The sequence below is a fragment of the Mytilus californianus genome, unplaced genomic scaffold (assembly GCF_021869535.1).
Source record: "Mytilus californianus isolate M0D057914Y unplaced genomic scaffold, xbMytCali1.0.p SCAF_72, whole genome shotgun sequence".
Taxonomy (NCBI): Eukaryota; Metazoa; Mollusca; class Bivalvia; order Mytilida; family Mytilidae; genus Mytilus; species Mytilus californianus.
The window spans coordinates 447,409-519,497 of record NW_026262726.1 but is presented as its reverse complement, the minus strand read 5'-3'; the positions used below and the strand labels follow the sequence as shown (position 1 = coordinate 519,497).

General features: G+C 31.7%; 1 protein-coding gene and 3 long non-coding RNA genes across 4 annotated transcripts in view; 2 read left to right on the top strand and 2 right to left on the bottom strand.

The window, feature by feature from the left end:
• The window catches only part of LOC127710352 (uncharacterized), a 1,781-nt gene extending 376 nt beyond the window's left edge, over window positions 1–1,405 (bottom strand). Inside the window, exons 1-2 of the long non-coding RNA XR_007986149.1 lie at window positions 1,336–1,405; window positions 561–738 (exon numbers count right to left, since the gene is read on the bottom strand). This is a non-coding gene — a long non-coding RNA (uncharacterized LOC127710352). The remainder of the gene's footprint in view (window positions 1–560; window positions 739–1,335) is intronic.
• Window positions 1,406–25,416: 24,011 nt separating this feature from the next.
• Window positions 25,417–33,223, top strand: LOC127710354 (uncharacterized). Its single transcript, XR_007986151.1, has 3 exons — window positions 25,417–25,500; window positions 31,561–31,657; window positions 33,098–33,223. It is a non-coding gene; the product is annotated as an uncharacterized LOC127710354 (long non-coding RNA).
• An 11,940-nt stretch (window positions 33,224–45,163) lies between these two features.
• On the top strand, window positions 45,164–48,143 carry LOC127710340 (uncharacterized). The gene is made up of 3 exons (XM_052216138.1): window positions 45,164–45,407; window positions 46,089–46,723; window positions 48,022–48,143. The coding sequence occupies exons 1-3, from the start codon at window positions 45,316–45,318 to the stop codon at window positions 48,141–48,143; spliced, it is 849 nt and encodes a 282-aa protein (XP_052072098.1). The 5' UTR covers window positions 45,164–45,315.
• A 15,988-nt stretch (window positions 48,144–64,131) lies between these two features.
• On the bottom strand, window positions 64,132–65,233 carry LOC127710353 (uncharacterized). The gene is made up of 2 exons (XR_007986150.1): window positions 65,187–65,233; window positions 64,132–64,676 (listed from the first exon to the last, which is right to left on the bottom strand). It is a non-coding gene; the product is annotated as an uncharacterized LOC127710353 (long non-coding RNA).
• Window positions 65,234–72,089: the final 6,856 nt, after the last annotated feature.

Here is a 72,089-nt window from a genome sequence, read left to right as displayed (position 1 = left end):
TGTTTGCATCTTACAATAACACTACTGCGTTATAGACCAACAAAAATCAATCCCATAGACCCTGAATGCCACGAAACTCATTTAGGGGGGTTATCAATACCAACCTTCATGTATAGTACACCCAATTTGGATCCCTATAAGATATGAGTGTCATTAAAATCCATTCGGTAGTTTCATAGTATCACTGTAGGTTACCGCCCATACCAACCTGTAGTAAACCCAATTGGGACCCCCTTTTAAAATCTATCAAGACCCTCCAAGGAAAATATAAATGCATGGTGAACAACTTCAATCTATGTAGACTAACTTTATATGAGCATAATTAAAATCCATTCAGTAGTTTCATCTGTGAAATATTGTCTATATACAGACAAAATTTCACAATGAAAATTTGTCCTTCTCTGGACATTTTTTCATAGATCAGGACAATATTTCATGATACACAGTCATGAAATATTGTATTGGTGGACAATATTTCATAGGACAATATTTTGCTTTACATGAACGTTCTTTGGGAAGTCAGCATTTAAATGAAAAAAAAATATGATCTAAAGAAATACCTTTAACAGTTTTCTGACATCAAAACTAGATCTCTGAAAACATCGTAGAGAATGTTCCCATAGTGATTCTGGTCTTCTGCTTACTTTAATTGTTTGGAAATTGTCAAGGTCTATTAATTCCAACTTCTATTCTAGTATGGTGTCCCTGATATCACATGATTCTCTAACAGGAGGAGGTCTGCATATACAATATAGACATTGCGCTATTTATTGATAAAGTTATATGATCATGAAGCACACTTAAAGAATATATCTTCCTCTTAAAAATTACAAAAAGATAGATAAGGTTCATATTTATGTAGATAAGCAAACTGTATATTTTTTGGAAGAATTCCAAAAATATAATGTCAAACTCATCTTTCATGAGGCTATAGTTAAAATTTAAGGCCATTTTGCTGAAAAATAAAGCTGTTTTAGTCTTTTAAGGAAATTTCTTTTTTTAGTTACTTAGCAGCTGCCATCTTTGACCACCAAAGAACCATTCATAACAAGTTTGGTTCCAATTGACCTTGTGGTTTCAAAAAAGTCAATTAAAAAAAAAATCTATCATGCACTTATAAAAATGATCCAGAGTGTATAACAAAAAATATTTTTGCCAAAATATGTTTTGTATAGGAAAATATGCAATTTGTTAAAATACTTTATCCTCTAGCTTTATCTGTTTTTATAAAAAACAAAAACAAAAAAACACGTGAAATGAGCTTAATAAATGTTGACGGAAAATTCAAACTTTCACATATCTGTAATGTCATTATACAATGTACTGGTGTCTTACAAATCAGTTTCCATTGGTTCTTCTTCAGAACTTTCTCTCTCATCTGGCGATTCTAGTGATGACATCAACTCATTATAGCTTCTGCAATATAGTTTTAATGGCAATTTACCAATGTGTTTTATACATTTTGCCTTACATTTTTTACCTCAAGCCAAGCAAAGTGGTCATGTAAAGACGGTGTATATTCCATTAACAGCTTTTACAGGACTTGAATTAATGAAAAGACTATACTGTTGGCTTTGTCAGTATTATTTATTTAAATTAGTATTGTATTGAGTCTATAACTAAGTTCTACATCAATGTTATTTGAACTAGAATGCATTACATTAACTTATAGTGTTTACATCATGCTGCATAGATGTATTTGAACTATAATGCATTTGAAGTATTTAAAGTTATAAGAAATTACAATGAACCAAAATGTTGTTGGTAAGATATATTCATTACACAGCCAAGAAGTGACCTATAATATGGTTTATCGCTATTTTACGAAATTTTCCTTTGATCTTCCTGACTGATAATTGCCTCTCTCAACGGAGTCGAGTGATATGAAACGGAGTCGAGTGATAGGAAAATTATCGCTAGAAACTAAGGGGGCACGTGGCGTTGCTAATGAAATTGACATGAAATTGACAACGTCGTCATAGGTAAAATAGCGATAAACAGATTATCACCGGCTCAAGCGAGAAAACCAATCTCGTTGAGTTGATCAACGATAATCTATAAATATACACTAGCTGTCAGTAAATTTCATATGGGGACTGGAGTGATGATAATCATGTGAAAATGGTGTATATACCATTCACAGTTTAAGTATGTAAATGTAAATAAACTTATAAAAAATGCTTATTACCACAAAATACAGATCAAGTATGAATTCTAGTTGTGTCACTTTAACCGTTCTAGAGTCATTATTGAAACGTATCTAGGGCATCTATGTGTTTTGTTTGTCGACATAAAACAGCATATTTTTGTCGACATAATCATTTTTTTCGCAACAACTCGAGTTAAAAAAATGCACTAAAACGTAAAATGTGTAGATTTCACGACATAATTTATGTCGTAATGTTTACGTCAAAGATATATGTTGATATAATTCATATCGATTTTCTATAAAGAAATACGATTTAAATTTTTTATGTCGATATAACTTATATTGATTTGTCATAAACAAGTGAAGTGATCGATATAAAAGATGTCAACACAATGCTATAATATAAACTATGTCGATAAAATTTATCTGCATTATCGACATAAAAATATCGAAATGTTGCAAACAGAAAGTGTTGTCGATTTCTTCTATGTCGCTAAAACGTAAATAAGTCACCTTTTCGTCATTAATATTTATTCTATTTGACCAAAGAATCGTTGGAAAGTAAGACTGAGAGAGGTTGTCACACTCTTCAAGAAGACACAGGCGAAAGCAGGTGAGTTTGTCTACTGCAAAAAATATTGTACACATTCTTCATAATATTACAGATTGTACTAACGGTTTAATATTTGTTGATCTTGATGCAAATTAGTAAAAAGGGGGTTTAGGATAATCTGAAGTATTTTGCAGCCCTTTTGTTTTTTTAAGGTGGCCATTTTGAATTTAATATGGCAGCCAAGATATAAAATTGATCCGATAGGGACAAAATTTGGTTTTCAAGTAGATTATGATGTGGTGATTGCATTTCTGTCATTGAACTGTTGTTTTTCATAATGGCGGCAATTTCAACGATGAATGAATCAAGCTCCTTGGAGCCTCTAGATTTAGCTCACCTGACCAGAAGGGTCATGTAAGCTATTGTCATCACTTGGTATCCGTTGTCTGTAAAAAATATTTTCGTCCGTAATCACTGAAGGGATCGCTTTGAAACTTTACACACTTCCTCTTTAGGGTGTCCCCTACCAAGTTTGTGTTTATGACTGGCAATCAACCGACTAATGCCGCCATATCTGAAAATAGAACATGGGTTCCTTCCGTAATGCGTTTTGTTATAGTCAATAACTCACCAACTACAGGTCATAGAGGTATAATATTTGATTAGTGGATACATCTTGAGTTATAGTCCACAATGGTTCCATAATAAGGTCACCTTGATCTACATTTTCCACATGAACGACTTAGCTTTATTTTTAAGTTAAGATCCATTTCTAAGCAGCCTTAAGTTATGGAGGGATGATATTTGGTCAATGGAAACATCTTAGGTAGTAACCAACATCAAAACCAGAAACAGGTAGCCTTGACCTTCATTTTCTGCATGACCAACTTAAGTTTTAAATTATGGTCAAAACATTATCTCAGCAACCTCAAGTCATAGAAGGATGATATTTGGTCAGTGGATACATCTTTTGTAGTAGTCAACATGTGTACCAGAATCAGGTCACCAAGACCAACATTTATTTGCATGAATGACTGGTTTATATAATTTTACCAAATAAGTCAGGTGAGTGATTCAGGCACCTGAGAAAATCTAGTTGGTTAATACTGTAGTTTTCTGTTTTTCAGGTACCATATGGTAACTGTGGTGTAAACTGTTGTTAAATTTTCATAGGGTTATAATTAAAGCACTTTTCATAATACCAAGAGTTATATAGTGTCGTTTGACAATCACAAAGACAATGACAAATATACTGTAAAATTATATAATTGATTGAAAAATAGTTATGTTATATTTTTAACAGCGTCCAAGTTTTGAGATAGAAAAGGACCACTCATGGTATACTCTAGTACCATCTGGGATCCATCTACTAAGGACAACATAAACAAATTAGAAGCTATACAACGCAGATGCGCACGATTTGTACTTAATGATTATAGAAGAACAAGTAGCGTAACATCAATGCTACAGGCACTAAACTGGAAGACGCTACAGGAAAGGAGAGCTCAATGTAAGGTCATCATGTTTTATAGAGTAGTGCACGAACTGATTGCCATACCAACTACAAATCTACAGCCAGTAACATCAACAGTAAGAGGACACAAAGAACGATTCCTCGTTCCTTTTGCCAGGACTCAAGTATATCGATACTCGTTTTTCCCAGATACCATCAGAATCTGGAATGGACTGCCACAACACTTAGTAATCTGTACAACCCTTGAATCATACAAAAGGGGTGTGCAAGTGGTCCAGCTTCGATAGATGTACAACCTTGTTTTTATCGTTATTTTAAAGAAGCACCATTTTCACTGTAGATAATTCGCACTTACCCGCACATTTGTTCTCACATCGAACATGTACATAAAACAGTACGATAATACTCCCATGGGAGGCCTGTACTATAAAGGAAGAAGGAGAAGGCAAAATGGCTGCTATGCAAATTAGCAAATTACCCCAAATTTTGCCATTTGAAGAATCACGGTAAAATGTTAACCAATTTGACGCTAACGGTAGCCGAAAATGACCATTTGACGCCCGACGGTAAAGGGCATTCCTACCCTCCTTATTCAATCAATTAGAAACACAACTTATTAAAAATTATGATTTCAGTCTACGATTATGTCTGGCAATTAGTTCAACGAAAGAAAGAAGACGTAGATACTCTTTCAGAATGGATTAAGGTAGTGAGGTCGTTGATACAAATCAAAATAAAAAAAAAAATGAATGGGTCTATGAATACAGATGCTTTGAAAATCTTTAAGACCGAAGTGTTGCAAAGCACCTTTCCTACCGCCATGAAAAAATATGTTGTTGTACCCGAGGATAAGCCCCAAAAACATCGTTTTTGTGTGCAAATCACACTATATAAACAGCTGTCAAATGAAGTAAAGGGAAGGATTGTGCCTGATATTCATATGATGAAGACATAATCTTTCAATCAGTTTAATTGAAGTCTGGAGCTGGCATGTCATTTAACTGCGAGTAGTCTGTTGTTATTTATGTATTATTGTTATTTTGTTTATTTTCTTTGGTTACATCTCCTGACATCAGACTCGGACTTCTCTTGAACTGAATTTTAATGTGCGTATTGTTATGCGTTTACTTTTCTACATTGGCTAGAGGTATAGGGGGAGGGTTGAGATCTCATAAACATGTTTAACCCCGCCGCATTTTTGCGCCTGTCCCTAGTCAGGAGCTTCTAGCCTTTGAGAGTCTTGTATTATTTGTAATTTTAGTTTCTTGTGTACAATTTGGAGTTTAGTATGGCGTTCATTATCACTGAACTAGTATATATATTTGTTTAGGGGCCAGCTGAAGGACGCCTCCGGGTGCGGGAATTTATCGCTGAATTGGAGACCTGTTGGTGACCTTCTGCTGTTGTCTGTTCTGTGGTCGGGTTGTTGTCTCTTTGACACATTCCCCATTTCCATTCTCAATTTTAGGTATTGACAATTCAATAGCCCCACGACACTTTCAGTTCATTTTCGATCTATGAGTTTGACTGTCCCTCTGGTATCTTTCGCCCCTCTTTAACCAAGGAGGTAATCAAGGATAATCATATGTCTGTTCTATGTTCCTTTGGGATTTATATCAAAGATGAAGAACTGGATCTTCGATCATTGTATTAGACACCTTTATAATTACATAAGTGTTCTTACAAACAACGTTATAATGCTTGGTCTTCCAAGGGGGAACCTCTTTCTAAATTGGTAACATCAATTTTATCAGTAATCAAAGCCGGGCTTCAAAGTTATAGTGAAACTGCATATTCTAGAGGCGTTGTGAATCGGATACTTGTGGATACCAAAAAGTTCGAAAGATCTGTTAGAGTCCATATAAGCTTAGACTTGCAATAGTATTAAAACTTTTGACTTTTCTATACTTTACACAAGTATTCTCCTTTCCAATCTATAGAAACAAATTTAAAGAGTTGGTCCTGCTTTAATTTATAAAAAAGAATGGCCAACGTAGATACAATTATTTTGTCTTAAGGAGGGATTAATCGTACTTTGTAAAAATCACTATGATTCAAATTCTCTGAAAGTAACATTATCAAAATGTTTGATTTCTTGATTGCATCATAATTGTTACGTTTAGAGGACGATGGTGTTTATCAAGATACCACATATACAGTTATGTCTACCTAATAGCTCGACTTGCATTTAGAAATTGAAAATAAGGGTCGGTTGAGAACAAGACTTTAAGACAAAAGAGATGATTCAAGCTTTCCAATTGTGAACTTTTCAATCGCGTACAAACAAAGCACTAAGTCCTGGTCTAAGATTACTCGAATCTACGTATACTTAAAGCTTGTTCAACGCTAATTTCATCTAATAGATATCCCATTTTTTATTTTGAGTTAGACAAAAGTACTAAACAGAACACATCCAATGGATTTATTGTAAAGACGTCTTAAATAGTTTGAGAAAAGCAAGACTTTGTGCAATGTCAAAATATGACCAATAGGATGTAGAAACATAAGTACATATAACTGTATACAATACATATTTTGATGAGTCATGCTTTAATCAATTAAACACACAAATTCAATATTTGAATATTTGACTACAGTGTTACATTGATACACTTTAAAACAAGGTTAATTTAAAGGATACATAAGTTAACATATATCGTATCTAAATTGACGGGATCTGTAAACAACATAAACCATAACTTTTAGATGTGATATCCAGTTTGAAATAATGATTCTACGTCTCAGTCAACAAACCTCCAAATTAAATCGTTGTATTTATGAAATAATTTGGTATCGGTCTCAAGAGTGATAACAAAATCCCCGGCTAAATAATTTACTTATTTTAACACATGTTATAATAGATTACGTTCATTGAAATTTAAAAACATTACTACAAACACAAGCATATCTAACGAGTAAGGAAATATACACACCATAAGAAGGAACGAAACACGGAAAATTAACAATAAGGAGCGAAAAATACGCCTGTTATGTTGCAAAAAGTTTCCCGTGTGGGACAGTAATATATAAATCCAAAAAGGGGAAAGTATTGGTGTTTATATTAAAAATACCTTGGGTAAATTGCTACAGCATAATTATATAAAATTCTTAATTTAAAGCAAAATGTAATCACTTAAGAAACAGTGAGTGTTATTATTTTTCTCTATTAAATTGAATTTCGACGGATATTTTTACTGAGTGTGGTTACAATATTTGATTCTTGGCAATACAGATAAAGTTTTAAATTTATAGGGCACAATTGTTACCTATACGAATATCTACAACTTGTCAGTTAACTTTATTGTCTAAACGTATATACATGTGTTGTCTGCGGAAGCGGTTAACATTTTCTTGTGTTTTCATGTTTCTATTTTTTAAACCTTATGTTCTGTGAACTTGTCATATATGTCGGAATATCATATTTAAGCTTAGTTGATAGCACAAGGTATACAAGTCTTTAGGTTATAAGGGAAAGAGAGTGAGTAATCTCTCCCATTTCTGTCCGGCAAAATGGGTCGATGGGATTCAAAAACATGATATGTTATTTCTCGGGAAGGAAATATGGACTTCTAATGGTAATACACTGGCACAAAGTCATGCTTCATCTGCTGGTGGACTGTCAGTCCCCGTTGATATCACCAGCCCAGTAGCCATTACCAAAGTCATGCAAATTCGGATATTGATTGATGAAAATTAGCTTTTTACAATTTTATTTTTAAATATTTTTAGACTAAGGAATATATCTCCGTCCTGCAAAGCTCGAATTCCTTATCCAGAATAGGCTTTACTTTATGTCCTTTCTCTTCAACTTTTGTATAAGATTTTGGATATTCAAATATTTTTGCCTCAAGCATCACTGAAGATACATTGATTGTCGAAATGCGCATCTAGTGCATTAAATTTGGTACCGTTTATGGTATAAGTCATTTATGATATTTGCCAAGAAGTATGGATAGAATATAATTGGACGAACTATATGAATAAAAGTGAACATGTTGGTGAACAGGAGAGCACGGTTGAATCACATTGGAATTCAGATTTTCTGTTAGAAATTTTGCTTTAAAACGTTACAAATGTTTTATAATTAAAGCATAATGTAGTTTAATAGTTCTAATCTCTTGTTTGATACGTTGTTTTTATACAAAGTACAATATGCCCGATCCTAAATCAAGACATTAATTTGTATCAACTTCGGTCATATTTATGAAATATTGTTGAATACATTGTATCCTTCTCCTTTATTTCGTGATACATACTATTAATACACAGGCACTTGTCTCTGAAAAATGTGTTGCATATTATTTTGATATAACAGTATATGTATAGGTATTTTTTCAGTGACGAGCGCCTGTGATACTAAAGTGAGGCAGTTGTCTCCTCGAGGTTGTCTCAATGTCCTAATAGAAGCTACACCACTGATGTCACACAATTAAACATTTCATAAAAATAACGGTCATAATACATTCTAAATTATTTAACGTAATTATGCCTAGACCTGACATGACCTGCTTGACCTTTATATTACATGTATAAGATACCATATAAATGTGCCAGTGGACTGCACTCTTTTTTTATAACCGCGAAAAGCTGTAATGTTTTTAATAGTCTGCCATACATATTTTAAAAGTATTTTTTCTTAGGTTAAAGTAAGACTTTCTTGAAAACGTATTATGCGTCTTGACCTGACTGAACTTAATACTACATGGATAATATACCGTATACATGCGCAAGATGACTGCATGCTTAATTTTTTTATAACCACGAAAAGCTGTGTTGTTTTGGTAACCATGTTTTAATACCACTCCCATTCTAGCTATCTCTGCAAGTCCACCCAACGACAAATATTGCACACTGGGTAATTTTTTTCTGATGTTGATGACGTTTTTGTGATTCATTAAAAACTTCCGTCTCTGTTCATGCACATATATACGATCATATACTTTGTATTCTGTCTAGATAATTATATAACATTTATCATTTCTCTAAAATAAAACTAGTTTCACAGAAAACCGTGAAGCATCTTCTTTAGGCAACGACCATTTATCTTTTATATATGGGGTGCATGGTTTTGTATCTTGGGACACACATTTTTTTCGATGTTTTTTCAATAACACAGGAACAAATTTATTTAAGCTCGATGTTGAATTCATTATTTCCATAATTTTCGATGGAAATGCATCCCTTCTGCATTTTTTTTCTCTCCGTCAAGAAATAATTATTCAAAACAAACCCATGCCCTTAAAAAGATAAATGGTCGGTTACCCCCATTTTACGCTCGCCTAGCTTGTCCCTCATGGCTGAAGGAACAATTAACCAATGGCCATAGACCAAAGAAGGTTGTCCCTGGATAAATTGCGATTTCTTAACAACGACAACATAGGACAGTTGTTGTAAACGTAGAATTCCGAGCGTTCATATTTATAAATAAACACCATCTTTGTAGAAAATAACACGATTTATTCACACTGCATGTATCATACAGACGTTACAAAGTTCACTTAAGATACAAAACACACGGCATACACTCCGACAGTTCACACCATTTCAGTTATTGTGTTCATTCGTCAACAGTCCCATACAAACATCTCTCTCCTCTCACGTGCACGAATGAACGTTGTATAGCAGCACGAAGATTTTGCACAGATCACAGATCCAAATACGGAGAGTTTCTAAGTCTTTATTTGCACTTGCATCCTCACAATTTAATATTATAGGTCACTATACCTTGTTTTAACTAATAATTTCAGGCATTTTTGTAAATTGCACGGTGTTTCCAGCTAACTTTTCTTGCAGGCCTTGCCGGACGGCCATTTAATTTGCAGCGCCATATTTGAATTTTGACAAATAAAATTTTATTTTTTCAGACAGTGAGTCTAAGTCTTTTTGTGACTTATAAATAATTAAAATGAATAATTCAGACATCTTTATAATCATTTCGAACAGTTAAATAATTTTTTCCATTCTAGCTAATTTTAAATTTTTGACCACATAGTCTGTAGTCTAGACCCCCCTTCTCTTATTTTTTTTTATTTTCTTGTTAAATTTATTTATCGCATATATATATAGTTTAATCAAACCTTTAAACACACTGTACTTGTGTTTCAACCAATATCCTGTGTTTGAAAGATAAAAGAAAATTTAGTACGCTGTTCCCACAAAGATTGATATATGTCTGAGACTAAAGTTGTAAAGTCAAGCAGATACTTCAGAGTAAATAAGAGAGATATTCAGGATAAAACAGCCCAAAGCCAACCCATATTTATATCTGATAGTAAAGGCAACTACATAAAGAGGGTTATTACAACTGAAGACTTCCTAAATATAAAATTTATCACAAAAAAAGGACAAAAAGTACAGCAAACTATTGATTGGGCCGAAAAAGAATTACCATCTATCTGTCATCAACACAAAAAACATCACATTTTATATTTGGCTAGGAACCTGTAATTTAACCGAACTTAACAAAACTACCAGATACATCTCTCTTGTGAACCAAAACGATTCAAACGTCCGATATCTAAGAAGAAAATTTATTGAACTTAAGGCTGTCATCACCAAAATAAAACCAAAATCAGAAATCATCTTCTTAGAAGTACCGCCATACTCCATTCAGTGCTGGAACAGATCACAAGGCCACAAAAACCTGGACATTTTCAGTGAAGACGATCAAACACTTCAAAACCAGTTATATCAATTAAACACCTTCATCCAAGAAATAAACCAATCTGCAGAAAAATCACCAAAATTTGATCTAGACATTCGAAAAACATCTAAAAGAAAAGGCGGTACTGACGAATACTACAACTTTAATCTATACAAAACTGACGGAGTACATTCAAACTCTTTATTAGCAAAGCTCTTGATGAGAAGAATAGCGACCAAAATTCTCCACCAATGTTATAGATAGATATCATCAATACAGTAGAATAGAATACTATATACATATATATATATAAACTTTATAACAACCATATTTAATTGCATTCATATATAGAAATATAACAACTTTTATGTAACCCTAGTCTATAGTGTATAACTAACAAATATAGAGATATATATCTACATACTCATTAAACCCTGACATCAGAAGATATAATAGTTAACTGGAAAATTCTTATTTGAGCAAGCTTTTAGTGGGGACGCTCCAGCACATTAATCTACATAGAACTTCCTCGTATAAATATATAAAACAAAAAGTGAAAAATGAGTATTCAGACTAGAACATCAGCAAAAACCAAGAGCAAACCTCAGCCCTATACACCAGCTAAATATGAAAACTTTAGTATCAATAAAACCCGGGCCTTGGACAAAAAGCTAGAAGCATGTAATAGAACAATGGACATACAAATTGAGCAGAAACATCAAAACTACATCCTAAAGCTATCAGCAGCTGCTTATGAAATTATAAAGGGGGAAATAGACATATACTTTGAACAACACTCTACATACAAGCTCTTGCCAAAACACCAGCATGATAATCAAGGGCTATGCATCAGAACATCACATTCGGTCAGAAATAGAAGTAGTAACAGAACACTCTATCGTATCAATTTATTCCATACTACATCAAAGGTAGAGGTTAATGGCCAAGGTATGGAACACTTCCTGACACACATTGAAGATATAAAAGAAAGAATGAAATCAAGAGGGAAGTTTAAGATATATAACAAACAGATAGAGGAACAGATAAACATAATCAAGAGAAATGAAGCCGATATAGAAATAAGAGCAAAACAGAATGAGTCACTTGTAAAAACAACAGCTCATCAGCCTAAAATCAACCACAGTAATAGAATACTAGTATCCAAAGGGGCAGAATGTATACAAAATACTGACGAAGAACTTCTAAGTAACTGAAATAGAGCCATTGAATGGTCAGAAGATGAACCAACGCCAAGTCCGGATACAAGTGCAGTCAGCATGTCTACTATACATGACTACTGTGCCATATGCAATCAGACAGCACAACCAGAAATATCCATAGACTGTATTGCATGCGGCCAACTGTTTCATTATACATGTGAAAACATTGATCCTGTAAGGATAAGCCAAACTGAAGAAGAACAGTATTCATGTAGGAGCTGCTCTATTATGGACATGGACATGTTTAATATATCAATGAGAAGCAATAACTCAATTATAGATACAGAAGAAACAATACCAAAAGTAAGTCTAGAAGAACAAGGCTCGACAGAGGAATATAGTGAAATGGCCCATATAGTTAAAAACGTGCCAGACAATACATCTAAAGACTGTCCAACTAGAAATGACGTTACGAAGGAAGAAGCAGGAAATGCAAACACAGAAGAATTAGAAATGAACAAAACAGCTACATACAAACAGCCTAACCAAATATTACAGAATGGCAGAAATGAACAAATAGAAAATGTAGATGGGCCAAAAAACATGAAAGCAAAACCGAAAAGACAATACATGTGCAAAATATAAATGAAACTACTCAACAGCTGAAAGATCAATTAGCACAATGCAGAGCAAGACTAGTCATACTGGAAGATACCAATAGAGACTATAAAAATACAATCAATCTACTTAGGATGCAAACAGAAGAAAGCACCATTGACAAAGGTAATTTAAAATATTATCAACCAAATTGTAACTGTAGCAACAACTCGCAGGAGCAGACTATAAACAAAGTAGATATGATGCTGAACAACTTCAGGCTAGAAATGGAAAATAGAGACCTAAGAATTAAACATCAAATGGAAATGAATGAATTAAGAAATAAACTGCAAATAATGGAACTACAGAAAGAACTAAGAATGTGGCAAAGACCAGGAAGTCATGAATATTATCCTTATAACCAGAATATGGTTAATACTAGGAACACAAACCAACACCAAATGAGTGATCAGCATACTGGCGTACAGCTAACAAATCAGCAATCCAGGATTCCTAATCAAGCCAATCCACTATTCATGAATCATTTGGCACCTCCACACTATAGCCAGATACGAACAGAGCAGAGCAGAATAAATCATGGCCATATACAAGGGCCAATGTACCACAATAACAGAATACAGGCTATACCTGCAATGGCCAAAGCAGCCACTATTACACTGGCTATAGAGGTATACCAACTGGCAGTATCAACACTAACATGATACAAAATGCACATTTATACAGACAGCAATATAAGGTAGCTCCACAACCTATACCACAAAATATAAATTAACACCAAGGATATAGTCAACAACAACAACAGACAAACAGAAAGGAACAAAGTCAAAGAAACATCAATAAAAGATTCTATGACCAAAGAACAAACATGCCAGTAATAGCTAAACAAAGTCAGGCAGAAGAAATTGAAACACAAAATCAACTACAACAACAAACAAATCAGGCTGATAATATCAACCAAATAGAAAAAGAACCAACAGAAGAAACAGGAATGAACATCAATCTAACAAATTCAGCTGCTTTGACTACTGCGAAAAATGATGAAGATAAAACGCATACAGAAGTAAACCATCAAGTAGAAGTCACGTCCAGAACTGGTCTTATAACAACGGCTTCTAGTGGGGACGCCCCGCTGGAAGCGGACTGCCATCAGAAGTTTCCCTCTCAAAGGGGGGCTAAGCATCTAAAGGGACTAGTTCAGGCTAGGAAAGGACAAATTGATTATTTCCTCTTCAAAAGTAACTCGGAAATAATAAATAAATCAGACAAATTGATGTCCTTGATACTGACCCAGAGAATACCTCGGACCGTGTACCTGTTATTCTGACACTGAATAGCCAACTGAAAAAAGTAAGGGAAAAAGCAACAACTATCATAGCAAAACCTAAATGGACTGACTGTGACCATCAAATTTATAAGGAAATCATCAATAAAGATCTACCAAACCTCATGCAAAAATCAAAAGGAATCATTGAACAAGATATAAGAAATCTAAAAAAATTGCTACATAAAGCCGGAGAAGCGGCAATCCCAAAGTATAGAAGAAAAATCAAAAGCAAATCAAAGGGAAAGGCGATATGGAATGAACAAATAGAAAAGGCATCAAAGCAATCAAAAAATGCATATAAATTATGGAGACAACATGGAGCACCCCAAGAAAGAAGTAACGAGCTCAAAATCAAAATGACAGCTGCAAAATGAATACTTCGAAAAGCACAAAGACAAGCTTGTGCCTCTCAGAGAGAATCAACAGCGGGAAAAATTATGAAAGCTTCAAATGCAGACACAAAACTTATTCACATGCAAAGAAAAACACCACTTACTAACACCAAGATACTGAAACTGAATGAAAAGACTGCAGAAGATGGACCAAGCATAATGAACATTTGGCAAGAACATTTCCAACAACTAGCTACGCCAACATTAGAAGACAATTTTGACACTGAAAAGCTATAGAGCTTGTAGAAATACAAAACCATATAATAGAATCCATAGAAAGGGAAAAAGGTCAAGGCATTGGTCATGTCAATGTAAAGGAGGTTAATAAAGTATAGAAAAACTTAAAGCAGGAAAAGCACCGGATGAGGATGGAATTTCGGCAGAACACTACAAATATAGGATGGATGAGTTAACTCCCTTTATAGTACATTTGCTAAATTTAATTTTAACATATCTGGATGTACAAATCTTCCTAAAGACAGGGATTCTTACACCAATCCTAAAGAAAGAAAAAGACAAAACATTACCATCTAGCTATAGAGGAATAACTGTGACCAAAACCTTTGCAAAAATATTACAAAGTATACTGAAGGATATTTTGAATCTGTATTTAATAACATACAAAACTCCTTGCAAAGAGGCTTTACAGAAGGAGTGTCATCACTATGCGCAGCTTTCCTCACATTAGAAGCAATCAAAGAAAGTAAGAAATTAAAGATACTGATGATTTTAATAACTCTTGATGCAGAAAAAGCATTTGACAAACTAAACCATGAAATACTATTCAACAAGTTGTACCATTATGGAATAAAAGGAAAACTCTGGATACTACTGAGAAACTTGTATAAAAGCATGAGCATTAAGGTTAAATGGGAAGGTCGATGTACAGAAGATGTAATAGTGTTACAAGGAATTCAACAAGGTGCAAAACTATCTACGACGCTATATAAATGCTACAACAACGTCATACTGGATAGCATTTTAAAAAGTGGACTTGGAGCATGTATTGGTGATATACAAGTCCCTGCACCCACATGTGTCGATGACATTGCTGTCCTGGCAAATAGTACTGCAGACGCACAAGGAATATTAGACATAGTACAGCACCATACAAGCAGAGATCTAGTTAAGATCAATCCAACTAAATCTGAAGCTGTTTTATATAATGCAAAAGGCTCAAACATAACAACACTGCAATTCGAAGACGATGACATCAATATAACCAATGAAACCAAACAACTATGTATCAAAAGAAACGAGCAAAACCGGGCAAATATCTCTGAAAGAATAAGAACCGGCAGGGCAACAATATACAGCCTTCTCGGAGCCGGTTTACTTGTCAGAAGGGGATTCTCACCCATGGTCGCATACAAGCTATGGAGAACATATGCAGTACCAAGAAGCATCTACGGACTTGAGGTGATGAACTTACTTGCAAAAGAAAAGGATATGCTAGAACTGGCAGAGAGAAAAATCCTCCGACAAATACATGAAATACAAGGGCTTCCAAATAATACAGCAAATATGGCTGTCTATACCCTGGTAGGAGCAGAACCTATTGCCATCACATTATCTACTTACCTTCTTCATGAATATTGTTCGAAATTCAGGAACCATAGAATGTGAAATTCTGCGTCGACAAATAGCATTTTCAGACCAAAGAGGAAAAGACTTTATCAACAGAGTTGAAAAAACTCTATCAAAATACAATATGAAATCTAGTAGTTATTACATAGAAAAACCACTTAAGAAAATCGAATGGAAAAGACTAGTAGGAATAAAGATCAAAGAATACTGGACAAATGAATGTCATTATGAAAAAATGGAAAAAACATCACTTAAATACATAGAGATACAGAACAATCCATTAAATGAAGCACACAATATATGGAAAAGCGTAAAAAACAATAGTAAAGATGTAAAGGCAGGAGAAATAAAAGCAAGAATAAGTACTCAAACGTACATATTACAAGCCAAAATAGCTAAGTTCGATCCGAAAATTAACCCGATATGTACAATCTGTGAACAGGGAAATGAAGATCTAGAACATTTTATTCTACGCTGCAAAGAATTGGAGCAAATAAGATCTAAATATTGCTCAAAAATCGAACAGACAATGGATGAAATTGATACCTCAACATATAAGAAGTTCATACAAGAAGGGAATTTACTGCAGCTCATAATGAACTGTACTAGCAAGGACATAAACTGTTACTCAACTGTGTATGAAAACATTGAAACTCTGACTTGAAATATGTGCTACGAGATGCACATGCTGCGCACAAAAAGGATAAAAAACTTGAACACAAGTACAGTATAAGTATAAATAAACTTTTTAAAATAAAATAGTTCCCTACTTTACCATATTACTATTTTATGACTTATTAGGACCTAAATTAAGTAAATTTTTTGCAAAGTTTTAAGATATCCAGTTACCTTTAAAGAATAATGATAAGATCCGAAATAAGGTAATTTTAAACTGTGAAGGAAAACTTATGTATATATGATGAATTATTCTAAACCCCAACCCTTTTACATAAGTCTTATAAAATAACCTTCACATTATAAATTCTGATGTACATATAGCACCTTTAACTAACAATTATAAGAAAGTTTAATTTAAGACCACTTAAATTCTAAATTCTTATTTGTAAATATATCCAGTTCTTACTTAACTTATTCTTACACCTCAGCACATTATGAATATTACTTTTTAAATTTTATGATGACAATCCTATGAATTAGTTATAATATTAATTATTTAGTAATTATTATTGCCTAAATTCAGTTATCTGTACATAATTAAATGTTTCCTTATGTTCTAAGGTGTATATAGTTGCTACAATTATACCCTATGGGTAGTGCTCCACAATTAATGGAGGAATATATAAGAAACTGGTGAGCTGTGTGCACAGTTCAAGGTCAAATCTAAATTATATTTTTTTACGATGAAAAACTGAAAAGAAGAAAGAAACGATTTAAAAAATATAAAAAAATTGTGTAAGCAAAAATGATTGATTTTGTATTTTTTATTATTGGTTAAAATCAATGAATGATAATTAATAAAATTTTTGGTCAAATCTAGCCCCGGGCTGTCCTGTTTCAGGTATTATAGCATAGTGTATATGGCGATCAACCTTAGCGATCAGCCTTCGTTTGTTTCCATTACAAAACATTCAGAATGGTTGGGAAAATATTTTATTTTTATATTAATTAAACTGAAATAATATTTTTAATTCATTTAGCGTTATTTCTTTTACTTTTAAATAAAAAAAATTACATTAATCTGTAAATCTGAAAAAAAAAGATGAGGGAGAAGTTATTTTGAAAAACTTTTCAGTTAAACGCGTGTGTGATCAGGACAATTAGATATTTTAGGGAATTGAAACTGAAAGTACGACTTCCTTCACACACTGACACTTAAAGAACACTTTATAGGATGAGACAAAGCCCATACGGTTTACTTAAATTTGTAGTCATTGAGTACTTAGATTGAGTAATATATTCTTGTGTTATTTTTGCAATACTGCAAATGAATAAACTGACCACTATATATAATCAAATTGAGACGAGACAGGTTGAAAATAAAAGTTTTGTCCCCTAATTTGCAGGACTATATTATGCAGGAAATGGTTGTGCTAGTGGGTGAAGGAAAAGAATTAAAATGACTTGACAGCCCAATAATGAATATTCAAAAGTAAATTAAATATTAATCTATTATGACGTGCTTCTTTCACTATCTAAACAACACTGTGATAAAATTCTAGATATATCTATACTTGGCGCAGACCCAGAGATATACATAATAATGGATGTTACAATATACCTCCTACGTACATCCACATGAATCGGAAACCTATTTGCAAACACTATGCTGATTTTATTGTTTTAAAAATTGCAATTGAAAAAAATACAGAACTTTTTTCCTTATTTGAATGCATATCAAAAAGTATTAATGCACCAGAGCTCGGAGAAATCTACAAAATAAAAATTAAATTAAATTCCGCGAAAGTTGATCAATGCTCTTTGCACATTCATGACATTAACCCTTTGAGCGCCGAGACGTTGTTTTTTTCACCTTGTTACGTTGCCATACATATTTCAATGACGTTACTATAAACGATACGTAACGTAACGTCAACACATTACCTACAAGCACATGCACGTTGTCCTCACTAATCGATTAATTGGACATCTCATACATTCGAGGAAATTTCCAACATCCTTAGCACAGGCACTTGTCTCAGAAAAAAAATATTAAGGTATATAGGAAATTTTTTTTTCTGAGACAAGTGCCTGTGATCCTTAGGACTAACCTTTAAACTTGAGTAAACGTAGCGAACCTAGCTTATATTCAGTGATTTTTTTTTTAATTTTCGGGTTGGAAATCGAAATTATCTTATTTCATTCCTATTTCTTTTTCTAGAATACTATATAAAAAAAAACCCGACAATATGGAATAAATGAAGGTTTTTATAATATGATGAATTTTACAAACAATAAAGATATATTGAAGAACATATAGCTCAGTTGCTGTATTTTGATATAAAGGATCATGCAAGATTTGATATCATCAAGGGATTCAAAATACGAGCAGTGTTCTCAGTTTCTTCATAGTTGGTGCGGGTCTGTTTTTTTCTAAAGCACCGTCGATGAAGAGTCCGACTTAACACTTTGCACATCACCACAAAAATCGGGATACTAATATACAGCATTGCAATGATTTAACTATCAAAGTCTTAACTGATTGAGCAATAAATCGAATGACAACTACGTTCAGCGGCAAATATTTCATGAATATTCAAAACAATAACTTATCCTTTTTCTGATAATGTATAATCTGAAATAAGTTTAATTTAACATTACAGTTGTGTGACTTATCCTTCATTTTGATTTGCTGATTTGGTTTTGAGGAATGTCACTTGTATGACTAAACCAATAGTAGTGAACTTTTAGCATCAATTATGCTTCTTTTTCTAAAAAGCCTAACCTGATCTTTTTTTTTGGTATTCAAGTCAATATTTTACATGTCAATGGCATGCGAAGTTCCATTAATTTCGCTAAATCTATATTTTTTATGCAACATTTGATGTCTAAATTTGATGTTTATCTGTGGTTCAAACTGTCTTGACCATTTTATGGAGTAAGCCGATTTTTACAGATAATATTTTAAAAGTGCTATGAACACACTTATAGGTACAGATTTAAGAAGTCATTTGCTGTGTTTAATACATCTCCGACTTAAGTCAGTTTTGTCATTAAATGAGGCCTGTCGATAAAATTATTTTCTATTTCTTGTTGCGATCATTGACATCGAAAATCTGATATAAATCCCTTTTTTATTGGTGTGATTTAGGCAGATGATGATGAGAAGAAACTATCTAATCGCAGAGACACACTTTTTAGCAAGAGTTCATTTAGGAATTTCGGTAAAATCGATACGGCCCTCAATGTTGTAACTATTTTCTTTCATTTCTTCCTACTTTAAGATATGTAATATATATTTTTCAAAACTATTACATGGTAAGTTTGAAGTATGAAATAAAAGAGGTAAACTTTGGTACCAATAGTTCACCCAATCAGTAATTACGGACGACGTACTTTCCTTTGGACTGTGGTTGATTCTTTAAGTTTGAATTTGATTTGATAATGCTCAAACATAATCACAAACTGGTTACTTCAAAAACCCTTCTCCAATTTTAAAAAGATATGCGGACTCGGTGTAAAAGAGACTTTAACTCCAGGACACAAACAATTAACAAATATATTAAGAGGACAACTTACAGTCATAAAAGATAGTCGCACATTATACGATATTTCAAACACTAAAAGGATAAAGTATACATAGTCTGTGAATAAATTATCTGAGACTACTAAAATTTGCTATCAGCATTCATTTCCTAGAATAAAATATAGCAGTCGGATATAAACGAACACAACCGCTTGGACAATAAAAAAAACACACTCAAATATTAACGAAAACAACGACTTGGACAATAAATCAACTCTGACATGAGTGAAAACAACAGCCGTTGACTGACACAGATAAATGGCACCGAGTTGAAATAGTCACCCATATCCCATCCCTATTATAACGATAAAATTAGATAGAAGATTGCACTAGTATGAAGAATAGACGATTTTAGACGACCCTTTATTTTCCAGTTGAAAAATTTGAAATAAAATTCTTTTTACAAGGATGGACATTTTCAAATTACATGAATTAATCAACCCTTTCTTGTATGTTCTTAAAACTGAAAAAAATGCTTTGTTATATGCAACATCCAGGTTCCACCATAGGGAAAGCTTTTCACATAAAATTTAAAAATAAACTATTGGACTAGATGATCACGATGAGGACGTGGCGCAGCGAATGTTCTCTCCCTCGAGATTTGACTTTTTTTAAGCCAAACGGAAACATTTCTTACAACACTGTGGTCTTGGAATTACAAGAAAAGCCCCGTTATTTTTTTTATACTTGTATCTCTTTTCCTCAGCTCTATTTGATTATATCTTGATCTTTTTCATATATAGTCATACAGAGTCTTATTTAATCTTTCCTACTAACAAAAAAAAAAAAACAAAAAACAAAAAAAAAATGATTCAAAATAATGACAATAGTTTAATAGTTTTAATGGATCAGATGGACTGAAAAAATCTACATGCTGTTAATAACTTGTGTATAAACACAAGTTCGTATATCAATTTTGTGTGTTGAATTTGAATTTTCAATACTAGTATTAGCTTAACTTTTGCATAGAATCATGCACTGCCGTCCGTGTTTATATATTGTTTTTCTTTGGTCAGTTTTCGTGTTTTGCCATGGCATTGTCAGTTTGTTTTCAACTTGAGAGTTTGACTATCCCTTTGGTATCTTTCGCCTCTCTTTTTCTGTGCAAGACTGGCCTTCATATAATTCAATGTGAAACAAGAAAGTGCACGACATGTTAACAAACATGACAAACAAAGGGTATGTGATAACGACAGCCACTATGCCAAAAGCTTCTTCCTGGCTTTTGAAAAGCTCAGTATATTTTGTAGGCGCTGATCCCCTCTTCTAACCTTGAACTGTCGGTGTCGTGTACCAGTATAACATTAGAACAAATAGCAAAAAACATTTGAAAAGAGTTTGACTTGTCAGAATTGGACCAAGCACAAAAAAAACCTAACACAATTACAAAAGACAAAAAGTAAATAAAAAAATGAAGGATAGGTAATTCAAAACACGATCTTAACTAAAAATAGAACATTTTTTCAAACATTGAATTGACAACAAAGTGGGACGCATGAACAATTAAGGCGGAGTATGGAAATGGTATGCCAAGATCAATTTTTAGAATGATCAATAAAAAATTCAGGGTATGATTTGGCTTTTTGCAGAAATTATTTGAAAAGATATTGTCGAAATTATTAATAACTTTAATATTTTGGTATTTTTAATACTAATGCAGTCAACATATGTTTACACCAACAGCAAATGGGTTAGTTTATCTAGAAAAATGTTGGGTAAAATAGTGCATTCAAAAACAGATATTCCCGAATTCGACCGACTTTATCTGCCGAGCTAGCCATCTAAATTTGAACAAACAGTTTTTATTGAATATATTTACAGAAATCAAACTGTGATACCAATTATCGAACGATTTGCAATCTGTATTATTTCACATTGTGAAAATCGGTAAAAACTCAATGGTTTTACTGCAAAACGTTACCAGTAATTTCAAGTACCTGCCACTTTTATACGCATAAACGTCACACACAGCACCAGTTTTGATGACGTCATTCGGATGAACGTTACAATTTAAAAATAAAATAACAATTGTTTTTTTACAGTCAACCATGTGAACAAATTTCACTAAGTTAATTTGATAAATAAAGGCATACAAAGGTTATAATTGGAGTATAGCTTGTGGAAAAATTTGCACGTTACCTATAAAGAAAATTGTTTTCAACCACAAAAATTCAAAATATATTTGTGACTTTTAGGGTTATTCTTGTATAACAGAACAAAGTCAGTTATTTTTCTTCAAACCTATTATGGTTTCGGCAGTAAAATGATGTTTTTATGTACGTGTTTAATGGTTTGTGGGTTCTGCTAAAAAGCGACAAAAATGTCGTTTTGGCGTGCTAGCGGTAAACGACAAAAATGTCGTTTTGGCGCCGAAAGGGTTAAGTTCATTTCAAACCATGACGTCATACAAATGAAAACACTAAATTAAAGCTGAATGTTTTTCCGTTACGCGAAGCATTGAAATTCGTAAAATGTTACCTTTAAAATGTATTTTTGAGTTAGATGTTGTTTTATTTTTTATTCTATTGCATTATTCGCATATTTACTGATTTCAGCAAGTAAACATGGTGGCTCCTTAGTTACGAAATGTCAACTTTGGATTTGACAGTAGCTTACGAGAAAAACATGTAAATTAGAAATGGGAAATGTTGGATTTGAGAATTAAAAGAATTAAGCACATTTTTTCTAGCAGATATTTATGAAATTATCCATGCAAACTACAGATTTATTAGAATGATTTAGCTTCATCTCACAGGGAGTAAAAAAGAACATCCACACACTCTCTCTTCAGTATTTAAATGAACGTATTTGTCCTATTAGAATTGAAATAATTCATGGAAGCCATAGATTTGTTGTAAATTTACACATGGCCTGGGCTGTGATATTCATTTATTTTATCCCTCGCTAATGATCAGGATAAAATTAGAATATCATGGCCCAGGCCATGTGTAAATTTCCAACAAATCTATGGCTTCCATGAATTATTTCTTAATTAACTTATCCTTGTCTCATGGGTTTTTGTTGTATTGAGAAAACATTGTGACGGCACAATTTCCATTGAAAAAGCATGCATAGTACATACCATATACAAATTTGAAAGAGCATATCATTACTAAAACAAAACAGACACATATATACATGTGTCCTTGTGTCATATGTTTTCGTATCATCCATATTTCATCGGTTTCAATTGCACACACATACATACTGATGTGTTTTTCGGTTTCTATATTTGGAACAACAACAACAACACTACATGTACAACGTGACATTAAAACATATTCAAAGTCGCTTTTAAAGACGTAAGAACAAATTTAATCAAACTTATCTGTTAAGCCAATTAATGCCAAAAATATGCATCACTAGAATACTTCTTGAGAAAAATTCTGAAGGGTTGCATGGAGTACAGCTATGTCGTTTGCCTGTCAGACACCAGATCTTCAAGACATGTGACTGTTATGTGTTTTTTTGGTAATTTTTCTTTCAAACCAGGGAGGTTAAATTAACAGGGTTCTTATATAAAATGGTTGTTCAAAATCCATTCATTCAATATTCTATTGACAATTATTTTTATACATCCTTGAAACATAAAGCTGAAAACAGTCTTAACTTTTTACATTTGATAAAAAATTTAGAAACCCAGTACCAATCTGAAAAAAAAAATCACAATGTTACAATTTCAGCACATAATACACCAACCAAAAGTTATCTACTGGTTAGTTTTAGTACTGAAAAGTATTCAATATACTTTTTTTTATGATTCAAGCAATTACCGGAACCACAACTTTAAAAAATACTCAGTTCTAGATTTTATATTCATTTCCTGTCCATGTGCTGATCCAATTTTTACTTCATACGAAAACATATGACACCGTTTTTTGACATAAAAAAAAATCTCAAAGTAATCAGAAACAGTAAAAACATCGTAGTAAGCCTTTACAAAAAAATCTAGATACCTAAAATCAATTGACAGAACATGCTTTTAAAATTTGTGTACACACGTGAATAAAAACTCAACAGTGAAAACTGTAAGCAGTGAAAATTGTTATTAGTGTGAAAACACATCACACGAGGATGTATATATGTCTCTGAACAAATCAAACTAAAGTTTTTGAGAATGAAATCAAATACTTTATAAAGTGTTTTATTTTGACAAAGTTACCAAACAATGGACGTGGGGCTAAATGTTTGTTCTTCTTTTCTTTAAGTATACACTTCCTGAAAAATCAAATTTACACAAAGTGATATTTTCATGTTTTTTCTTTATTGCAAAAAAGTAGTCTTTTTATTTTTTCATTTTTACATGTTATGAACTTATCTTGAAAAATAAAAAAGGTAGTTAGAAGCTTTTACAAGTCATAATTATCAGCAGGACAAGATCATCAGATACATTGTTCAAACTTTAATTGTCAGTTAATTGATTATAGAGTTATTGTCCTTAAATTTTTATTTTTTTTTTTTTACCAAAAAGTGGCCTTTGTGGCAGATGCAGTTTTATAATTATCCTACTATAATGTAATCTATGTTCTGGTACACACAATTTTATTTCTCATATGATTATGGCTAGAGACTTTGTGATATTTTTGCAACAGTTTATAAATTACATAATCTGTACTTTTCCATTTCAGATGAAACATTGACATGGTTGACGTCTCTCTGCACTTTATGCAATAAAATGGCAGGTGAGTTTTAAATTAAATTAGGTTATTGATAAGGGTGATAGAACTATGTAAAAGAGCCTGTACAAAACATTAGGAAGTTTCTTTGACACTGTTTTTATACTGCAGCTGAAAATTGCTACAATTATAGTTCTGAATATGTAATCACAAAAATATAACGTAGTTTGATGCCTTAACAAACCCTAAATTGTGATTAAAGTGACATGACATTGTGACATGAAATCAGCATTGCATGAAATATCTTTTTGTAACTATATTTGGTAGCTAGTTAAAGACAACATGAAGTTTTCTAGCTGCAATATAAAATTTGATACAAATATGAAATAAACACTTTAAAAGTTGTAATTTAAAAAGATTTATCTAGTTCAATATTTAAGTTTGCTGAAATACAAATGTACACTAACATTATCCGAGCTAAATACCAATCTTTGCTATTTATCTCTTTACTTCTTTGTAGCACAGAACCACCAAGAACTAATTTTGGTAATCTATGACAAATATGCATTTGCTTAAACTAACAACATTAGGTCGTCAAGTGTAGAGTTGGCAACTTTTTAGCCCATTTAAATTTTAAAAGCAGTATTTGGACACAAACTGAATTGAAGGTTTTTACTTTTGTACAGATATTCGAAAGGTCAAATGTGTGCTCAATGGTGGATTGAAAAAAGAGGTTGTAGCTGACCAATCAAAAAGAAAAAGAAGATTGAAACGTGAAAGGTTTTTGTAAATTATTTATATAAAATTGCCAAAAAATGATTTAAGGTAGATTAGGTGTCTTTTTCTCAGCATCCCAGTTGGGCATATTGCAAAAGTTCTTATTTTATTGGTTTTTATCAGATATTATTCAATATACAACAAAAACATATAAAACTTAAATTTTAGAGATCAAAGTATTAAAAAAATCAGGTGCCATTAATTATATATAAGTGTATTTGAAATTTATTTATTAGAATCAAGGGCAGGTAATTGAACTGAATTTGATAGGACAATTTATATTTTTTTTATTTCAAGAACATAAAGTGGGTGGCTATATTAATTTAATAAGTCTAAAGTATTTTTGAAAAGCAATTCTCTCATCAAATTTTAACCAATTCTATGATTTAATGTTTCCTCAATAAGGAAAAATAAAATTTCCCCTATATAACCCATATAAAATAACTTGGACTTTGTTAATTTCAATGATTAATAAAGGAAAAACACAACCAGTGACCCTCAATTTTTATATATAATTTGAAAGTATATCAACCCTCCCCCTATACCTCTAGCCAATATAGAATTAAGAAACATACAGTAATACACACAGTAAAATTTAGAATAATTTTTTATCATCCTCACTATTTAAGTTTGTTCTATCTAGGCTGTTATGGCTTGGACAGTTCTTTATCAATCTCACTATTGTTGTTTGTTCTATCAAAGCTGTTATGGTTTGAAATGGTTGGTTATCAGTCTCACTATTGTTGTTTGTTCTTTCAAGACTGTTATGATTTGAAATGGTCCATTATCAGCCTCACTATTGTTGTTTGTTTTATCAAGGCTGTTATGGTTTGAAATGGTTGGTTATCAGCCTCACTATTGTTGTTTGTTCTTTCAAGACTGTTATGGTTTGAAATGGTCCATTATCAGTCTCACTATTATTGTTTGTTCTATCAAGGCTGTTATGGTTTGAAATGGTCCATTATCAGCCTCACTATTGTTGTTTGTTCTTTCAAGACTGTTATGGTTTGAAATGGTCCATTATCAGCCTCACTTTTGTTGTTTGTTCTATCAAGGCTGTTATGGTTTAAAATGGTCCATTATCAGCCTCACTATTGTTGTTTGTTCTATCAAGGCTGTTATGGTTTGAAATGGTTGGTTATCAGTCTCACTATTGTTGTTTGTTCTATCAAGGCTGTTATGGTTTGAAATGGTCCATTATCAGCCTCACTATTGTTGTTTGTTCTATCAAGGCTGTTATGGTTTGAAATGGTCCATTATCAGTCTCACTATTGTTGTTTGTTCTATCAAGGCTGTTATGGTTTAAAATGGTCCATTATCAGCCTCACTATTGTTGTTTGTTCTATCAAGGTTGTTATGGTTTGAAATGGTTGGTTATCAGTCTCACTATTGATGTTTGTTCTTTCAAGACTGTAATGGTTTAAAATGGTCCATTATCAGCCTCACTATTGTTGTTTGTTCTATCAAGGCTGTAATGGTTTGAAATGGTCCATTATCAGCCTCACTATTGTTGTTTGTTTTATCAAAGCTGTTATGGTTTGAAATGGTCTGTTATCAGTCTCACTATTGTTGTTTGTTCTATCAAGGCTGTTATGGTTTGAAATGGTCCATTATCAGTCTCACTATTGTTGTTTGTTCTATCAAGGCTGTTATGGTTTGAAATGGTCCATTATCAGCCTCACTTTTGTTGTTTGTTCTATCAAGGCTGTTATGGTTTTAAACGGTTTGTTTTCAGCCTCACTATTGTTGTTTGTTCTTTCAAGGCTGTTATGGTTTGAAATGGTCTATTATCAGCCTCACTTTTGTTGTTTGTTCTATCAAAGCTGTTATGGTTTGAAATGGTCTATTATCAGCCTCACTTTTGTTGTTTGTTCTATCAAGGCTGTTATGGTTTGAAATGATCCATTATCAGCCTCACTATTTTCGTTTGTTCTATCAAGGCTGTAATGGTTTGAAATGGTCCAATATCAGTCTCACTTTTGTTGTTTGTCCTATCAAGGCTGTTATGGTTTGAAATGGTCCATTATCAGCCTCACTATTGTTGTTTGTTCTATCAAGGCTGTTATGGTTTGAAATGGTTGGTTATCAGTCTCACTATTGTTGTTTGTTCTATCAAGGCTGTTATGGTTTGAAATGGTCCATTATCAGCCTCACTATTGTTGTTTGTTCTATCAAGGCTGTTATGGTTTGAAATGGTCCATTATCAGCATCACTATTGTTGTTTGTTCTATCAAGGCTGTTATGGATGGAAATGGTCCATTATCAGCCTCACTATTGTTGTTTGTTCTATCAAGGCTGTTATGGTTTGAAATGATCCATTATCAGCCTCACTATTGTTGTTTGTCCTATCAAGGCTGTTATGGTTTGAAATGGTCCATTATCAGTCTCACTATTGTTGTTTGTCCTATCAAGGCTGTTATGGTTTGAAATGATCCATTATCAGCCTCACTATTGCTGTTTGTTCTATCAAGGCTGTTATGGTTTGAAATGATCCATTATCAACCTCACTATTGTTGTTTGTTCTATCAAGGCTGTTATGGTTTGAAATGATCCATTATCAACCTCACTATTGTTGTTTGTTCTATCAAGGCTGTTATGGTTTGAAATGGTCTGTTATCAGCCTACCTATTGTTGTTTGTTCTTTCAAGGCTGTTATGGTTTGAAATGGTCTATTATCAGCCTCACTTTTGTTGTTTGTTCTATCAAGGCTGTGATGGTTTGAAATGAATCATTATCAGCCTCACTATTGTTGTTTGTTCTATCAAGGCTGTTATGGTTTGAAATGGTCCATTATCAGCCTCACTATTGTTATTTGTTCTATCAAGGCTGTTATGGTTTGAAATGGTCCATTATCAGCCTCACTATTGTTGTTTGTTCTATCAAGGCTGTTATGGTTTGAAATGATCCATTATCAACCTCTCTATTGTTGTTTGTTCTATCAAGGCCGTTATGTTTTGAAATGAATCATTATCAGCCTCACTATTGCTGTTTGTTCTATCAAGGCTGTTATGGTTTGAAATGGTCCATTATCAGCCTCACTATTGTTGTTTGTTCTATCAAGGCTGTTATGGTTTGAAATGGTCCATTAACAGCCTCACTATTGTTGTTTGTTCTATCAAGGCTGTTATGGTTTGAAATGATCCATTATCAGCCTCACTATTGCTGTTTGTTCTATCAAGGCTGTTATGGTTTGAAATGATCCATTATCAGCCTCACTATTGTTGTTTGTTCTATCAAGGCTGTTATGGATGGAAATGGTCCATTATCAGCCTCACTATTGTTGTTTGTTCTTTCAAGGCTGTTATGGTTTGAAATGACCCATTATCAACCTCACTATTGTTGTTTGTTCTATCAAGGCTGTTATGGTTTGACATGGTCTGTTATCAGCCTACCTATTGTTGTTTGTTCTTTCAAGGCTGTTATGGTTTGAAATGGTCTGTTATCAGCCTCACTATTGCTGTTTGTTCTATCAAGGCTGTTATGGTTTGAAATGATCCATTATCAGCCTCACTATTGCTGTTTGTTCTATCAAGGCTGTTATGGTTTGAAATGATCCATTATCAGCCTCACTATTGTTGTTTGTTCTATCAAGGCTGTTATGGTTTGAAATGATCCATTATCAGCATCACTATTGTTGTTTGTTCTATCAAGGCTGTTATGGTTTGAAATGGTCCATTATCAGTCTCACTATTGTTGTTTGTCCTATCAAGGCTGTTATGGTTTGAAATGATCCATTATCAGCCTCACTATTGCTGTTTGTTCTATCAAGGCTGTTATGGTTTGAAATGGTCTGTTATCAGCCTCACTATTGCTGTTTGTTCTATCAAGGCTGTTATGGTTTGAAATGATCCATTATCAGCCTCACTATTGCTGTTTGTTCTATCAAGGCTGTTATGGTTTGAAATGATCCATTATCAGCCTCACTATTGTTGTTTGTTCTATCAAGGCTGTTATGGTTTGAAATGATCCATTATCAGCATCACTATTGTTGTTTGTTCTATCAAGGCTGTTATGGTTTGAAATGGTCCTTTATCAGCCTCACTATTGTTGTTTGTTCTATCAAGGCTGTTATGGTTTGAAATGGTTGGTTATCAGCCTCACTATTGTTGTTTGTCCTATCAAGGCTGTTATGGTTTGAAATGATCCATTATCAACCTCACTATTGTTGTTTGTTCTATCAAGGCTGTTATGGTTTGAAATGATCCATTATCAACCTCACTATTGTTGTTTGTTCTATCAAGGCTGTTATGGTTTGAAATGAATCATTATCAGCCTCACTATTGCTGTTTGTTCTATCAAGGCTGTTATGGTTTGAAATGGTCCATTAACAGCCTCACTATTGTTGTTTGTTCTATCAAGGCTGTTATGGTTTGAAATGATCCATTATCAGCCTCACTATTGTTGTTTGTTCTATCAAGGCTGTTATGGTTTGAAATGATCCATTATCAGCCTCACTATTGTTGTTTGTTCTATCAAGGCTGTTATGGTTTGAAATGATCCATTATCAGCCTCACTATTGTTGTTTGTTCTATCAAGGCTGTTATGGTTTGAAATGATCCATTATCAGCCTCACTATTGTTGTTTGTAGATTCTGGACAATCGCTTGTTTGTAAGAGTATGGATCTATCTGACATTGTACCACAAGGTTCCATTTCACAAAAGAAAAGCTGGGATTGAGTAAGGGGGTTATTGTCCCATTCATGCAGGAATTAGGGGCCAATAAAGGGCCAAAAACAAGCATATATCTAGTTTCCAGATAATAACTTGTGTTTAAGTGTATGGATCTCTCTGAAATTGTACTACAAGGTTCTATACTACAAAGGAAAGGCAGGGATCGAGTGTGGGGGTTATTGCTCCTAAGGTGGATTCAAAAAATGTTGGGGGATTCTAATTTTTTTAAGGAGTTCAATTTTTTTTTCAAAATTTTTTTAATTTCAAATTTTCATAAAGTTTAAACGAATCTTTTATTGCACAGTATTGCGCAATAGATTTGTAAGATCTTGACATTTTTTTATTTTGTGTCAGAAACCTATATTTTGTCAAAGATTTGATAACAATCCAAATTCAGACAGTATCAAGCTTTAATATTGTGTCCAAATTTGTCCCAACTGTTCAGGGTCTAACCTGTGTGGTCGTATCAGGCTGCACTCAGCGAAGCATTTTATCTATAGTTTATTCCATCTTCCTGTTTGGATAGGCAATCGGTAACTTCCACATTTAAATTTACATAATAAAATTGATTACCGGTATATAATGACAATTTGGAAAAATACCTTTCCAATTTAATATTGGTGGTTTTAAACATAACCACTATGGAGTAGTATTAATTTCATTTAGGCAACTCTTCAAAAACTGGTCCCTCAGTTTCAACACAATACTTAAAATTACCCATTTAACCAGATATTTGACATTCCACGGGTATCAAAAACAATTTTTACAAATAACATTCTTTTACAGTTAAGACCAGAGTTGTGAAAATCAATGTACAATATTTATTATAAAAAAAAGCAAAATTTTAATGTCTTTACCACACAGTATTCTACATACAAACCTTGGCATTGACATTCACAGGATATCTACCCAATTGTGCATAAACAATATAGCTATGTGAACTCTGTTTTTTAATGTAGAACATGCTTACAAAAGTTTAAATGTACATGTTCTATTAAATTAAAATGTTCAAATCCCCAAATTTCCGAACCATAAAGAAGAAAATGCAAAACTATCTTATCAACCATGTCTAACTGACATTCTATAGTCAAACTGTTTTGTTACCACTTTTTAAATATACCATATATTGCTTTGTATCTTGTTCACAGATGTATTTTTAGGTCTTAAGAAATAAACCACTTCAGGCAAAAAATATACCAAGGTATTTATACTCGGTTACAAGTTCTAATTCTCTATTCTGTATAAAAAATGTTATATTTTTGGGGTTGTTTCCCTTTAGAGAATATAAGAACTTTTGTCTTATTAATATTTATTTTCAGTTGGCATTTTACACAACAGAAGTCTGACTTTATCATTCCTTTAAATCCATGTTTTCCTTTCAATTTCATCCAGAAAATCAGAGCAAGCAAGTTCGTGTAGTTATAAACAGCCAAAAGACTCACAGCATGTTATACCTGAAGAATGTACTCAGGAAGTTTATGAGAAAACTGTATGTTTATTATTTGTTAATAACACATAAATATTATTATGATAAAAAATGTTGGTTGCTAAATTCACTAATTAAAATTATATGTCAGCATTGAAATCCTTGAAGAGAAAGGCCAAAATATGACCAGAATTATATTTTTTAAGGAGTAGGCGCAGTAAGACCCTATTTTGGCCCCAACATATAGCAGTTTTTCAAAATTGTTCAAATGTAAACTTTTAAGTCATGCTAAATTACTGAAATCTTCGAAATGTTTGCATTTTGGTTAATTTTTTGACGGTTTCCATCTGAAATGGAAGTGGCTGCATTTGTGTTCATAATATTTAAATGAAAGTTGTTATTGTAATTGATGATGACACATAATGTATAAAAGGTTGAGAATGAACACAAATGCGTCCACTTTCATTTTTGTCAAAAACATAAAAGTGACATATTATGGCATATTTGATAGATCTTTCATCTATAAGCTTGAAATTGAGCACCTTTAAATGAATAAATCATTTCAAATTTTTCACATACTGTGGATTCATTTTTATTTGTTGGACACCAATTTTCGTGGATTTCGTGGGTATAGTTGAACCATGAAATTAAATGTTCAACGAATGACAAATTTTCTAAGGCTTGTATTAAGACTTAAGCAAAACCAGGAAATCAAATGTCCACGAACATGCAACAATAAAATTGGTGCCCACAAAAAAATTAATGAATCCACAGTAAACTAATTGCATCTACTGATGTAGACACTTAAGTGTTTAAAAAGTGTCCAAAATTTTCATCAGATGAACCTGAAATTTGTAGGCTAAAATAGACCTTTACTGGATCTGCACCTTTAAAGGATTAACTACAACAAAGATGATAGTCAAATTTTAAGACAATGTAGTGCAACAGACAAATTGGTTCGAAATCGAGCAGTTAAATTGCTGTCATAGAATCCTAAGATGTCTTATTACAATCTGCATTACTACAGTGATTTTCAATTTTGCTGAATTTAAATCGGGTTTCAGTGGCAGAATATAGATACAGAGACAATTAAAGTAGTAAAAATGTTTGTCAAAGTCAGATTTTCAAATAATCTTACTTGACTGAAAATAACAATGTAACTTCATTTATAAAAAAGTGATTATTAAAAACTCCAAATTCCCATGTTAATTCTATGAAGGGGAAAGTCCTTTAAAATATGCCAAATTAAATGTTACACCATATATACAACAAACAATATATCATATTTCTTACTTAGTAAATGGTTTTTATGCTAACTCAACCTCCCACTTATATGATAGTTATTTATAGTTTATAGTCAAAACTGTGATAACCTACATCCCAAATATACAACACAATTGAATAAATTTTAATTTCAAGCTGCATTTAAAATTTTTTAAAATATCATTGTAAAATGAATAATAGCATTGAAAGAATAGTATTTATATTCCTTTATTTTGTCAGGAAAATCTACCCTTTGATGGTCAAGAAATTTATACCAGTCTGTTAAAGTCAATGCATGCTATTGTTCCTGTTGACAACCAGTACAAAGCATTTTTAATGCAAGACTACAACATGTGTAAGAAGATGTTAAAGGTAAAGAAAATTGTAGCTTATCATAAATATTACTAACATTACCGGTTTTGTTTTCAGTTTTAGAATTAATGTAGAGACAACTCATTAACTATTTTCTTTATTAACATTTACCTGCTGTTAATAAATCCTCTGGTGATGGAAATATTACTTTTACTAACCACTAACCAGTACATAAAAAGTCTTTATCTGAAGGAGAATACATTTATTGTGGGTTGGTTCAATTCTACTGGGAGTAAACTAGTGTACAATTTTCCTACATTTAAATAAAATATTGTTTTGATTGAAATTTTTTGTTGAGTTGAAGGACATAAACATTAAGTACAATTTGCCTTCAGCTGGAGTCCATTTTTTATAGGGGTTACTGTGGATTCATTTATGTTCGTGGATTACAGAAAACTTGCCTCTTTGTGGATATGTAAATTTATGGTATTGACTAAGTCTGCATACAACCTGGTAGGAAATTTGTACTTCATTGAACATTTAAATTCGTGGTTCACCTGTTCACGTGAAAACAACGAAAATTGGAATCCTATGAATAATAATGAATCCACAGTATTACCTTTTAGTACAATTGTATACAAATTTTGTTGTTTTGGTCTATTTTCCTGAAAATTTTAAAGATTAATTGCAATTCAAAAAGCAACATTTATCAGCAGGACAAGATATAAAAAACAATTGGAAATTTGTTTTTAACTTGTTTTATTTTGTAACCTACTGTATAATGATAATCTCCCCCCTCCCCCCCCAAAAAAGCACATTTGCTATTAAATTTGTATCAGGATCAGTATGTTGTTATACAGAGGAGAGTTCTTATTATTGAAGGAATATACAGATGGATGTATTGTTGTTCCTGTAATGTTGCACAAGAAAGCCTCCTGCTAAGCATACCTGACAATCTTACAGGAAACATTGAAAAGGGTACAATTATAGAATTGAAAAAAATATAAATTAAATGTCTCACATAAACTCTACACGAACCTCTCATTTCTTCAGTTTATTCAACATTATGCAGTGCACAGACAATTAAGAATATAGTATGAAAGTCAAACCGACATGTATTTTTTTGGATAACGTCTATTGTCAAATTCCTGGTTGACAATAAGTTAAATGGCATTCCCTGCTTCCAAATAATCATAGTATAACATTTTTCTATTACAAAAAATGAGGAATTTTATGATTTTCTAATAAATAAACATGAACATAAGGTAATGTAAACACATATCAAAACAAAATACTTTGTTAAAAAGATCATGCAGTCTCTTCAATATAAATTTGCATTCTGTATCAAAATTATGTCAGCTTTATTTCTGCTGTAAAATAAAATTGATGTCTGATACATTTTTTCCATTGGAAGGGCTTTTCAAGATGAACATCTTTCCTTTAATGTTTTAAAAGTTTGATGTAAATATAGCAAAATAACAACTAAGGTAATTGTAATGTCAGTTTCTTTATAAGCTCTAAATTTATTAACAATGAAAATTTCAGAAGTGTGTGATAAATCATGTAAGACAATGCCTACTCAGTTGTTGATACTCTCTGTGGCTAACTTTTTATCAACATTGGCAGGTGATTGCTGTTTTCTTTTTGGCATACTTGGTATCCTAATCTGTAACAAAAATTCATGTGATGTTCTTGTTCTGAATATTTTCAAGGTTAATTTCAATTTTGAAACCATTTATAACTGTCAATGCGAAATATCAAATAATACTTTTATTTCAGATTTGGAAGAAAAATGCATACATGTTGCACCTGCAAAAAGAATAATAGAGGGTTTTCAAATGGAAATTTCTCCAGAGGCAGCCTATGTTAAAGGTTAAACTAAAATATAGAAAAATGCTTACTTAAAAAAGAGAATATGAATGTGATACAGATGTGATAGTTGATACAAAACATGGTATTTAAACATAAGGACTTTTTTGTATAAGTTTTCTAATAATTCTTCTTTTTGTTGTAATATTTTAAGCATTTGCAAAGTTCTATCTAATTCGGCAGTAATCCTTTTAGGAAAATAACACTAGCAAGTTTTGTTCATTATAGTTGTATATTATATTATTTGATCATTATAATTTGAAAAACATTCATATTTACAATTTCTGACAAAATTTGGTGCAGTAAAAAAAATTGTATGCTCAATTGTTGTTATTCATATGTCCTACTGTTAAACATATTTGTGATTCAAAGCTCCAATTTTTTACTTTAAGAAAAAGTGTTATGCACAGCAATGAAGGGAGATAACTCAGAATTTAAAGATATCGAGTATACATTTTTCCTTTCACTTATGCATAGTAAAGGATTTATTACAGTAATAGTTCTTATTTTCTTGAGAAATGTTATTAATTAATCAATTAGCACTAATTGAAAAATCAAACACACTAGGTATAGTACTTGAAATAATATATACAAATCCTCCCTAAACTCTACTAGAGATGAATATACTATAGAATTATAATTAAAAAAACAACAATTTTGTGTAGTTGCATTTATTCAACCTTGAAGGGAGGTAATTCATATTATAACAAAAAGATTAACTTAAATAATTATATTATAATCTGTCCCATGACATTTTTGAAATGATACAAAATGTATGTGAAAATTGTATTGAATTTGTATTATATGGTACAATAATTAAACTCAACAATGTGAAATTCATCTTATAAATTCAATGTTTGATTAAGATGAAATTATACATAAATTTTTCAAATGATCTTTGATTCATGTCAATTTTTTAATGTGAATTTTTCACATGGTTTAAGGTGACAGTTGATTTCAGTTGAACAGAAGTTCAGGTCAGATGCACATGAAATTAATGCGAGCAACATTTGGCTGTGTTACACGAACAAGAAACACCAAAGAATTCATGATATTTTATGCTGATAAGATTTTGTGATTGCTTAACTTTGTTTTTACCAACTTACATTAGAAGTGTTACATTTAAAGAATTGATCATTTTCCCACCAATTTACATATTTTTACTGAAAAATTACCATGTGTGCAGTTGAAGACACTAAATAACTTATATGATTGGATTAATGATGTAACATGCTACCTTTTATATCCATTTTTTTAGATGTTTCCATTTTTGAATAAATTTGTATGCACTGCTAGAATATTACTTATATGATGTTCTTACCAAAAAGTTTGAACTTCACATATATTATATTATGAGTTAAAAATTATGCACTTTTGCTTTCAATCTCATAAACTTTATATTTGCTTATATGACTGATTAAAACTTATTAATCATATACATGTTTAACTATTAGTATTAAAAAAAATTAGTGTGTGTAACAGGCTTTACAGAACTAAACTGTCTCTGTAGATACTCATACTCTAGACATTTTAAAATCAATTAGTGTAAAAACTATTGGTTCTCAGAATTATTAACGTTGATATCTTCCATGTGTGTAAGACACAGTGAGTAAGTACCTAGTAAGTAACCTGATATTTTTTTTGTAGGCAAGCAAATTGAAAATGAAACAGATCACACATATGACAAGCAAAGGACAAATGTAAGTAATTTTTTTGTTAAACAATAGGTGTTTTGAAGATTCAGTTCATAAGAAATTGTATCATTTAAGAAAAAAATATGATTATGAAATTCAGTCTTTATTACAGTACAGTTAGTTGTTTATAAAGATAAAAAGGATAACTTAGTTATGACTGATTTCAAGAATATATGATTTCTATGTCATTTCAGTAAATGTGAACCAGATTCATAAGTATATCCGTGTAACAAAATGCTCCATCTGTTCTCATATGAATGTTGTTTTTTTAACTGATTTTGAAATTGGAAGAAAAAGATATTGTATGTCCCTTTCAACAGTAGACAGACGAATCAGGGACAATTATTTTAAAACTTTGCTTTTACTTAAAAAAATAAGTCTGGTTACAATAACCTAATAACGAAAAAAAAAATTTACTTTAAAAAGTGCAGTGTTCACAATTTAAAATCAGGTAAGTGTTAGCATCTAATGATCAGCAAATAGAGTAACTAGATTTTAATTCTGCATCACAATTACTAGTTTTTTGTTGAATTCATTATAGGTGTCAGATGGAACTATTATTTTTTACTAACAAGTACATGGGAGACAACTCTTGTACTGTTTTACTTATTAACATTTTCCTTTATGTTATTTTATACTATGGTGATGGAAATATGACTTTAAACTAACTACTAACAGGTACATAAAAAGTCTTCATCTGAAGGAGACTACATTTATTGTAGGTTGGTTCAATTCCAATGGGAGACAACTCTTGTACTATTTTACTTATTAACATTTTCCTTTATGTTATTTAATGCTATGGTGATGGAAATATGACTTTAAACTAACCACTAACAGGTACATAAAAAGTCTTCATCTGAAGGAGAATACATTTATTGTAGGTTGGTTCAATTCCAATGGGAGACAACTCTTGTACTATTTTACTTATTAACATTTTCCTTTATGTTATTTAATACTATGGTGATGGAAATATGACTTTAAACTAACTACTAACAGGTACATAAAAAGTCTTCATCTGAAGGAGACTACATTTATTGTAGGTTGGTTCAATTCCAATGGGAGACAACTCTTGTACTATTTTACTTATTAACATTTTCCGTTATGTTATTTAATGCTATGGTGATGGAAATATGACTTTAAACTAACCACTTACAGGTACATAAAAAGTCTTCATCTGAAGGAGAATACATTTATTGTAGGTTGGTTCAATTCCAATGGGAGACAACTCTTGTACTATTTCACTTATTAACATTTTCCTTTGTGTTATTTAATGCTACGGTGATGGAAATATTACCTCTACTAATAGGTACATGGGAGACAACTCTTGTACAATTTTTCTTATTACATTGGTCCGAGTACACAGTTATCGTCCTTTGATTTTTGTTGTCCACAAATATAGTCCCTAGTGTGGACAGTGTGTTACTTGCCAGTTTTTTTTAATACCCCTTTCAAATTTATTTCTCCATGTTTTATGCCTCAAATAGCAAGTAGGAGGATGAAATTACACTTTAAAAAAATTTGGGTCATGAATTTTAAGGTAAAGTAGTGATTTGGTCCAGCTGAAAAAGGTTAAAAATTAGCACTTCGGAAGCTGTCAAAAGATTTCAAGACCCCCTTAACATAAAATTGTCCATATTTTGAGTTAGAGCCGATGAAGTTTTCTATAATTTTAATATAATTTGTCCCAAAAGTAGTACAACACACTGTAAAAATATTATTGAGAAAGCGCAGGTGGGATTTTTTTAATTTTCATTTATTGTTGCACTACGAAATAACTGTGTACTCGGACCCATTGACCTGTTGTTATTTAATCACCTGGTGATGGGAGTATCATCTTTTCCTTATAGATAGATATGAAGTCTTTATTTGACAGAGAATACTGTGAATTAATTTATTTCTGTACGTTCCTTTTTTTTCACAGATATTTATTCATTTTGGTCCAGCCTTTCAAAATGTAACAGTTTGTTTCTGCTTATATTAAATTTGTTTTGTAAACATAATTATAAATATATTCATTTATTTATTTATTAAGATTGAGGTCTTTGGTCTGGAAAATAACTCCAGTATCCTATGTATAAGATGGCAGGATGTAAATGATACAACGTACAACATTGTCAGAGTAGAATACAGTGGTCTGACACCACAATTGGCATGTCAATCCTGCCCGCATTCATCTGCAAACTGTAAACACATAAAAGGAATATTAAATAAAGAAGAATCCTCTGACATTCCAGTCAATGTTAAAGAGGCCTTGAACCATGAAATGAAATGGAGATCAAGATATGTGCCACAAAGCATCTCCAAAGTTAAAATTCCATTTGATTGTCCATCTGAAGAGCAGAAAAGGAATCGCCACACACAGGTGCCTAATCCGGTTGAAGATTGCATAGTTAAACTGGTTCCACCAATTGACGGCTCATGTGACTGTGGATCAGGTTGGGGTATTGCCTCTGAAGAAGCAGACATGAAAATTTACACAACAAATGATGTCATACAAGTAAAGAGTGAGTTGTTAAAAAAAATCTTATTTATCTGATGAATAAGTTAAAGAAGTTTACTTTAATTCATCACACAGGAACTAGTATACAAAAAAATTATTGTGTTTGATACAGTTTGAATAATATGACCATTTGAAAAGAATTACTATAATAATATTTCTCACAATGTCAACCATAAAGTCACAGTAATAAAACAAAAATTCAATAAAAAGTTCTGTTTAACTAAAATCTCATAAAAAGGAATCCAGTTTGCTCATTCCAGTTGCACAGTCTATAAGTGTTTTAAAAAAAACTTATACGGATTATGTTCCAAATGGGATATTTTGCCTTATTTACCGTATATCTCTTTGTGATCTTCATACATATCATCCATCTGCATAAAATGAAAAACCAATAACAGCTGACATCAAAATTTATTTCAATTTCATTCACAAGTTATTTTTCTAAGATATTTTCTGTATTTGAAAAATGCAATGTTTTAAGCTCATGGTTTACTGGATATTTAGATTTTTTTTACACAAAATGGCTATTTAGGAAATATTTGTAATAATTTTCTCACGAACTATGTTTTCAGATTCGTCACTCAATAACTTCATGCTTCCTCTTTACCCATATTCTTAACTATCATGTTTATTCTTACACATATTATCAATGTAGGAACTTTTGTGGCATTTTTCACAGGAACCCTGGTTTCTGAAAATATTACAGATAAAAAGGGTTTCTTGTTGATGAAATTAGACATTTCAATACTAAGAAAAAGTGTAGATTTGAGATATAGAAATATAGATAGATTGACCTTAAATTTTAATGATTCTGTTAGTCCCACTGATTTATATTCTTAGATACATTTATAATCCATCATTTAATTAAGTTGAGTTCATCTATTTAATTGTTCCTGTATGCATGTCTTGAACATTATTCTTCAAGCTGGAAAGATAAGTATGATTTGTATTTGATTGTTGGTCATTTTTATAAGACGGCTAAAAAAAATTTTGGGATTGTATAATGTTATGGTGTTGTTGTCTGCGTCATCGTCAGAAGACACATTGGTTTCTAGACAATAATTTAGTTTAAGTGAATGGATCTCTATGAAATTTTCGAAGAAGGTTCAAACCACAAAAGGAAGGTTGGGATTGATTATTGGATGATTGTCCCAATCGTTTAGGAATAAGGGACCAAAAAGGGGCCCAAAACCAGCATTTTTCTAGGTTCAGGATAATAACTTGTGTATAAGTATTTTAATTGCTCTGAAATTGTACCACAATGATTTATACCACAAGTAGAAGGTCGTTTTTCATTTAAGGTGTTATGGGGCCAACAGTTTAGGGATTAAGGGCCAAAAAGGGGTCAAAAACACACATTTTTCTAGTTTCTTGTGTTTAAGTGTATGGATCTCTCTAAAATTGTACTACAAGATTCCATACTATAAGGAAAGACTGGGATTGAGTTTTTAGGGTTATTGGTTCAAGGGGTGTTTCAACAAGTTGGAGGGGGGATTTTTTTCCAATTTTTTCCATATTTCAAATTCAAGAAGAAATTTTAAATTGCACGGTATTGGGTAATAGATTTGTAAGATCTTTGACCATATTTATTTTGTGTCAGAAACTTATATCATGTCAAAAATATGATCACAATCCAAATTCACACAATATTAAGCTTGAATATATTGTCCATATTTTCCCGAACTGTTCAGGGTTCTACCACTGCGCTTGTATCAAGCTGCGCTCAGTAAAGCATTTTATTAGAAATGAGTCTAAAATTTAAAAAAAGTATCTCAAACGTTGTTAAATTGTTCATGTTGTTCTATTAGAAAGAAAATTAAGAACTAATTACGATATAGTCTTCTTAATGATACAAGTTAAATAATTGGTTTTCTTATCAAATTTTTTTCAATTGCATTATTGGTCATTATTATCATATATGTATGTGTATGGAAAGGGGGTCTAGTAATAATTCCAGCTTTCAAATTATGAAGGTTCTTAAAGGGGCACTAGCTACGAGATGTTTAAAAATATAATATCTTTTTTTATTTGCTCAATCAATAATGAAATGCAAATAGTGAAATAATCATTAGCTTTTAGCAGCCAGTATGGTTCAATTTTGTCAAAATAAGCTTAAAAACATTGATTTTGAATTATTCACTTGCAAGTGAATAATTCGACCTCATTGAATCCGTATTCATGTGAACTTCAATTTAACCCCTTAGCTTGTGATGAATAACACATGAATTGTATGTGTCAAGTTATTTAAAGGAAAAGAATGTCAACATTGAAAGTGAAACAAAGGTAATCATTTGATCGACTGATTTGATCCACAAAAATTTATTCTTATACAGGTAAAAACGTTGATAAACATTTATATTTCATCTCTAAAATGAAATTATATAGACCTAGAATAATCCAACAGCTTGAGTTTGCTTAATCTATTTATATCTATATTTATATTTACATCGATAATTAATTAGATGGCATCTGGACTAAAATACACACGAAACAAACCTACGTTTTTTCATGCTCGTGCTCTGTTTATTATTTATTTTAGACTTTTAATAGTTTGGATAAATGTTTTACATTGTTATAAATAAAATATGAGATTTTGAATTAATTCGGTGAACATGATTTTGACAGCTAGTGCCCCTTTAAATTTTGCTGAACTGCAAAGTAAATTTTTTGTACATGACAGGCCATCAATTTCATCAATATAATTTGATACCGTTTTCAACAGCTTTTTACAGACAATGCCTGAATACTGCAGAATGCCAAAATGTTAAGGAATACGATGGCTGTGAAGACCAGCTTCTAAATATGGGCACATATTTAGTGTCACATAAGGTTTTAAGAAATTATCTTAAACAGTATGTAACTCAAGGGTAAGAAATTTCAACCATGAGTGCTTATAATGCACACAAATGGATGGTGTATAAATTAGATAAAAAACATAGAAGAAGTGGATATATTGTCAACACATTTTTTTTAATATTCAATAGGTGAAACCAAGATCATTAAATTTTTAATAGTTTATAAAAAAAAATCATATAATTTATACAAATAGTTATTCATTATGAATACATGATAGTTAGTATAATTGTCAATGAGATGAAATGGTATGGATGTATGCAGCTATAGGTTAGCATACATATTGTAACAACATAAGCAAACATTGCTACAGTATAGTCCACTACGAAAGACCCAAACATATAAAATATTTCATAAGGGAAACCTCAATGTCATCATATTTTAGTATGAAGAACATCACCAAATGACAACCATTTAATTGCAGATTACTGATATTTGAAAGGCACATACTTATTGCCAATTTTATCTACATGTATATTCAATTAATGTTATGCAAAAACTTCTCAATTCTAGTGACAATATTAACATTTGTATTGAAGTGTTGAACACCTTTTTTTTGGTTTTGCTGTTATGTTTGTACAACTTCTCAAAAATTGGTTTTATACAGCAGCTGTAACACTTTCTTATAGATAAATGAAGATGTGGTATGAGTGGCAATGAGACAACTCTACATCCAAGTAACAATTTATAAAAGTAAACCATTATAGGTCAAGGTACGGCCTTCAACACGGAGCATTGGCTCACACCCAACAGCAAGCTATAGAGAGCCCCAAAAATACTAGTGTAAAACCATTTAAACAGGAAAACAAATCTATATAAAAAACGAGAAACGAGAAACACTAATGTACCACTTAAACAGAAGACAACCATTGAACATCAGACTTCTGACTAAGGACAATTGCTTATGTCTTCATCTACCAAATATAGTAACAATGGGACATTTCATGCCATGCGGACTTCATATCATGTTGCTGTAGGGATGGAAAATAATTTGTTTTTGGTGTTATAATTTTCAGAAACATAATTGCCATTATTTTTAGCTGCATTTAAAATCAATATTAGGTAATTGTCTGAAAAACATCAAGTTTTTTGTATTTGGCACAAAACTGTTGAAGAGCTCATTAAACCTTGCCTTTTCTCAGTTTCTATGTCTCATACAAAAAAGTTGATATTTTTCTGACATTGACCTTATATTGTGTATTAAATTTCTACAAAGGTGTACACTATCATCATTCTACAAACAGTGGGCTTGGGAGCAACTTGAAATTGGGAATTTGAACTTTTCAGAGGAGTTCCAGTATAACAGGTAAATTACAATAAGTAAACACTGTTTCTGGAATTTTTTTTATCATCCGTATATGCAACGTTTTTGATGCTTTATCATATTAAAAAATATATTTTGGTTCAAAGGAATATTCACATTCAAATACAAAATATCAGCATATTTGGAATGTATAAGTACTGTTGACGATCCTAATGTTGATTATTATGCAATCATTTTACACACCATATTAATGACAATTTTACTACATAATTCATGAAATGTTCCCATATGATTGGATCCTTTGAATATCTTTTTAGCACTTTACTTTTATGATCCACTATTATCATTCTACAAATGATACAAAAAGTTTTCAGGTTGAAGAGGTTAAGAATATTTTAATTAGTAACAAATTTACTATAAAAATACTACAGATGATAAAGCATAACTCAATTCAAAATTTATGCTTGAGAAAGGTCAATATAATTAGATTGATAAAGATAAAAAATTTTGTAAGCAGAATGAATATGCGTTTCATTTTTAATGCAATGCACTGCATTATGCATATTAAAAGAAAAGGATTTTTTACAATTCATCCAATGTATCAGCTTCCATTATATTTCAAATATTGAACAGTTTATTTGGTTGATGTCCAGTGAGTCTGAAAATGTTGATATATCGGTGTCAAGATATATATATATATAAAAACAAGTCTAACTTGAAAACAACGTTCAAACCTATGATTGCGTTGGATAAAAACCGCAATTTTTATACGTGTGCATGCAAACCAAATTTCTTGGTAGATACAGCACAAACAACATTTTCCAAAAGACCAAATGAGTGAAAAAGTATATTTTAACAAAACGCATTTGACTAGCTGGTCGAACAACTGATGTTCTTAAACCCTGCTGACTGCCATTGGCGATTGCCAAATAAACGGATCACAAGATGTAACAAAACAGATCTTATTAAATTATTACCAAACAGCAAACAATAAACTTGCGGAAAAGATGGTATACCGCAAACATGCATGAGGTGCAAAAATTTGTACACCATATCCGGATTTCGACAATTAATGTCTCTTCAGTGATGTTAGGAATCGAAAAGGTATTTGGAAGGCCATATATATATAAGTTTTTGTTTTGAAATAAGAAAAAAAATGCATTCTAAATATACACGCAGTAGTGATGTAGATCCCATATATATCGTATTAGGTCAATAGCACACTGTGTAAGGAATTAATCTTCTAAACTAACTTCACATGTGGTATTTAAAGTAGTGTCCTATCAAAGTGATCATGTATTCAAAACTTAGTTTTAACCTGTTTAAGAACCTACTTCCATTTGTCTATAAAAAAAAACATGCCAACAATAACAACGTATTAGCTTTAAATTTGTTTTATGAATGTATTCCGAATGTTCATTATCAGTTTCTTCCTCTGTTTAAACCTTTCAGATTTCTTTTTCTGTTTTTAAAGGGAAGTAACTCCTTACTAACCCCATATGGTTGCTTACCCTATATGGTTACTAACCATATATATTTTACCACATTTACACTGTAAGAGATACACAACATTTGAAGTCTTGCAATTAACATTGCAAAATATGGTGTATTCTGTACCAGTGGATTGACTGTTAAAAGTCTGGGTATCCAGTATTTGTTTGCAAGTCAGACATCGTTTGTTTCCGCAACGTTTTATAGATATATATGTGTGCGAGTATATGCTAGGAAACAGACTCTTTAATTGGATTTAATAAAGTTTCGTTTTCATATGGAGACATTTCAGCATGAGCATTCTTGTTGCACTCTTTCATGGATACCTCTTGGATTAACATATATAATTAGGCTAAAAAAACAATTTGTAAATAGGTTAAGATATTCATGGTACAGTTTCCTGGAGTTATTGGATCTGAACTATAACAATGGGTTTTCATGTCCTGAATGTGGAGACTGTCCAGAAACTGTTGTAATGGATGGAGTTTCTTTGGGACTTAGAAAGACCTTCATGCCTTGGAAACAATATTTAAAGGAGACAACAGATAATGTTACATTTGATGGAAGGTATATTAGTTTTCTCTTTTAGATAATTAGTTTTACTTGATACTCAATAAATACATGTGTTTTTTCGAATGACAATGAGATGTACAAATATACAAAAAGGTCAAATAGCAAAAATGTCTTATGCCTCAGTATGTGAAAAATTAAAAAAATAAGTCAAGTATCTTGATTTCAGATAGAAAAATAGGTTAACAGATGCATTGATATTAATTTTCATAAGGCAATTTCTATCTGACAGAGCTCAAATGAAATTAAAATGAATGAGGCAGATAGCAGTCAAACAAAAATCAATATGTAAAGAATAAAGTCAGGTTTTAAACCAAATTGTGTGCACATCAAAAGAACAATCATCATGAAAAGAACTTGAATTATCAGTATTGAAATTTTCTTCAAGTCTAGAAGAGCTCTTTCTTAAATGGCAGTCATCATGGTTATGTTTATATTGAGAGTTAATAATTTTTTGATATTTTTCAGATAAGTGTTCATATTCTAAAAGAAAGCTATACTTAGTAATTATGTTAGGTATACTACCCTCCTTTGCAGATTGGCCAGATAAGCAAGCTAACAAATATATTTCCTTTATGACACACTCAAGGCGTTTTGCTGTAAAGTGTATTGGAAGAAAGATTTTAAAGTTATAACTGACCAGGGTTTTTCTGTTACACATATATTGTATTATTTCAGTTCTCACAATACAAGAGTATTCATCAACAATTCTGAAACAAGGAAGCTGTTATTGAAGTATGTTAAGGAGGGCTTGAATGAAAAAGAATACTGCCAATTAAAAAACCAAATTTCCACTTATCAACCTGCCATGACAGATATATTGAATGACTTTTGGGAATCTGGTTTTGCCAAATGTCCTGGGATTTATTCTGATTTTTTATCGGTATTATCAAGCAACTACCCAGTTTGTGGTTTTTTGCATAATAACAACAGAATCTTTGAAATCTTTTCCGATTGGAGATTTTTTTTTCAAAATGATGACAGTGTGCTTTTGGAGCAACAAGTCCCTTTATTTTCTAAACTTTTGAAAAACCTGGAATGGAAAATTCCTGAATTTATGTATCCCATCATGAAGGAGTTAGTTGTAAGGGCACAATCACCATTTGTTAGTGGCAAAATACACAACACCTCAGATTGTGAATCAGGCTGTGCCTGTGGAGGGATTGGGTTTTTTCCGACAATGCCAACTATTTGCCACAGAGGAAACTATACCATTGATAACAAAAAATCCAGGATGGAAACAAAATGCACAAAGAAAAGGTCAACACATCCCACATTAACACCTGGATTATTTACAGTCTCGTGTATCCATGGTAAATATATTTTGCATACATTTTGTTAACTGTGTCTGAAAAAATAATGATTTTTAATAGCATGGTGATATCATTAATCAAGTTGTTTTCAGAAAAAATCATAATTGTATGTTTGTTCAATTCCAATGGGAGATAATTCATGCACTATTAACCATATTAACATTTTCCTGCCGTTAATTAATGCACTAGTGATGGAATTATATTTGTTATTAACAGGTTCATGAATGACAACTCATCAACTATTTTCTTCTTTAACATTCATCTGTTGTTATTTAATCCATGAGTGATTGGAACATTATTTTACTAAACAGGTACATGGGAGACAACTCTTAAACTATTTTATTGATAAACATTTTCATATGTAATCCTCTGGTGATGGGCATATTATTTTTACTAATAGGTACATACAAAATCTTTATCTGAAGGAGAATACATTTATTGAAGGTTGGTTCAATTCCAATGGGAGACAACTATTGTACTATTTTACTTATTAACATTTTCCTTTATGTTAATTAATACTATGGTGATGGAAATATGACTTTAAACTAACCACTAACAGGTACATAAAAAGTCTTCATCTGAAGGAGAATACATTTATTGTAGGTTCGTTCAATTCCAATGGGAGACAACTCTTGTACTATTTTACTTATTAACATTTTCCTTTATGTTATTTAATGCTATGGTGATGGAAATATGACTTTAAACTAACCACTAACAGGTACATAAAAAGTCTTCATCTGAAGGAGAATACATTTATTGTAGGTTGGTTCAATTCCAATGGGAGACAACTCTTGTACTATTTTACTTATTAACATTTTCCTTTATGTTATTTAATACTATGGTGATGGAAATATGACTTTAAACTAACCACTAACAGGTACATAAAAAGTCTTCATCTGAAGGAGAATACATTTATTGTAGTTTGGTTCAATTCCAATGGGAGACAACTCTTGTACTATTTTACTTATTAACATTTTCCTTTATGTTATTTAATGCTATGGTGATGGAAATATGACTTTAAACTAACCACTAACAGGTACATAAAAAGTCTTCATCTGAAGGAGAATACATTTATTGTAGTTTGGTTCAATTCCAATGGGAGACAACTCTTGTACTATTTTGCTTATTAACATTTTCTTTTATGTTAATTAGTCCTATGGTGATGGAATTATTATTTTTACTAACAGGTTCATGGGAGACAACTCATTAACATTTACTTGCCGATATTTAATCACCTGGTAATTTTTATACTTTGATTACATTATCATATACCAGTTTTACACATTTTCATTATATAGGCATTTGCTATGGCTATGAGATTATGGAAGATGCAGAGAGTCCCAACATTCCTTTTACTGTTCTCCGTACTAGATTTCATACTGGTAATTATTTTCTTCATATGTTTAATGATATTTATTAGAATTTTTTTAATCTGAGGCAAATTCAAATATTATAGAAAAAATATCTTTCCAATTGCAATGCAATGTCATACTGTACATGCAAGATATAAACACAATAGACAACTTATAATTTGCTTCAGCTTCTGTCATGAATTATTGAATAAATAATCCTAACATCAAGAACTAATCATTCAAGCCTACTTGAACTTTATTCAACTATTCTTTATTTTTAAACTTGATTTACCTTTAATAGTTTGCTGTCTTTAGCTATAACTAATTATTATTATTTTTATTGCATGTGCATATGCTCTTTACATTGCATGTGCTTTGTCTGTGTGTGATTTATATATTTATTTTGTTTAAGTTTATATGTTGCTCTGTCTTTATTCATATGTGCTACATGTACTGTTATAGATTGTGCTATATATGAATATGTTGCTATCTAAAGATTGATTGTTTTGTGTTATCATATATCAGTCTGTTTAAGAGCTATAATTAAGAGCTTTGTTTAAAAACTTTCCTTTAAAAGCATTACTTACTAACCAAATAACATATAATGACATATGCACACTCAGTCTCCAAATTATGTACCAAAGTAAAACTTAAATACAAGAAACACAATTCACAGTAATCAAAAACAAGAAGGGTGAGATCTATCAATATTGAGCCACCTCAAAGTGTTCAATTTGTAATATGACTATCGTTATATATACAAAAGGTTCATTTAACTTCATTTGAATTTGATAAGTAGAGATTGACATGTCATTTTTGAAAATACTTAATTTTATATAAAGGATTAACTGGACATAATATCAATAATGTGGGTGCTGATTTCATTATTTGGTTAATTTGCAGCTCCTAAGCTTATTATCCATGATAATGCATGCAACCTGCATCAGTACTGTCTGAACAGAGACCCTGTTTTTTTCCAAGATTCTTGGTTTTTGGTTGACCGTTTTCATTGGTGCAATCATGTTGGTAAGTATGTTTCAATAAATTTGAATACTGTAAAAGTTGTCATTCATAAAAGCAATAAGGGGGAATGTATACTAAATGTTCAACACTAAATGTGTTTATCAGAAATTCAGCAATCAGTCTTGTAAATGGAAGATAGAAAGACTTAATAATATATTTTTGTAGGAAATAAGTTAATGCTTTACAACTTTTCTTTAAACATCCAAACAAAAAAAGCAGGCAACTAAGTTGATGAAAGGGTTGCTTTGCATGCTTTTATAAAAGAGCTGTAATATTTGGTCAAATTTATCTATCATCACTTTTTCATACAATACATTATAGTATGTTGATATACCTTCATACGAGATATTAGTCAAAGTCTGAAAAAATGAAATAGTTTACTGCAAAATATTGTTTTGGAAAGAAGAAATATTTAAACAAAATAAAAGACATACAGATATAAAATATTGTCTCCATTTCAACAAGTGGAAAATTTTACTTTATATTATTAGATATTACACATTATGCAAAAGGGGTGGAACATGCAAGAACCAGGTTCTTCAGAAAAAGTATAACAATAAACAGAGCGAAACCAATTTACAAAATTAAAACAGAATGGACTATACATTCAAAAGCCTTTGACCGGAAGGTAATAAGTTGATATAGTATAATATAATTCTAAGCACATATATTTCAAATGGAACCCATTCATTTTTTTGTCTTATTTACATTTAGAATGAATTAAATGCTCATGCAAATAACATATAATGCCATCTTTTTTTCAGGTTGTCATGTAGGATATAATCTAGATAACTACCTACAATATAAATGGATCAACTCACAGGTTGCAGAACAAAGAAATAGCACATTAAAAAAACTGAAGAGTATGCTCTCTTATATGAATTTAAAAATTTTTTCAACTCATTGTAATTTTTTTTTATGGTTTCGTAACATGTTAACCCTAGCTCGTATGGACAATGATCTATTTGTAAACACTGATTTCAAGCTTTTTTGCCATCTGAGTAAAGTATTCACCACATGTAAATGAATCAGTTCAATTAAATTTATGAAAACAGAATTCTCATTCTGTTTTTTTTTAAGATAAAATTGTATTATCAAATTCATCAAAGTAACTAGGCTAATGGTTTTTTACATCAGATATTTGTTTGTCTTAAAAAAGATAAATTAATATGGCTGCTATCAACATATGGTTTTTAATTACACACTCAAGTTACATGAATTTAATTTCAGAAGGTATAATATATACAATTTGTTTCCTATTCATCTTCTGTTATTTCAAGATATAATTTTGTTGAAATGCACTAGAAATAAGCTAACTAAAAATTACTGTAGATATTTCCCAACTTACCAGGCATGAAGAAAAACGTGAGACTTATTAGTTCAGGATGAGGACAACTTCAAAAAAGGTGGGTTAGGCCAATGGGTTTTTTCAACCATGTTTGGAAATTCTTCTAAATTTCCTGAGTCTTACAAAGACTGTTACTTAAAATAAATGTATAATTATTTTTTGAATAGACCCATGAGGTGAAAATTCAATATTGTAAGAATGGAAGTGTCAGGTAGAGAGAAATTATTCATAATTCACATGTCTGTCTCTGTTAAACTCAAGTACAAAGTTGAAAAGCATTGTGAACCTAAAATTCTAAAATGTTTTGCCTTAGTAGGCTTAGATAAGCCTTACTCTTCATTGTTTTAGCTGTCTGGTACTATTATAATTGTGCACTAGTCACAGTATCCATTCATGATGTTATAAAAGTAAGGAAATATACAATATGAAGTTAGTTATAAACATTCTATGTTTTATTTAAAGAATAACACATAATTTTAAAGACATCTTTTGTCAAAATAACTTATCTAATTTACATCTTGATACCAGATAAGACTTCGCAGTCTATAATCTATATATGACTTTATTCATGGTAAACTTTTTCAGAACTTCTGTTTGATATTTTTTTCTACATTGGCCAGCATAAACAAAAAACATTGATGTTAAACACTTTCTAGGTTTCGAAATTGTATCAAAGTTATTCTTCACATAACATTGTTAAGTCAGGTATAATATTGCATAACATTATATTTTATAACAAAACTTGTATTTAATCATTAGCTTGAAATTTTAACATATGATATTTCCCATTATATTTTTTATTGATTGAAGCATTTATGCTTTCTTTTAAATATACTATGACACATTTATATCTATATGTATACTAGGTAGATTCTATGACAATAAATCTTAAACCATTATTTGCCCTCGGTGCATGGCATCCATGTGGTTTTGTCAACTTTCTCTCTTCTGATGCATGAAACATAAGAATTAAATAAAGAATGTTTTTTGCAAGTTTTATAAAGAGATATTACACTAGAAAAGACAAGAACATTTTTTGGTAGACTACATGTACATCATTTAAGGGTGTTGATTGTTTTAACATAGATGTCTATTTGTTAAATGATATTTGTGAATTGTTTATTTTGCATAAATCTGATGTCAGAGTGGATCCCTTTATCGATTGATTTTTATCGTTAGGATAGGGATTATCGTTTGGTCTTTGATTGAGAGTTGTCTCCGTTTATTAAATACGGTGTATTTCAATGGGAGAACTGGAAATTAAAATGATATTTTTTTAAAAGGTTTGCCTATATTTCTTCAGTAATTAGAACAAGTGAGAGTGTGAGAGAAAGAAAGAGATATGCAAGCAAGGTGGGTCTGTGTAAGTTCATATCCCATTACTTACAATGTATTCATATTATAATAATAATTTTATGAAATATGATGGCGGATGCAATGAAAGTATTGGAAATAAAAGTGATATTTTTTCTCTAGGTTTTGTTATTTTCTTCTTTAGTACCAAATGAAATCTGGTTAGAATAGGATGACACTTTAACATCTTCTTTAAAAATAATGTAATGAAACAGAGATAAAATATTTCCTTTTTAAAATCAACAGAGTGCTGTCAGCTGAAAACATAAAAAAATGTGACACTTTATTTATTATAAAGAATTTGTGTAAAATATAATGATTATTTGAAGAATTAACAGGAAAAACTATTTACCGGAAAAAGTTGAATGTTTGCAATTACTTATCCTTTTTGTGAGTTTACTTTAGAAACAATACACAGAATTTTCCAAAAATACTGCAGTAAATAATGTACAAAAAACAACCACAATTACTCTACCCATCTGTAAAAATACAAGACATACAAAGAAAGGCAATGCTGAAACCATGCATACAACCTATCTTCTTTCGCAAACATGCACTTAGTATACTATTATGCTGTCAAAATCCTGAGATACACACATTGGTATGCTGGTTCATTAGGAAAATTACTGCAGCTTATATAAAGGAATAATACCTTGGATATGTGGAAATAAATCATGATTTCTACACACATAAAGAGATAACAAAAATAAATTGCTATCAAAAATTAACTTTGCTAGGAAGCTTAAGATGAAAGTTCCTATCAAAACTTATCAAGAGGCAAATGTAACTTGTTTGTAGGTATAATTTGTTGTTGATATACTATGAAAGTGGTATATGCAAATGCATACTTCATTTCCCTGAAACAGTATGGTTGCTATGTAAAACACTCGTTGTTAAGTAGTTTCTACGGAAAATGCCAGTCTGAAACTGCTGCATGGAAGAAACCAGCTTGTTCATATTAATAACCTGTTCTCAAGAACTAAATGTAATTAAAAGGGGCAAATAAAAATAGTAAGTGCTGAAATAGTATGGTTGCTAACCAAAATATATGTTGCTTACTAAATTTCATGGAAACTAACGAAATAAAACTGATGCATCTCAAAAACTAGCATGTACATATAAATAGGTTTTTTTACGTCATGTGATTTATGTTGTATGTGCAAATACATATAAATAGTATGGTTGCTATGCCAAATCAATGTTGCTAGGTAGTTTCTAAGCAAAGTACAAGTCTGAAAATGATGCATGGAACAAAATAGCTGGTATGTATTAATAAAATGTTGTTGTCAGACACTAAATGTTACAGTTACTTGTGCAAAAACATGTGTTAAATGCCTGCAATAGCATGGTTGCTATGGAAAATATATGCTGCTTATAAGTTTTTATGTAAAATATCAATGTATAAATGATGCATTGGAAAATCTATTTAGTATGTTCGGATTATTCATTTGTGTCATGCAATTTAGGTTGTACACAATGTATGTGCAAATGCATACTTTAAATACATAAAATAGTTTGGTTGCTATGCAAAATCCATGTTGTTAGGTAGTTTCTAAGCAAAGTACCAGTCTGAAAATGATGCATATAACAAACTAGCTGGTATGTATCAATGCTATGGTGTTGTCAAACACTAAATGTAACGGTTATTTGTGCAAAAAACATGCATGAAACGCCTGCAAAAGTATGGTTGCTAAGCACAATACAATAATTTACGATGTTAAAGGAAAGAGAAAACCTTATACAGATTAAAGATGTAATGTTATTTAACATAATACACCATAAAAAAACATAGAAAAGTTTCTTTGACAGAAAGCAGACACAGCAAGTTTGAATTTATGAATAGGTTGCTATGCAACCATCGAGTAATGTGAACAAATAAAAGTTGATATTTTTTTTGTAGTACCTATCCAAAGGCTATAGATTGTATGAATATGAACTGGTTCTGAGAGAGCACCAAAAAATACCATTTTCATGAATTGTCCTTTCTAGAATATTTCCGGTCTGAATTTGAATCCAGACTTATACTCAAGGCAGTACACGTACAATGACTGTTGCAATTGAAGGATTAAACTGTTAACATTTATTATACCCAGAATAGGTTGCAACTTTCGAATACTACATTCAAAATGGTTTCGCCTTTTACCTATTCTGGCTTTTAGAGGTTTACAAGTAGGGTAAATGAAAATGATGAGAACAATTTCAAAATTTATGTTTTTCTAAATAAACTGTCTGGTACTTGGAAGAGACATATGAATTTTAACTTTGAAAAGAAGAATTAAGAATATTACCATAAAATATTTAATGTGAAATACCTGAACGTATAAGATGTGTGCATGCTGATTTTATTTACGAATGATGTCCTTGTACCGATGATAAAATAAGTAAATTTATATATGATACAGTAAATAGGTGAAATTAGGAATTACACGTAATTGCTAAACAATTCAGTAAATACCTATAATTACAAATCAATTCAGTAATTACATGTATTTACTGATTGTTTCCGAGATAAAATTGAGAATGGAAATGGGGAATGTGTCAAAGAGACAACAACCCGACCATAGAAGAACAGACAACAGCAGAAGGTCACCAACAGGTCTTCAATGCAGCGAGAAATTCCCGCAACCGGAGGCGTCTTTCAGCTTGCCCATACACAAATATATATACTAGTTCCGTGATAATGAACGCCATAATAAACTCCAAAGTGTACACAAGAAACTAAAATTAAAAATAATACAAGACTAACAAAGGCCAGAGGCTCCTGACTTGGGACAGGTGCAAAAATGCGGCGGGGTTAAACATGTTTATGAGATCTCAACCCTCCCCCTATACCTCTAGCCAATGTAGAAAAGTAAACGCATAACAATACGCACATTTAAATTCAGTTCAAGAGAAGTCCGAGTCTGATGTTAGAAGATGTAACCAAAGAAAATAAACAAAATGACAATAATACATAAATAACAACAGACTACTAGCAGTTAACTGACATGCCAGCTCCAGACTTCAATTACATGTAAACTGATTGAAAGATTATGTCTTCATCATATGAATATCAGGCACAATCCTTAACAGGTATTTACTCATTTTTTTTGGGTCATTTTTACAGCTATTTATTAACTTAATATTTTGTGTTAAATTTCAGATATAATTCAAGATACCAAATAAGAAAGTAACGGGTTATATATAAGTCTAAAAATTCTAGACGATCCGGTACATAGTGAATTTGCTGGTTGGTCCTTTTTATACACTTCTATGTATATATTTAATTTAAAGCATCCTTTACTATAGATATTTCAGCTGATCTGTAACTATTCCATCTTCATGCCTTATATATCATGTACTGTATTACGACGCTAGATTAAAACTGACGGTAACACCCAGCCACCGAAAGCTTTATCATTGTGAAGCCCAGGTGGTCGAGTGATCTAGCGCGCCGGCTACAGTGCAGGCGATTTGGTGTCACGATATCTCAGTAGCATGAGTTCGAATCTCGGGGAGGGAAGAACAAAAAATTTGCAAATGCAAATTTACAGATCTAACATTGTTGGGTTGATGTTTAGAAGAGTTCTATATACAGAATGAACACAGCCATGTATCACATCACTGCTGGTGATCCGAAGGATAAATTTGTTGTAGAGTTGTCACTGGTTCAGACGTACTTATATATTTATTTTATTAATCTTTTTTTTTTTAAATCAATATGATTATAAAAATCGTTTTATGGATGCACACCCAGTGCTTCACTATTGTGGTCATTTAAGAGCATTGTATAATTCACTGTTGGCTGTTGGTTGGTGTCCAGTAGCAAATATTTCAGGTATATTTAGAGTAAACGAAAAAAAATTGCAATTAACTATTATTGTACAGTTTAGATCATTGCTTACTTAGCTGTTTCGTTTGTTCGTTAGTTCTCTCGTTTAAATGGTTTTACATTGTCATCTCGGGGCCTTTTAAAGCTGACTATGCAGTATGGGCTTTGCTCATTGTTTAAAGTCGTACGGTGACGTATAATTGTTAATGTTTGTGTCATTTGGTCTCTTGTGGAGAGTTGTCTCATTTGCAATCATACCATATCTTTATTTTTTAATAACACCAGGGCTAAAACAGAAAAAAATACCAACAGACAAACAACAGTACACAAAAAAAGTCATGGAATACCGAAGACTGAACCCCGAAATAAACAAACAGGGTGATCTCAGGTGCTATTGAAGTGTAAACAGGTCCTGGTCCACATATGGCACCCGCTGTGTTTGTCTAGAAAATACGAACCAGAGCAAAAGTATAAGAGAAAGGTCATATTCAAGAACAAATGGAATTAACGAAGGGATAATTTCCCCTCCGCCACTTGGAACTCTTGGTTTGATGGCTTCCTTGTGATCAGCAATGAAATATAAGCCCTGGAAGATATGAGTTACTTCTTTTCTTTCTTCCTGGGGCATTGGTATAATATATAGAAGAGAACAAGTCGGCAAGAAGAGGAGCACAGTTTTCCCATCGGAATGCAGAGTGTTTATTAAACGTACAGCTCATGGTTGGTTGTACCTTACCCTTGGATCATCTGCTAAATTGTCATTTCTTAAACACAGCTTACGACTCATTTAAGGTCATGTAAATACAAATGTATATACATCAGATGCTATATTTCTAATTTGTCTGATTTTTAAACTTGTGGTGCTGTGGATTCATTAATTGGGTACCAATTTTCGTGGATTGCAGAAAACTAGCTTTTTATGTGAATAAGTTAAATATACTTGCCTGATACAAGTAAAGGCAAGTATATTGAACTAATATATTTACAAAAATATCTTCCTGATATTCCAAAATATCCATTTTCGTGGGTATTTGAATTCGTGGTTGTAAAACATTCTGCATGCATTTCTTTTTATTCCCATTTTACACAGGATCAGCTTTCATACAACAATCAATGTATGAAAGGCTGATAAAACCCATTTTATACAGGATCAGCCTCCATACAAAAACCATTAACAAAGCACAGGCTGATAAATCCAATTTTATACAAGATCAGCCTTCATAATAACCATTAACAAGCACAGGCTGATAAATTCAATTTTATACAAGATCAGCCTTCATAACAACCATTAACAAGTACAGGCTAATAAATCCCATTTTATACAAGATCGGCCTTCATGATAACCATTAACAAAGCACAGGCTGATAAATCCCATTTTATACAAGATCAGCCTTCATAACACCCATTAACAAAGCACAGGCTGATAAATCCCATTTTATACAAGATCAGCCTTCATAATAACCATTAACAAGTACAGGCTGATAAATCCCATTTTATACAAGATCAGCCTTCATAACAACCATTAACAAGTACAGGCTGATAAATCCCATTTTATACAGGATCAGCCTTCATAATAACCATTAACAAGCACATGCTGATAAATCCTATTTTATACAAGATCAGCCTTCATAACAACCATTAACAAGTACAGGCTGATAAATCCCATTTTATACAAGATCGGCCTTCATGATAACCATTAACAAAGCACAGGCTGATAAATCCCATTTTATACAAGATCAGCCTTCATAACACCCATTAACAAAGCATAGGCTGATAAATCCCATTTTATACAAGATCAGCCTTCATAATAACCATTAACAAGTACAGGCTGATAAATCCCATTTTATACAAGATCAGCCTTCATAACAACCATTAACAAGTACAGGCTGATAAATCCCGTTATACAAGATCAGCCTTCATAATAACCATTAACAAAGCACAGGCTGATAAATCCCATTTTATACAAGATCAGCCTTCATAACACCCATTAACAAAGCACAGGCTGATAAATCCCATTTTATACAAGATCAGCCTTCATAATAACCATTAACAAGTACAGGCTGATAAATCCCATTTTATACAAGATCAGCCTTCATAACAACCATTAACAAAGCACAGGCTGATAAATCCCATGTTATACAAGATCAGCCTTCATAATAACCATTAACAAACACAGGCTGATAAATCCCATTTTATACAGGATCAGCCTTCATAATAACCATTAACAAGCACAGGCTGATAAATCCCATTTTATACAAGATCAGCCTCCATACAACCATTAACAAGCACAGGCTGATAAACCCCATTTTATACAGGATCAGCCTTCATAATAACCATTAACAAGCACAGGCTAATAAATCCCATTTTATACAAGATCAGCCCCCATACAACCATTAACAAGCACAGGCTGATAAATCCCATTTTATACAGGATCAGCCTTCATAATAACCATTAACAAGCACAGGCTGATAAATCCAATTTTATACAGGATCAGCCTTCATATAAACCATTAACAAGCACAGGCTGATAAATCCCATTTTATACAGGATCAGCCTTCATAATAACCATTAACAAGCACAGGCTGATAAATTCAATTTTATACAAGATCAGCCTTCATAACAACCATTAACAAGTACAGGCTGATAAATCCCATTTTATACAGGATCAGCCTTCATAATAACCATTAACAAGCACATGCTGATAAATCCTATTTTATACAAGATCAGCCTTCATAACAACCATTAACAAGTACAGGCTGATAAATCCCATGTTATACAAGATCAGCCTTCATAATAACCATTAACAAAGCACAGGCTGATAAATCCCATTTTATACAAGATCAGCCTTCATAACACCCATTAACAAAGCACAGGCTGATAAATCCCATTTTATACAAGATCAGCCTTCATAATAACCATTAACAAGTACAGGCTGATAAATCCCATTTTATACAAGATCAGCCTTCATAACAACCATTAACAAAGCACAGGCTGATAAATCCCATGTTATACAAGATCAGCCTTCATAATAACCATTAACAAGCACAGGCTGATAAATCCCATTTTATACAGGATCAGCCTTCATAATAACCATTAACAAGCACAGGCTGATAAATCCCATTTTATACAAGATCAGCCTCCATACAACCATTAACAAGCACAGGCTGATAAATCCCATTTTATACAGGATCAGCCTTCATAATAACCATTAACAAGCACAGGCTGATAAATCCCATTTTATACAAGATCAGCCCCCATACAACCATTAACAAGCACAGGCTGATAAATCCCATTTTATACAGGATCAGCCTTCATAATAACCATTAACAAGCACAGGCTGATAAATCCCATTTTATACAAGATCAGCCCCCATACAACCATTAACAAGCACAGGCTGATAAATCCCATTTTATACAGGATCAGCCTTCATAATAACCATTAACAAGCACAGGCTGATAAATCCAATTTTATACAGGATCAGCTTTCATAATAACCATTAACAAGTACAGGCTGATAAATCCAATTTTATACAGGATCAGCCTTCATAATAACCATTAACAAGTACAGGCTGATAGGTACCCAATTTGTTTTGGATCAATCTAAATAAAACTATCAACATAGGTAAGGCTGATAAACCACCATTTTATACCGGATCAACATGTGTTCAACCGTCAAAATGAGTAAATCTTAATTGTTAAATGGTGTGAAGCAGACAAAAAAGCATTAAATTTTTAATAGAAAAAATATGACAATTACAAAACATATATATAAGTATACAAATACATCAAATAAGATACAAATGATACATATATATTTAATAGTTTAAGCTGTATAGCTTATACACTTCAAAGCTATAAACATATAGATTGTGAAAGTAGACAGCTATGTCTCCTAAAGTAAATTTGAATGACAGGTAGTTCTTATATAAACAAGTTAAATAATGTTTATCTGGTGAAAGGAAGGAACAAAGTAGTGAATACTGATGGCAATACTCTAATCTGAAGGTAAAATATAATGAATGCGGAATATGTAGTTACGTTAAATTTCCTTTACTAAACTTATTAGACTGAAACCAAATTATACAAATTATGGAATGGCAGTAAAAAAAATCTGATAGTGTGTATAGGCAGCAGTAACTAATTTATGACAATTACAAAATACAAATAAACATTTATCAAATGAACACACAAATAATACAAATCAAATAAACGTTTTTTCACTAAACAACCAGCATGCCTAAAAAAAACCAGCATGCCATAGAAGCAAGACTTAAAAAAAAGGAATTATGATGCTGTCTAAAATATTGAAGAACATAAGTGAATACCTAAAATATGTTACAGTAAATGTAAAAATTAAAGTCCATGAAAAGACTAAAAATACCATTTTATGCTACAATTGAAAATTTCATACTTCATATATAACATATGTAATAAGTACTGTAAAATTGGCACTTAAAGGGAAAATTCGCGATTTTTTACTTATCATCTTATTATGTTCATAATACCATTAAAAACATATTCACCAAGTTTTATCTGGATATGAAAACTAATAAAGAAGAAAATTGGGAATTATTAATTCTATTTATTCAAACTTCCTGACTTATGTGACGTAGTTTAAGTCTTTTTGCATGCCGGGAGTGGATTAATCTCATTTAAAGTCTTGTTCGTTAATCATCTAATAACGCGATTTAAAGCGCATCAACGACTTTTGGTGTAGCTATTAACCAACTAACAATTCAGAAAGAAAAGTGATCAGCCGTGCATTTTTTTAAATTAAAATTTACGATTTATATTTTAAGGATTTTGATATAATTATAGTAATAAAAGCAAATCATACAATCGAATTTTTTTATGATTTTTTTTTCGACGGATATGTTGAACAACATATATAACTGATGGTATAATAAAAATTCACGTTTGTATTCTCCCCTATTACTTCAGTCGAGGATTTGTCTTACTATACAAATCCTGGCTAGTACTGTGTAAATACAATGCATGTGTATTATGCTAACACCACCTGGTAAAGGCGTGGTTAAATTCACGTTAATTAAAAGATTAGCATTATGTAATTTTAATCCTTTGATCTTCACTAGAGTGGTGTTTGTCCTCAAGGGTTCACCGTTGCAGGTATGAGACAGATTTTTTTTAATTATTAAGGGAGGAATATGGTGGCAAAATACCTTAATCGCCGTTATATATATATTTTTTTAACATTTTGCATTTGCTCAGTTTTTAAATAAATAGGTGAGTATTTTGTTGTAACATCGAAATTTTGAATCACTTTTAATAAAATAATTATATAAATATTATAAATGGCCCACGAAAACGAGCGTATAAATCAAAACAGTACTATTTTAAATTATCATCGGTAACCTTGAATATTTAAATGTGCAGAGAAAATTATCAGTTACGAAAATATAGTTTTGTCGTCCAAAGCGATCTTCATTTACCTAATCAGGAATGCCCTTATTGAAATATTATAAATCTCACAACGTATTTATATAATTCTTAAGCTATTTGACCAACGATGTTTAAAAAAATTAACAGAATCAATCTAACGTCAACTTTCCTTTTTTAAATGTAGACAGAACGGCGAAATCAATTTTCAATGTGCTTGATATCTTGTACCTTTGTAAGACTTATCATTCATTCATAAACCCACTCTAAACCAGAGACATATATATACGTCTGTTTAAACTGACAAGAAAACTCCTAAAGCGGACAAGCAGTATATTCTGTAAATTTCTGAGATTTAATACAAAGAAATAAAAAAAATCCCGAAATTAATTTGATCCTGGAAAATATTCACATCCTCATTCGGTCTGAAAAAAAGATACGAATTTGGTATACAGAACATGCAGAAGTGTGAATGTTATAAAACCTAATTGTTATATCAGAAACCATTATAAATATGAACATGTATACGTAAGACCTCATGGGACGTCACCTAACCACATTCAGGTAATATACAAGTAGCTCTGTTATACCCGGAAATGTCAAGGTTAATCATAGATAGATAGACATGACCTCATACCCGACTTGAAACTTAGATTTATGATGAATACTTTGCAACTGCGACACCCCTTTTTATCACAGCGTACATGCATGCATTTAAATGACTGTCCGTTATGCGATTAAGAATGACAATCGTACGTACAATCCTATAGTTCATGGTGAGTCCTTTTCTATCAGATATGCGACTTTTCGTATTTATATTTTCTCTTATTACCGTATCACCATGGTGATACGGTCTGATTAGTCAGAGGCTGGACGTCTGGAATGTGGTTACTCTGTTAACGGTATCTCATTGGTTATAAATAACATTAAATGGCTGCATCTCAGCTACTTCCGGGCTGCTTCTGGGGGAAGTGAAGGACATCTTAACGTCTGATTGGCTATTATTGAGTTGTATGCATTATATGTCAACGCGTCCGTAAGTGGGGTCGGATAAAAATCATGATAGTAGGTCATTGGTATAAACTATAATGAAGTGTTCAATTGCTATCATAATGTAAGCCAAATTTAGTTCACGAAGCCCTGTCAATTTGAGCAAACAATATCATTCTGTGATGATGAAATTTATGTTATCTTGAAATTTTGTTGCAATTTTGGTACAAAGGTGTGTAATTATGGATTATTAATGTTCTTTCAAAAGCAAACCAACAATACATCTAATCTTCACTTTATAGTGCTTATTGAAACATATTTTGCTATATTTCTTCATAAACTATCATTTTAAATAATAAATACACAAAACGTGTGCTCTATGATTAAAAATGTTATCCTCATATTTTTCATTGCTTGAACATATTGATTAGAAAATATTCAAATCACGGAATTTACCGTATTGATACGAAGATGTCCTTTCGTTTCCCCGCGTATTCACCGCTTCATTGATTTCTGATGTAAACAAAACAGACAATTGCCGATAAACAGCTGATTAGAAGAATAGAAAACAAACAAGGTGAGTAATATGTATATTTCGTCGTGATGATAATTACTATTTGCTTTGATACACATGCTCGAGATAATCAAGGTTTCCCATTTTCAGATGGTGCTGCTATTTTGCTAACCTTTTCAAATCTGAATCAGCTGATACTATATGTATAATTATCAATATACAATGGTGCTGAGTTTAATCTATCGGCTGTATTTGTATAAGTATTTGTAATATGTGATATTGGCAGATCGAACTGACTATGTATAAAGGCTCTAGTTTATGACTTGGATGCGTTAACAATGATGGTGGTTGATAAGGAAATCCAGATCCAGGATGTTAATTCAAAACCAAACAGGTATTTTACGTATATATATTAGAATTCATCCTCCTGAACATAGTACCCATATATAATAACCATACACCTAATCGCTTTATGGAATTCTGTCCCAGCTGACCTGAGAATCTGTCCCGCTTCAACCATTGACATCATACTACAATCACTTTTCCATTGTGGCGTCAGATATTTTGTATTATGACGTCAAAATTTTACGTGAACCTTTGTGATGGCCAGTAATTGCAGACAAATAGCAATAAGTAGGATTCAAAGCAATTTTTAATAAATCAACTCTAATGAAATATTCTTATATATATAAATGATCACATGACATCATGAACATAGATGTTGCTTTACTAGTGCTGAAAATAATTTTTTCAAATGCATCTATTGAAAATAAATTATTGCACATGTGTTGCATGCCTTTCATAAGTTCTGCTTTGGACATAACTGAATAACAATGCCGAATATAATGGAAGCATATATTAAGGTAAATTTCTTTATTTTTCACATAGCATCTTACAGCATTGAATGATACGATATGAATCAGCAGATTTATCGTTGTTTTAGAAGTTCAACAAGAAGTTATATATTTTACTTAGTTGGGTGGCTAACATAACATTTATCTTGTCATTATAATATAAAAAAAGAAGATGTGGTATGATTGCCAATGAGACAACTCTCCAAAAAAGACCAAAATGACACAGAAATAAACAACTATAGGTCACCTTATGGCCTTCAACCATGAGCAAAGCCCATACTGCATAGTCAGCTATAAAAGGCCCCGAAATAACAATGTAAAACAATTCAAACGAGAAAACCAATGGCATAATCTATGTTTGCTCATCATTCATCATGACAACGATCACATTACAAATCATTTTAGGAAAGCACTGTGTAAGCAGACATTTCAGGAAGCAACAAGTCTGTAGGCTGACTGTATATTATCTGAACAAGTTCATTTCTTGTCAACTTCATAATTATTTCAAACATTTTAATAGATGTCATCCAAATTTGGTCTATTTCTTTTAGCTTAATATTCTTGCTTTTTCAAAGTCATGTTCATTTATTTTTCAACTGCACCCAGAAATATGCGGCTACTTTTAATTTCAGAAAAGGATTTAGGGAAAGGCGATGTGGGTCCCACTTTTAAAACCTACATTTAATGTTAATGCAGACATATTACTTGTTCCAAACCAGCCCGTATGAAAAACATGACACGTACTCCAGTCGGACAGCAGCCGTACTGTAGCCGTACTGAGAACCGTACTTATAATATTCATTTGGACTTTTCTTTGAATTGCTTATAATAGATACCCCGGCTGGACTTTCAGCGAAATTAGCCGTAAACCGGCTCGAAATATTTAAATTAGCAGGAGTCCGGTTCATAAAGTCCAGCTGGACTTTAATAAAAGTACGTCTGAAAAAAAATCCAGCCGGCATTTCTGGCAAAAATATGGACTTTATAAAGTTCAGCCGGACTTTACAAAGTCTGGCTGAACTTTAAAAAGTCCAGCTGAACTCTATAAAGTCCAGCTGGACTTCAAAAAGTGCGGTTTGACTTTTAAAGATGACCTCAGCAGGGGTGAATCCAGCTATTTTCAAAAGGGGGGGTTCCTAACTCAGGATAGGGGGAGGGGGTCCAACCATATGTCCTCATTCAAATGCATTGATCGTCAGAATAATGGGGGTTCCAACTCCTGGAACCCTCCCCCTGGATCCGCCACTGCTCAGTTTTTCTTCAGATGGTTGATTCTTCTGATTTAATTTGCATCATGCATCCCTTGCTATAATCTGAAAATAGAAAAAAAAACAGATGACATTATGCATATATACTGGTTATTTCTTTTTCTTTTTTGTACTGTCTTACTGGCAAAACCAAGAAATGGGGAATTGAGAAGCTAAATGATAACTTCTAAAAATTTGTGGTTATTAAATAGCCTAAATAATTTTAAAGTGGCTAAAAATAAAATAAAGTTGGCTTTGAAAATTACTTAAAGTGTAGAAATCGAAAAACATCCAAAACAACTCAAATAATAACCATTCCTTAATACAGAGGGAATAAAAAATATAATACATTTTTTTACACAACAATTCAAAACAGAAAGTGACAGTGACATAACAGACAAGATGAAAATTATTTCATGAATATAATTATTCGATGTAGGTTTTTTATTCTTTTTACTCCTCAAAAATAAGAATTAAGCTATTTATAATATTGTAATTATTTTATTAATATGTTGAATAAAAAGAGCATATCAGATATTATCACCAAAATGGTGGAATTTAATTTATTGTACTTACCAGAATTATGCAATCCAAAACACATGCAAACAGCAATCTTCCTAAATTGTCATGATGCCAGTCAGAAGGATCCATCTTCTCTATTCAATGTGAAAAGAACTACTTCCAAACATTTGCTTTACATCCAATGATATAAAATTCTCATTTTGTTCAAGAAAGAAGACACATCTTCCTGTTTATTCCAAATTCAAATTGTGTTGTATTGCAATACATGAGGTTGTTTAACATGTTAAGGAGTTGTTTTAAATGTTCCTCTTATGACTAATTGCATGTGCCTTAATTTTGAATATGTGATATATTAAAAAAAGAAAATCAATTATTAATTTGTTTAATTATGAAATTTTTAATAAAAGTGATAGTAATTGCAGAAATATGTATTTCGAAATGTGTTCTCCCACATATGGCCTCAATCTCTGTGGAGATAGTACTTCCTGTAACCTGTCCAGACTGAGGTTAATTGAAAACAGATGGCACATTTCTACAAGACTTACTGCTATTAAATCACTGTTATATGGCTCAAGTTTCTAATTGATGTTAAAGAATGAATGATAATTATTAATTTTATGCATTCATCTAATTAAATATAAATATACTAGAAAATGTATAAATTTGACCTGTAACAGATGTTGCTAGTGGTTTTTTTATGAAAAAAGTAGAAATGTTAAATAATTGCTGTATATTAAACATATTAACTTGGATATAATTCAATCAAAAGTCACCAAAATTAAATTTTAACTTTCCATCAACAGTCTATGTTAAATATTTCATAATGGAATTGAAAATCTAGGGAAAGTATCACATCTTATAGTTTGAACTAAAAGTATATTGCAAAAAAATATTTTATCATTATTATTAAGTACTTGCAAACTTTCATTTTCAACTGTTTTACATTTTGAAAGAATTGTTCCTTTCAAAGAACAGAATCTATTGTGGCAAACTTTTTATTTCTGTAAGGGTAGATTTGGCTGATGAAAATTATCTAAGTTTAAACTCCTGCTCATAAATGAATGTAAAATTTTCTAAGACAAAAATCCTGCTGATCATTCTACAGAAAGGAATAAATTTCCTCAAAAGTCCAGCCGTGTTTTATTTTCTTGTAACCATTACAAAAAATGCGGTTGGACTTTAAAGAAAATACCGGCTGGCAAATAACCCAAGTATAAGAAAAAGTACGTGTACGGCTCATGTCAGACTGGACTTTTCAAAGTCAGACTGGAATACGTCTCAAGTCCAGCTAGAGTCCAGTTGAACTCCTGTTGAAATTTTCATACGGGAAACCTTGTCAAGTTTCAGGCCCCCGGGTACCACTTCTTTCTATAATTCATCCAACATCTACTTTTGAATTTGTTGCATGTTTGTTATTTGGTCTATGAATATCTGTCTATATATTGACAAAAAAGTCAATGAAACCACATCTTGATGGTCCCACAAAAATGTTGATAATGTGTACATTTCATTTTTTTTTTCTAGCTCCTCTCATATGATAGCAGTACCTTTTTGGTCACTATTCTGTGTTGCGTCTAAATATTAATTGTAACACTTTAAAGTGACTGAACAGGTAAAACAAATTATTCTCAAGAAACAGAAAAAGAAGACTACTTGGAACAGCACCAGACTATGTATGAATAAAAACTAAGATCGGAATAGCATGGATGATATATTTATACATTTTGTACATCATTGTGAATTATAAGCAAGGAAAGCTATTAATAATGGTGCATTTTTTAAAAGTTTATTGGGTTTTTTATTCATATTCTGTTCGAATTTCCACACAATCTGTCAAAAGGGCAAAACTAACTTTACTGAAACTTTCAAACAATATGAGAAGTGTTTCAATCACCAAAACACTCTTGCAATTCTGCAAAAAAAAATTATGCATGATTTTGTGAATGAAAGGAGAAAGATCCTGACACAGTGCACCTGAGCATGTCAATTGCGAACTGACCCAATAATTTATATATCACGACCAGTCAACTGATACTGACATTATCAGAGAGTACACATCAAAGGAAAAATGCACAAATTATCGATAAATTGTTGAATATGATATTATAGAATTAAATATGTTTTATTACAAAAAAATGTGTTCTCAATCTTGTCGATAGATATAACAGAATGTCATATCAGTACCAAAGACAACTCTCTATTCAAGTCACAATTTGTAAAAGTAAACCATTATAGGTTGAAGTACGGTCTTCCACATGAAGCCTTGGTTCACACCAAACAGCAAGTTATATAGTCCATATCAATCATGACAATAAACATAAACAAACAAAACAACTATCGCTTACTAATAATCCTGACTATATGTATTACATGAACTTGTTGCCTTCAGAAATGAAAATATAAATATTCCAACTAACAAAAGCATATGCTTGCACATGCAACCAAATATAAAGCACTAAATGATAATACCAATATGAAGCTCTCATCTATAGAACTTACAAAGAAAATGTCAAGATTACAAACCGCAACAAAATAATAAAAAATATAAGAAGCCAGCTTACAACATGTTCTAAAAAATTATTTGCAATTAATATTTCATTCCAAATCCATTACCACAAAACATCTTCTTACAGTTATACTACATCTGGAAATTAGTAATAACAACACTTAACCTGTACCTTCAAAACTAATTGCTTCCTCCAAGACAAAAGCCAGATGAGATATTCATCACTTGAAGTGCTCCAGCTAGAAATAGAAAGGGGCAGGGTGCCAGTGAAGGGCAGGGCACTTTTTTATGATAGGAAAATGCACTCCTCATTTCTTTTGTCTACGTTTCTGTGTGTATCACGAGTTCACTTTTTTTTTACTGTATATGTTGTTAATAAAGATGCATAAATTGTTGTTTTGATTATTTACTCTATAAACAAGGAATTATTTGAATCTGGAATAATTTTGAATTCTGGAAAATTGATGAGAAATATATGATGAAAACTAACCCAACTAAATAGGGTTAGCCATGCGCGCATGGCTAAGGTGGGTTAGTTAGTTCATACTGAAATGATAGTGAAAGTAAAATTAACCTTAGCCATGCACGCATGGCTAACCCTATTTAGTTGGGTTAGTTTTCATCATACATTTCTAATCAATTTTCCAGAATTCAAAATTATTCCAGATTCAAATAATTCCTTGTTTATAAAATTTGCATTAGAAAAGTCATTCATACTACATGTTCATAAAACATGGCAATACACATTCATACATCAGATCACTATTAACCAAAAGAAGCGAAATAAACTTACTATTCTTCCCTCCTTGGAAAAAGGCGTCAGAGAGGGGCTCAATTGAAGGCACCCAAGGCGTGGCTAAGGGTACCCAGGGTGTGCGGCGCCCTTCTAATTTGGGCTAAAGAGACCACTGTCTTCTATACATATAAGATGTAATATTCTCATATTCGAACGGCCAACTATAGTAGTCTGAGGCGGATTTAGAGAGTTTTTCAGGGGACCCCCCCCCCCCCCCTTTCGTGGGAAAACTTTGGTTGATCATATACATGTAGTGAATCACTGAATCATGACTGGAGCTGGCCCCCTCTTATGAAAATTTCTAGATCTGCCACTGGTAGTCCATTTTGTCTAGCAGTTATCCTCAAAAGTAAATAATACGTTTTTCTTATCAACTTGATTATAACCTTGCTAACTATTACATAACTGTCAAGACGCAGTATGCATGTTAAAACTACTTGCGTTGTCATAAAGAGTAAACAATCATATTCCACAAAACAAACAAAAAAATGTTTGTATCGTTACTTTAGCTATTACAAGCCATATATATATATATATATATATTATCATATGTGACTATCAAGCCTCCTTCAATGATAACCCTGATTCACCAATACTACAACTAAAATAAAAACCAGGAGAAAAAAGACACTATATATTCTAATGCTAGGAGTGCAAGATTCCAATAAAAAACCCTATACCCACAAACCACCGATCTCAATACATGTATAAGCAGCTAAAATACGGCAAGCTTTTTAGAAAAGCTATTACATGTATTACCGGTACTGTCATTTAATATCTAATGCATAAGTGCAATATTAAGAGTGGTTAAATCCCCTACAAGCTAACTAAATAAATTAATCAACCCTCTAGCTGACCAGACGTTAATACAACTACCATCAGTCTATCCTGAGTGAAGTTTCTTTATTTCTTCAAATAGGCTTTTGGGGATCATTAGTGCACGTCCAGTGGCATATATATATAACATGCATGTCGGACCAGGAAAATGTGATGATGACAAATTTCTTAAACTGTTCAAAATAATCTTATTGAAATATAAATCTGTGATATTACTATGTCTATAGCTTCGATGAACCAAAGCAAGTTAGATATCGACCTGTATTTAAATCAGATTGGTTCTGGATGTTTCTCTCGTATATTCAATATACTTGTATGATATCAGTTCTATATTGCGACTATCCATAGTTCCCTATAAACCTTCCATCTATGCGTGTAAACCAATGATCGACAAGTGCCGCACATTTTGTTAAATCAATATTTGTATGTTTCAAAATGTCCATAATTATTGACAACGAGTATATACTTACATTTTCCCCAATTTACCCTTGGAAAATGTGTTAATAGATTTTTATTTCATCAAATCTTTTTTTTTTTTTTTTTAATTATTTAAATTTTCATAAATATCATTCTTTACACCAAAAATGTTATTTATAAACAAGCGTATGAGTTTAGCAATGACTAGTATATCACTATCGGATACGCTAGACAAAGTTGTATATTACACCTGATAGATTCAAAATGGAAGTTACATGTTATCGGCTGTGTACACTGATCAATACCCCCAGAAAAAAAGTGATGCACGAACTTGTTTTATGTAATTGTGTAATAACAGTTTTAAAGCCCGACAGGAAATCGCTTGAATACCTGTACGTGTCACCTCACAATACCTCTGGGAACAATTCCTTTAGCCATTCTGGTGATCAGATAAGTGAAGATCCGAATTTATTTTAAAAAGTTTATTACATAAAACAATTATGAACAAACTAGATTTTCAAAAACAATTTTACACGGAACACTTATTTATGACTTTGAACTTTGACTTTTTAACTAATTTCAATTTCTTGTTTTAAATACTTCGTAAACAAAACAGTTTCAAAACGACAGACCATACTATTAGTACTAGTTATTTAAAAAATAATATATATAAAATTACATTTTCCGTATCAAGTTAGTTAGGAAAGGTTGCACAACTATGTCTATCATAATCTTTTTTGTGACCCGGGAAACTGTTTATGCTTTCCTTGTCGGATAAAACAACCGTACGCTTGACAAGATATCGACACTCTATTACGGCTACGTTAGGTTACTGCTTGTTTTGGTCCTTTGTGGTTTATAGATATATCGTGGTCAATATTCGGGGAGGATGTCAAAATGGCCGCATGTGGAGAATTGATACTCTAAATTTAAAATCGATGGTGATCTCTTAACTTACAGAATAAAACTTTAATATCTATGAATTTGTGCTTTTTTATACATAATGAACAGAATATGAATTTTTCATTTTTTTGCGAAGTTTCCCTTTAATGATGATCCATTAAGATAATGATAATTAAGGATTTTAAAAATACACATCCATTAGTCATACCTTTCTGATTACCCATTACCAATGCTATGCTAACCTAAATAGTTGACAAAATTGATCACTCATACAATCTTTTCATTTATACTATCAGTAGTGCACATAGTACCAATTTTATATATTAAGAAATAAAAATCTTTGAGGAAAAGAATAATTATATATCTTAATTGATGTATGTTTAGATATAATAATATTCTGATAAGAATAAAGAGTATCCTAGTAAAATAAATGTACTTTTGTTTCATCAGTTAACTGAATTAGCTAGTTTAAAGACTTCAATGAAAATAATGTCAGTTTTTTTTTACATGTAAGCAGACTGAAACCAAGTGAATTGAACTTTTAAGCAAACAGGAAGGAAATTTAAATAAGCATAATACATGACAAAAGTGTTCAGTATATTGCAAAAATCCATTGAAAAACTACACAAATGAAATATTTTTTATATATTTTAGGTATAATAAATAATATACTGTACTTATATGGGACAAAGTTCTTGTACATATTTTAACTAAGCTCACAATATCCTAGAATTCCAAGTTTTATTGTGAACCAAATGAAAGTTTACCACAGAGTCGTCTGCTCTTGACCAAGGTATTTAAACTTTTGCAAGTTTACCTGTCCCAATGAATCAATTCAATAGCTATTGTTCTCTGTGTAGTTTATTCACTTGGGACATTTAAATTTCTTCCAAGAGAAATCTATCACTCATTGATTCATTTGCCTGACCAAACAATATCTTCTTTGTATATTGAAATACATGAATAAACTCATATAAACTGCATGTGATACAGTATTTATTCAATATCAAAATATATTTTCAATCAGTTCAATATAAAAACTGATTCAGTTATAAAAAGTTTATTTCTGAATTCTTTTTTACTACAGTTTCAAAGAATTGGCATGCATGTTTTATTTTTGTTGTTCAGTTGTAAATAATATATTTAAGAAGACCTTCATTTAAACATTATCATTTTCAAGTTTATATTTGTGAACACACTAAAAAAGCAAATTTTGATAGGTAAAATATTGAAATTTGATCAGAAATCAACTTTTAATTTTTAAATCAGTGTTTAAATTAAACAAATTGAAAATGAGTAATTGATATTGAATAAATACAACATCATATGCAGTTTTGTGGTTCCTTATTTGTACATGTATTTTCATCATTGACAGTTCAATTTTTGTTCCGGTAAATTAATCAGTGAGTGATAGATTTCTCTTGGAAGAAATTTAAAGGTTCAATTGAATAAACTAAACAGAGAACAATAGCTATTGTATTTGTTAGATGGGACAATA

Excerpts from the sequence above, each read along its gene's own strand:
- LOC127710340 (XM_052216138.1), top strand. The coding sequence starts at position 45,316 with ATGGATGGAGTTTCTTTGGGACTTAGAAAGACCTTCATGCCTTGGAAA. Across the intron at positions 45,408-46,088 it reads AATGTTACATTTGATGGAAG|TTCTCACAATACAAGAGTAT; the intron begins GTATATTAGTTT and ends GTATTATTTCAG. Across the intron at positions 46,724-48,021 it reads TACAGTCTCGTGTATCCATG|GCATTTGCTATGGCTATGAG; the intron begins GTAAATATATTT and ends TTCATTATATAG.